Source organism: Apus apus, chromosome 2, assembly GCF_020740795.1.
Source record: "Apus apus isolate bApuApu2 chromosome 2, bApuApu2.pri.cur, whole genome shotgun sequence".
NCBI lineage: Eukaryota > Metazoa > Chordata > Aves > Apodiformes > Apodidae > Apus > Apus apus.
The window spans coordinates 34,290,418-34,362,321 of NC_067283.1; the positions used below are offsets into that span (position 1 = coordinate 34,290,418).

Sequence of the window (71,904 nt, forward strand, 5' to 3'; positions counted from 1 at the left end):
GTACCATTTTGCATATTCAGTGCTCAACAGTCAATTTGCTGCTAGCACTCTAGGTGCCATTTGCACAGTATTATGCACCATCTTTCTGAAAACCTATAATACTTTAGGCATATTTGCCTTCATCTTCATGGACAATTTTGGAGGGCTATAAGATGCCACCAGCCTCACAACTGTGACGTAACATGGACAGTACTGGAGAAGAGGGATGATGAAAGCAGCTGTTTCTGTATGGCCATCTCCTTGTAATGCTCCATTCAGGATGAGATAGTCCCAGGAACTGAGTGGTGAGCAGTGGTCAAAGAATTTCACAGGTGAACAGAGGCTTCCCTGAAATGGTTCCAGGCACTGATGCCTCCTTCAGGAACCTAACTGTGCTCATTGCTTTATAGTGACTACTCACTGCCAGTAGATCAACGTTTGGAGCTGTTCTCATGAAGAATAGTGCCTCCATGAAGAGGATGTTGTGTTCTTTTAAAGGGAAGTAAGTGGGCCTGGGAAATAAAAGTGATGTCAGTGTTCAATACTAACTGCTTAAATATGGTTTGAGGTTTGGATAAAGAGACTTGTTTTTCTTTATACCATTACAGACATGCAAGTTCCATGCTGAAGTTTGCAGATGTATTTTTTAGGATGAACAACACCTAAATTATAAAGTTCAAAAAGCTTAAACTTAAATAGGGCAGATATTTAAGATAACACTAACTAGAATATTAAAATCCCTTACCAAAGATATTGTAAAGGTCTCACTTAATCTGCCAAGAGTTCTGATGGAAAACGGTAGATTCTCAAGCTGATTTTGGGACCTTCCTGCTTGTGATTTCATGGCTGCTAGTCATAGTGGTGGTGGTGTGATATGCTAAAGATCCAACTTACTATTTGCTTCCAAATGGTTTTACTGAACACTCAGACAGGAGGCAGAAGCTGTTTAACTTTACTCAGGACAGCTGTGGAGTAATAGTGGGGAGCAGCTGTGGAAGACCACAGACTGTTACGTAGCAATGCGTGTTTTCTTGCTGCACATATGTGTAAGTGCAACAGAAAAACCACAGCAAATGCTGGCAGACATAGATTTGGGAAACTTTCTCACCAATGGGAAATGTTGCCTCTGCAAAGTGCAGATACTTCAAATTTGTTATGAGATTACACACTGATAAATCACTATCTGTCCAAGAAAGATGTTGCACTAAAACAGCACTTGAAGCAGCACCAACTGAAAGTTTCCTGTTCCTTTTGCGATTACATCAGTAAACACCGAACTAGAGTCACAGAGCTGACCTGCTGATGCAAGGCTGAGGATGCAGCAGAGTGGCTGAAGAAAAACAGTGCAAAGAAATAAGAGCAGTTTACCCAAAAGGACACAATAGTCATAGCTTATACTGGGGGTGTTATGTGGAAAGAACAGACTTGGAGCATTTAGCTTTTCTTTACACAATTGCAAGAAACCTACAACACCAAGACCACCACAAGCTTGATTCCAAGTCCTTCACTCTTTCCCATGATTAATATTAACTGCTCTCAAAATGACAGATGCTGTATGTTGATGAAGAGAGAATTTTATTTGATAAGCAATGCTTTGCAGAAGCAAACCCAAAGCTTAAGACAGTTCTAAAGCTTGAATTTGTGGAGGACAATATACATAAAACGACCAGCACTGGAATAAATTTCAAAGACAAAATTACAAACTTAAAAGATAACTTTCTGTTGGTGGAGACCAGAAGTTCAAACAGTTGAAGGCCTCCTGCTCTTCCTTGTCATCCTCTAGAATTTGCCATCTGAAACTGCTTAATTAGAGCTGCTACAGACTGCTGCCTGCGTCTGTTTTGACTAAGTACAAAAACAGAACCAGCTTCATCTTCTTGTGTCTGACCTACTCATATCTAACTATTAAGATAACTCAGCAGGCTCTCACTCAAAATTTGCATGCCTTTCTGCTTCCTGTTCTTAGTGGAAAATGAATTTTGGGGTTGCTGAGACTGATCTGACTGGAGGTCAATATACAAAGGCCTGGAGTTTTGCAGATAAGTAAGACAACATGCTCTGAAAATGTAGGTGAGCACTACAGGTAGGGCAGAATTGCTTGTATACTCCCTTGAAATCTCAGTTCTAACTGTACCCCAGGTATTACACAACTTATCTGTAATCAGAGTTTAATCAGCATAACTGCACCAGCAAGCCCAACTACCATGCTGTCAACGCAAAGGGGCAAAAAAAAAGCTTTATTTTATATATATATATATATATATACACATTTTAATTTAATACAGAAAACTTTCTGAGAAAATAAATAACTTACTGCAAAAAGTCTTGGTTTCATGCTTGACTGTGCTAATTAAGAGAGGGAGTGCAGCACAGCACAGCATGGAAATACTTATTTGAAATCACAGCAAGCACCCACATCACAAGCTGAGCTAAGACAGGAGGTGTTACAAACCTCCCTTGGAAAATCATTATATCAACAAATCCTGAGGTCAGACCAGTAGGTTTTGTAAGAATTTAACTAGGGAATTCTTACCACTTTTCTCACCACAAAGGTACACTAATATCCAACACTAGTGATTAAAAGGTAATTAAAAAATAACACCAAATGTTTCAGAATTTGGAGTCAGAAAGAGGGAATCAAGCCACAGGTGGAAACTAAAGAGTCACTGAAATGCCTGAAAGCATGTCTAATTAAGTAACACACATTTCAGGTAGTCCTTGGACTTAGCTTTTTTGGCCACCTAATATAATGAATAAACCCCAAATGAAGTCATCAAGGGCAGACAAAGCAAAAAACTACACCATAGGACTTGTCTACGCAGGAAATAGCTCAGAACAGTTACTGCAGAGTATCTGTTCTGCAACTGCTCCTCGAGGGGACACTTTTTTGAAATAAGTATGCATTTGTGTGGTTTCACTTAACATACATGAGAAGTGAACTATGTTTCAAGAAAACTGAGGCATCCATCATGGAAAATAAGAACATCTGCTTGAGTAACTGGTGCAGGATAGCTGCTGGGCTTTGGATTCTTCACTTCAGAAGTGAAGTGCTGTTTGACAGCGACCACCTTATATAGATGATCTTATATAGATCAATCCAAAGTGCACTATATAAGTTGTATTGTAAATGTACAAAATGAAGAAAATGGAACAGCAAGACCACATGGCTTCATGATTAGGTAATAGTTATCTAGAAGCTGCTTGTGGTGCCAAGATATTCCTGCAGCTCCCCAAGCTCAGGCTGCCAACTGCAAAGAAGCAACAATCATCCAGAACCATTCATACCCTGTAACATGTCTTGTAGCCATAAATAGCCTTGCAGATGTTTATGAGACAATCAAAAAACTGTTTCAAATATACTAGTTCATATGATGTCATTTATATTGTAAATTTAAATATGATACGGCATGACTGCTTATTCCATACAAACTTCAGAATGAGTCTGAAAAAAATAGCATGGTTTCTCCACTGTAATACCTTTAAGGCAGTGGATACACTCTTCTAAAAGGGACAGAACACATGGGCAACAGGGAGGGCAAAGACTGTCTGATATAGCCATGCCGGGCATAGGAGGTATCTGATCCACTTGACTTACTACTCAAAGAACTAAACAAGACCATCTAAAATACAGTGTCAGGAGGGGATCCTGAACAAAAGATGGTTTTGCTTGTCCATCTCTGTTTAACAAGCCAGCTGGTTCAGTAGATTTCATCAATGTGAACTTGTAAAATTTATTCATGGCAAAAGTACTGATACAATTAAAAGTGACAGCCATTGACATGTTAAAATTTGTACTAGAGCTTGTCTAGGCATGAGAGTCATACCACTACATGGAAGTAGTACCACGCAGGTGTGTCCAAGTTAATAAAGTGTTGCCAAGATTAATTAAATTTGCCTTAGGAGGGTATATAGATAGGCTTATGCCTGTGCTAAGGAACAGGCTAAGTTACACCAATGTATGATTTCTTTAAATCAGCATAATATATTAGTACTAGGAATTGCACCAGTGTATTTATTCTGGTAAAAGATTACCCCCTCAAATGCCACTTATATCAGCACAAACCCTACAGGGGTACCCTTAGGGAGGTAACAGCAGGAAAATCCCTGCAAGGAAGTAAGTCTAGTTCCTGGCCCTAGTGAGAGCCACCCACAGATACGGTCTCAGAGCACTGGGAGAGAAAGGTCACAGCACTTAACTTGAATCTTTCTTGGTTCCTGCTAAATGAGATTGTATGATACAACCTTTACATGAACCAAGAGCAGGGACAGTGAAACTCAGCTGATGAACAGGAACTTGTTCAGCAGACACATCTTCTGCACCGGCATAAGCCCAGACACTTTGCTGTCAATGGGAAATGTTCATTCAGCATGTAATTGGAACAAGCATACACTCTCCAGCTGTTTGGAAAGGCTTACCTTTCCCAGTAACACCACCACTGCCAGTAATGCCAGACGCGCTAGGTCTTAGTTGTTCCAAACCTGCTTCTCCTAGTTACATCTCTGCTGTTCTTGAACTCCTGACCTCATCAGTAGCCACAGCTTGCTACAGCTTCTCTTAAAATATTCACCACCAACTCAATTCCTCCTATTCATGTTCATCTCAGACAAAAAGTATGAACCCAAATACCTCTGGAAAGGACTAATTCCTCCTGGCCTCTTTATCATCCCCCTTCTGATTCCCCTTGCTGGTGCTCTAACTTCCTTCTACCTGTGGGAAACAAAAAGTTGTCCTAGCAAGTCATTGCACAGACACTGTCTAGAAGTCACCTGCAGAAGTCACCTCAATGGGTCAGACTCACCTGCACTGGGTGTTGTCAGCAGATGAGGCAAGTTCCAGAGGCTTGAGGAGTGTGGTGAGAACTGTGGAGTACTCTGCCAAAGGAAACAGATGCTCATTTGGAAATACACATGTACAATATGCTTACAGCAGGGCTTCCACTATGTAAAGAATGATTAAATTTTTCACTTTTTGTTTTTTTTTTCCCCCCCCCAGATGTGGAATAAGCAGCATAGGAGAATTAAAAACAGAAGACAAATACAGGAAAGGTGCTTATTAATTGAGAAGATGTGGTCTGAGAATACTGCAAGTTGTCTTATTCCACCTCTGTTTGTGACTACATCAGGACAGTGGTGGGGAGCAGACAGCAGCCCACATAGATACTGCCTTTCATAAGACATGCGTGGTTTTGACACTAACCAAATTCTAGCTCATGGCCAAGCCTCTGCAAGCCAAAATAAACAACTACAATTTTATAGCCAGTCTGACCTAGATGCCCCCCACTCAAAGTTTAGAATTCCTCTTGGCTGCATTTTGGGACACTGGAGGCACAGGTGCTTTCAGAGGACAAATGAAATCCTAGGCAATCTGAATTGTCTGGAGGAGATGTTTGTATCTGCTCCGACTACAGAGGGCTGGGGGACAAGTAAGTCCCTGGAGCAGACAGGGAAAACAGGGCAGCCAGACCCTTGGCATTTGTGCCATGCATCCCAGTACAAAAGGCTAGAAGTAAGAGAGGAAACTGGGAGATATGAAATTAAAATACTCAGCTGGAATCCCCTTCAAAAACAATACTGTTTTGGTCTAATATTTTGCAGGAAACCAGGACCTAACCAGTAAGAAACTGAAGATGGGAAAACAGCATCTGAGGCTCTTCCAGTCATCCACTGCTTTACATTGTTATTATTTTTTCTGAAATAGTTATAAATATCAAGCAAAATTTGAAGGCTATATATTTTGTTACTCTAGCATTTGCTCTTGGTGCTGATTTTAATTTAGATCTGTGCAAATAAACATAGTGACTCTAAATTATTTTGTCAAAACTAAACAGAACAAAATTTTCCTAGAAATAAAAAGGAAACAACAAAGACCTTGTAAGAAACAAAGTTAGAGGGGAGAAAGAAAAAAAAGTCTGCATTCCTTTGCTTATATCAAATGTGTAAAGGCAGAGTCCCTTTAAAAATACCATCTTTCTGATGGTTTTCAGTTTTTAATAAGGCATTTGGCTTCTGCTCAAGTTGAAAAGATGACATAGCAATTTCATTAATAGTTCTTTTCTTCTCAATTTATAATTTTCTTCCTCTTCATGCTAGGAACACCAAGGCATTCCATTTTAGCTTGTCTTCAGATCAGACATAAGACAGAAAACTGGAATTACTGATATGGAATAAAGAAAAAAAAATGAAAGAAAATAAACAGTCCTGTTTCATACTACATGCAAATCCAAATAATCCTCTTCCTCCCACAGTCTGACCCAATTTTGCTTGGATAGACTTTGTTTTTCAAGGCCAGTCACCTTTGAGACTGCAGGCTTAGCAGACACTACTGAGTATGAGAGCACAGCACTTGCAAAATCAAGTTTAAAGCTGCTATGTTCATGGCACTAAAATGTCCAGTGTACTGACAACTTGCCTATTGTAGTCAAAACTCCTCCCTTAGCCATGCTCAATAAATGGACAAATCCAAGCCAAGATTTTCATTCCTCCAGCAATTTTAGATTTCAGAATGTCCATCCAAGCTGCTTGAGCTGTCTTAGGCACATATAGGAGTATTTAAATATATTCAACAGCTTATTGTTATACATACCTGGAAAAGGGATACAAATTATTAGCAGGAGACTGGCAAATGTGTTGATTTAATGCTCTATTGCAAGCAAGCTACAGAGAAATCACTACTTGCCAAATGCAATGTGAAAACACAGTTGAGGGGCAATTGTTTTCCATCACAGAATGCAAACCAGTAAGCAGAAATATTTGCAGAGTTCCTTCTTTTCTTCTTCCCACTTTTTCCTTAACCCATGCACTTTCTGCAACAGGAAAGCACTGAGCATTTCTCAGAACTGCAATTAGTGACACCACTCCTCATATATTTTTTGGTGCTTCCTAAGAGTAATGCCTAGGAATCACACTCTAGCCTAATGCTGTATGATTTTCTCCTCTCTTTAGCTATAAAAAAGAAATTATAGGAGAGCTTAAAAAAATACTTATTTTACTGTGTGTCCATAATACACCATGTCCATTCTTTAGTTCTCTAGTTTGAAGAAGCATACCTTGCAAATTTAAGATTCTTCCTTGGTATCTGAAATTTTTTGTGTGATCAAGCAGTCGGGATTCAGGTTGTCCTGCAGCATTTTCTAGAGTCTAATGAAATAGTTGAGGGATTATAAACACACAGTAGCAGAAATAGCATTTTAATCACTCTGCCATTTGCGCTAGTTCTATGTTAGTAGCAGGGGGATGCGACAGGAAAAGCTCTGCAGTGCAAACCAGCTTCTGGGGAGGACCCGACCTTCACACTCTGCAGCCTCTGCGGGTGGTTTGTTCCAGCCTGGTTCGAGTGCAGCTTTTGGTTACATTTCAATTGAAATGTTTCTCTGCGTCTTCTGGGACTGCTTCACAAAAAGAACCAAAGAGCAGGAAGACAGAGCAACCAGAGATTTGCTTCAAAAAATACATACCTCATCTGAAACAAAATGCTAACACAGGTACATGTGCACTTAAAGTTTGACTTAAGTTACTCTGAGTAAACAGACAGGGCTGTAGCTGTGGCTGGTTTAATGTGAAGTAAGTCGAACTCATGCCACGATAGCAGAATAATCATCTATTTTGCTGGAAATTTTAAGAGAGAGCTGCTGTGGAATAAAGCCCCCCTTCTATTTGGCTGAAACATTGAGAAAATGTGGTATTCTTCAGTAGCTCCCTGAAGCGCAGTTGGATGATCAGAGCACGGAGAGCCAAGTTCTCAGGGTAGGGGAGGAAGAACCCTCGGAGCAGTGGGTCAGCCAGGGCCAGCAGTGGGCTCCCACTGTCCACACCAGCACTACAGCTGCACCCCAAGAAAGGCTGACAAAAAACCCTGATGCAAATGTGTTCTTGGGCAGCACGTCAGGACATAATGTTGCTGGCAGGAAAAAAGTGGGACAAAAATAATAATGAGAATTTCACAGAAATGCACAGGAATTTCCTGTATGCAAATTATAAACAGGCAACAGAATCAAATTGGCCAGTTTTACAAAACTCCCCCTTACCTCAGATTTCTATCTCTTTTCTTGCTAAAATAATCCCCTCTTCCAGTCCATTGGTCTTTTTTCCTTTCCTACTTCTCTTCTGCTTCCTCAGTCTTTCCTGCTACTTTCCTAGGATGCTATATTTTGTGGTTTTTTTTTTTGTTTGTTTGTTTGTTTTTTTATTTATTTAGCAGCTGCAATAATCCTGAATTCTGCTGTTCCCTGCAGTAGGTCTGGTGGTAGGTGCTCTGACCATTAACCAATGGGTGAGTGCCTCTGGATCTCTCACCAGTGTTCTGCACGAGGCAAACTGAGAGCCTGTTTTGCTGGCAGAAGGAAGAAGGAAAAAAAGTTGGAGGATACGGCCCCAGTCATCCATAAATAAATGGAGAACAAGACACAAAATAGGAAACATCAATTAGAATGACTGAGATTAGGAAAATTTTGTCTATGCTAGCAAAAAAAATGGGTGCATTGACTAAATAAGACTGTGGATAAAAAACACCAACATTTTGAGGAAATTAATCAAGGAGATTTTGGACAGATTTTCCACTTCAGGACCATGAGATGTGGTGACTGGCATCCAGTCCTTTTGAGGCAAGCTTTCCTATAGAACTTTTCTTCCTATTCATTTAGAAGCATAATTCACCTGTTTATTCTGCTGTTCACCACAGACAGTCATCTTAGTAAGGTCTGATGTCTCCCAGCCTCCATTCTTAACTGGAAAATATCTGCACACCTTATCTTTATGGAAGGACGTAACTCAGTAGGATACTGAAGTGGGACAGAACAAAAAAAAAGGCTGGAAAAGGAATTACAGGTTGAAATCCTATAAACAAGCAGGTTCAAAAACCCAATCAATTAATTGTATTAACCAAGCTTGATTTCTCTTTTAAAATTTCTTTTTCTCCTTAACTAAAAGGCTCCTAAAAAAAAGGTTCAACAGACCTTTTCTGAAAGAAAAAAAAATGCTCCCTGTTATATTTGTTCTTTCATTTTCTGAGAACACTTGCCTTTACAGTCTGTTTTTCTGGCAAAATTGTGTGGCTTAGAGGCAGCATTATTTCACATTTATGCAGAGATAACTGAATTTTATAAATCTTCACGATGTCTATTAGGCTAGATAATTCTTTTTAAAAATCTGATTTCTGAAAGCAGGCTCATGGAGAGCTATTTAGTTGACAATTTAGCAAAATTCTTTCTTTTTCACTCCAGTCTTTTCCTACACTGGCCTTCTTTTACAAATAATTTCTAGGACAGGATGGTGGCCCAAAGCTGCTGCTCAGCACAGGGTCTGATAGTGATAGGAAAAAAGGTGATGTCCAGCCTGGGTGCTTTTGCCATCCTACCACAAAAACGGGCTCTACACAACTTTATGGGACAGGTGTCAGCAGCTGCATGGAGACCTGTCTGCACTCACAGCAGGTCTCAGCGGCCACTGATGCTGAACCACCATTACAAAAATGGCAAATGTTTTGAGGAAAAGGCGGATGTGGACACCTCATGTAGCCCCTCTATAATTCTCTGTACTCTGCTCATATGAATAAATTGTTCCTGTTGATGTCTACGTGTCAGTGTCGTGTTTTCATAGAATCATAGAATGGCTAAGGTTGGAAGGGACCTTAAAGATCACCAGGTTCCAACCTCCCTGCTATGAGCTGGGACATCTCACACTAGACCAGGCTGGTCATCCAACCTGGCCTTGAACACCTCCAGTGAGGGGGCTTCCACAACCTCCCTGGGCAACCTGTTCCAGCACCTTACTACCCTCATAGTGAAGAATTTCTTCTTAATATCTAACTTAAATCTACCCTCTTACAGTTTAAAACCATTACCCCTTTTCACTCTTTTGCTTAAGGAGGCAAAGCAAATTTGCCTCCTTAACCAAAAACTATTTGCTTATAGTTTGCTTTTCCTCATTAGAGGAAAGTTTTGGGGTACTCAAGACAAATTCATAATTTCCTTTTAACAGAATGTTTATCCTAGAACTTGCTTCATATTTTAGTGTCTTATGGGAAATACCAGTCCATAGTCTACATAGAAAGTCTAAGAATAGAAAAGATTCTAGGGTTTTCAGTATTTAGAAATGAAGTAAATATATATATACACATATAAAATAGTAATCAAATGATTTATTCTTTTTAAAATAGAAGTTACTCAGGTTCTTTGGTGATTCTTTAGAAGTACATAGATAGGTAAAGCTCATCCAAGCTCTTCAAAAGCAGTAATCCTTACTTCATCTTCTTGTAGCAGAATATTAACTCTTTCCCTTCCACTTTCATTAGAGGATATTTCCTAAGGTGCTTTTATTTCTTCCTCCTAAAACAATTTCAGCACACTAGAACAGCAGCAAGAAACCATGCTCACAGATAAATGATTTCTCCAAGCTTGCCAAGCTCCTTTCCAGAAGCCAGATTCCAATATCCAGGAATCCAAGGTTCCAGAGGTGTGGAATGAAGCTGCCATACTATTTCCAAGACGATCTCCAAGCGCTGGCACACTGTATTAATAATGTATTTCAAACCTCTCTTGCAACTTTAACATCTAGTAGTCAAAAAATGTGGTTTAGGTAAAATAATTTAAAAAAAAAAAAAAAAGGAAACAAAATTACCAGCATTTTGATTTGATGAGAAATCAAGTAAAGCTGAAAACAAGCCTTCAGGAGAGATTCATTTGCCCTTTTCAAAGAAAAAACAACAACAAAACAAACAATCAATTCACTGTATTAACCGAGCTTAATTTATTTATTTTTAAATTTATTTTTCTCCTTAACTAAAAGGCTCCTAAAAAAAAAAAAAAAGTCCGTCTTTTTGAGGAAAGCCATTTTTTCCCCTTGGAATGCAGAGGTGCTCTCCCCATTCCCGCCCCTTCCCGCCCACCCCCGGCTCCTTATCGCCCACCCCCTCCTTAACCCCCCCCACCTTAACCCACCCCCCCCCCCAGCGCCGCCTCCCTCTGCCGCGCCCAGGGACGGCGGTGGGCGGGGCCTGCACAAGCCCCGCCCACTGTCGGTGACGCACCGCCCCCTCCCGGCCTATGGGCAGCGGCGGGGGCCGCGCGGGGCTGTGCGTGCTGGCGGCGGCGGGCGGTGAGTGCGGCGGTGGGCTCGGCTCGGCTCGGCTGGGCTCGGCTCGGCTCGGCTCGGCTCGGCCCCGGTGCGGCGGCAGAGCCCGCCGGGGTTGCCGGGGCTGTGCGGGTTGTGCCCGCTGCTGCAAGCGGCGGGGTGGGTGTGGAGCCTGTCCCCTCCGGGGGTCGGCGAGGCGCTGCCCGCGCTCCTGAAGGTCGCCCGGGGTTTGGGCGGCGGCTGGGAGGGCGCGGGGTGCGCGGGGAGCCCTGTTGCGGGAGTGCCGGTTGTAACGGGGATGGTGGGTTCCCCGCTGTCCCGTGAAGGCTGTTTATTCCCCTGGTCTTTGCTGTCGGGCTGCGCCTTGATTTACAGCCCTGTAAGTGACGGCTCTAAGTAATGATTAACACCCGGCAGCGAGAAACTCGGGTTTAAATAATGATTAAGCTTCTTTTGAATCACGGCTTTTTGTTGTGCTGAAGCGAGTCCATCACCTCTGGCAACTGTGATACTTGTCTGGGTGTGAAAAACGTCTGGGTGTACGTACATTATATGGTTGTTTATATACACCGTATGATAATGCATGTTGTTGTGGGTAACAATAGATAATGTATTTTGTATAATTGTTGCAGAGAGGAGTAGAACGTCTGTAGGTTTCTTAAAAGAATCACTGACGGATATTAGGAAAAAGATTATTTTTATATAAATGGATAAAAGCACGACTTAACAGTTGGATGGCAATGTTCGCTCAGTACTTACGGTGTGGAAGGGATATGCAGGGGTTGGAATAGGGTGGGAGTGAGAGGTGGGTCTGCACCGCCACACGTGTGTGAAGGCATCGCTTTATTTACAGCACTTTTCGTTAGCTAGGGGACAGCCTTATTACTGTTTTAAAATTCTGCGTGCTGTTTAAATTAAGCAGTCTGAACACCATTGAGTACATATGAAGGAAGCCTCTGAGAAGACGGTGTGCAACAGAAAGGGGCTGAGGTAGGAGCCCGAGGAGGTCCCGCTGGCTGAGGCGCTGGGTTGGCCCTGGACGCCGTGCTGGCGTCGGGCACCTGGGCTGCTGCCCCTGCTCGTCCTCCGAAGGCTCCTGTGTGCTTGCTGCCCTGCGCCCACCAGCTGGGCTGGGTGTTCTTCCAGGATGTGGCCGTTTTTAGGTGAATATTGCCCAGTTCTGCTAGCAGGAGCGAGGAGGTGAAGGGAGACGGAGGTGTGTAGAGCCAGGCCGCTGAGGGGCAGGGTCTGGCCTGCTTGGGTGTGAGTGGAGCTCCCACCTGGCACCAGCCCTCACCACCCATTTCCCATGGGAAACCACAGCATGAGTTTTCGTTTCCCTGCTTTGCCCGTTGTCAGGAAATAGCCGAAGCGAAGTGGACAGTCTTCCTGTTTGTGCTAGGGAAAACTGAAACTGAAAGTGCAAGGCAGAGCTTTCCTGAGTGGCATAAACTGGACTTCCTGTAGAAGAGTGGGAATACCGGTGTTTTCTGTGTGTAGAAGATGAAAACAGTATTTATGCCTCCTTCAGCCTAGGGTATTATGCTGTGTTTGTAATGCTTGACTTGAAATCCAGAAGTCTTTTGTTTATCCTGTATATTTTTTATTGAATCTAGGAAGTGTTTGCCTTTTAATTAATTTAAATGTCAAGAACTTGAATTGGTGCCCCATCATGTACTTTTAAGGGCTTATAATGTATGTGAGCTTTATTATGGAATATTAAGATTTTAACTTTTATTTGAAAAATAGTTATAGTGTTGTTTTTTTTTTTAATGAAAACATTCTGAACATATTGCCAAAATGGTACCAACAACATAACCTCTTCCAATGCTGTAGTGTAGTCAGAGGGCAGTAGCACCTAGTCACCTCGTCCAGTTATTTGTGCCTCGTGGCAGGACCTGTGCAAATACAGACATAAAGACTTACAAAATAAAAAACAAGGCACTGTTTGCTAACACAGGCAGAAACAGTTGTTTAATCAAGTACCTCCAAATGCTCATACAAGTGGCAAATGCAATGTAAATTATATTGGTATCTCAGTTCTTCTTTCCTTTGTGTCTCTAATTTAACTGCAGTTAACTGTTATCAGCTGAACTAATGGAATTAAGAGAATTGCCTAGATCCAGTCTCAACAGTCTTCCAGTTTTCTGTTCTTTCCCTTGTTCCCTGTCTTGCAGGCAGAGCTGGGTAAACAATTGCTTGTACTCTTCAAGGCCTCTCCCTTTGATCTTTTAATACACTTAGAAGTTGTTTCCAGCTATGCTTTTCTGCGTCAGCTCCTGAAGAGTGGCTCTTCTGAAGGCAGCACATTTCACCCGCCCTGGTGGACCTGTTTAAACTACCTCTGGGCTTGCTGCATGCCCGGAGTGCTGTGACGCTCCTGGTGGAGACACGGCGCGTGGGCTGGACCTGAGGGGTGCTGTGCTGCAGGCTCCCAGTGTCCTGGCTTTTCCCTTCCTAAGCACAGCACCATGCTGAGCAGAAACCACTGGGGATTTGGGTCAAGCTGAGTAATTCTTGGGCATAAGAGGAGGTGGAAAATTAAATCAAGCCAACAGTGTGAAAACACATTGTGATCTGACTTCTTTTGCCTTTTGTCTTCTGTCACCATCTAGCCAGGACTGGTGATTGATTTAAGGTAGTAGCAATGAGTGGATGTGGACTAGAGCATACGAAGGGTGGAGGCTGCATTCCCAGATTTTTTTTTTATAGAGCTCTTGTTGCTGCACATTAATCTCTTGCAGAATAGCTGTTTTCACCCAGGGGAGGTGGTGGCAGTAATAATTTTGAAGCTTTCTGCATTCTGTTCCTGGTCTAGCAACTCTACGGTGTTTCCCTGATGCTTCCTTCCTTCTCCTGGCTGCTTACTGCCCCTGCCACAGAGCAACCTTGCATCTGGCCTGAGGGGCTGCACCTGCAGGTACTAAATGCGTTTGTTTTGGCGTGGTGTTTCCTTCTGCTGGTCCTCTGACCTGCTGAAGTGAAAGATGCTGTCAAGGATATCCATGCAGAAGTTGAGCCCTTCTGAGCGTAAAAGGCTTAATCAGTCTTGCAGCCCTATTTTAGTCAATTACCTCAGTGCTTTTCTGAATCACCATAGTTTCAGATGACTGCAACCTTCCCTGTCTTTGCCGTGCAGTTTTGTAATTTCTCCTTATGAAAGAAGGAAGCGCTTCTCTGGCAGACTGATTTTAAAAATAATCATCATATAAACCCCAAAGCAAAAAGATTGTGAGTGTTTGCTAAGCAGCATGAACTGCTGCAAGTGTTCTTGTACTTCCTGGGAGTAGGTAGGTGGAACAGGACAGATGACAAATTCAGTGTATCATATCTCTGCAATGTATCACATGATCTTATTTCCGTGCATGTGGTATGTACTATGCATAACCTTTTTGGCTTTTGTAAGCAGAGTAATGTAAGAAGCCAGGTTAATTTAGGATATTGTTGTTGGTTGGTTTGTTTGTTTTCTTGTTGAACACTTTATTATCTCAAAAAACAAACATAGAAACAAACCCCCCGCAAAAAACCCACCTCAGCAACTTTTTTGTTCTAGTACTAAAAATACTCAGAGGAAAGCACAGCTATGGGTCCTACGGGAATTTCCTGACTTCTTGGCAGAGTAACTTCTGGGATAGAGAAGCAAATCGTGCTATACTTGCTTGTTGACTACAGGGATCTGCATGCAGAAGTCTGGTGCATAGTATTTTTGGCTCTGGATATGTTTAATTGTAGCATTCCTTGCTAAATCTCTGCACAGTAAACCTTAGGCGTGGGTTGGTTGCCTGGATGTTGGTGACAGATGCCTTTCAAGGAGGCTGTTCAAGAGGGCTGTCCAAGGGCATCCAGGACATCTGTATGAGGCTGGCATGATGACACATGGTCTACAGTTGATCCACCTTCTCCTTGGGCAGCAGCTGAAGACTAAGTAGGACACCTTGTGAGCCTCCACAAATGTTTGTTTAGCTATTTGAATCCTACTTATCCAAATTTCTGCAGGACAGGGGCAACTCCTCAACAGGAGGTTTAAAGAAACCTAATCAATCCAATGATGTAATAGCAGATAATCATGCATTTCCCACAGTGTTCCTCCAGTGATCCTCTTTTGACTTGGAAAACTTTAAAAATTTATTTCTCTTCTTGAGGTCTAATTAATGATATGTCTTCACAGAATCCTTAAATGCCCTTGGGTCTTCTGGTCTCAGAAACCAGTTCCCTTTTGGACTTTGTTGGGCATGTTATATACATACTGTCTCTCAGTACCACAGAGGAATTTGTCAACAGACATGAAGCCTGCAAAAACCTTTTATAACTCAACATCAACCTGTGGGCCTGGTCCAAAAAGGAGGGACTTGATTAGTTTGAAAGGAGTTCCCTTTTACTCCAGCATCTTCATGTGACTGATTTTACTGATTGACACAGAGTCATTTAGCAGGATGCATACCATTGAGTTTCATTTGTTTAAGAAAAGTAATCTTATGATGATTTTGTTACAGATCTTCAGTAACTCTCCTGCATAAAAAGAAAATGTAATTTGTTTTCTGCGCCTGCTTTTTGTGGTATAAGGTGTTTCTTGGTATTTAACAGATTTGTGGCTTAAGAAAATTTGTGGCTTAAGAAAATTGCTTCTTCCTTTTCTTCTCAACTCTACCAGAGTTGTGTAGAAGGCTAAACTCAACTTAGAGCTATCCTAATGCCTCAAAGCAAAACGGATGTTTTGCTCAGGCAACAAAGCATCTGTTTTGCTATGGAGTTGACAGTGAGTAATGTGCCCTGACCTCTGCAAGTGTGTGTGTGTGCGCTGCCAATACATCCTTCAAATTTAGGTTCCTGCCCCTCCTTTCCCTCAGGGAAGCCCTAACTGCTTACCTACCTTGTTCCATGTGTACAACAGTCAGCAGGTTATAACTTTGTGCTTCTAATAGTCTCATTGTTTTAATTGTGTAATGGTGATGTGTGGTTTTAAATTAGTCTTAACTTTGGTATCCATTTTAATGAGATCTTCAGCTGTCTTGCCAGAGGGGAAGGCTTTGTCTTCCCAATAGTGGTGTGCCTCTTCCCAGAAGAAATGAATTTGTACTAATGAGGCATGAAAAGGTAAGGTGGTAATGGGAGCACTGGGGAGTGTTTACAGGGAGAAGGGAAATAGCTGTGAGTCTTGGGTGCTGGAGAGTTGTGATAATGCCAGAGACATTGATGTGCTGGGCATTCACATGTGTAAATAGTCACATTGGTGCATACTGTCATTGCAATCGTGCTTACATTGGGAACAGCTAAATGTAGTAGCCTTGTGTCTCCTGGCATGGAGGAGCACAGCCCAGTTGTATGATTATCTGGAGTTGAATCAACAGGGTTGTTGGGGAGACAGGAAGGCAAGTCAGTCAATCCAGGTGAGATAAACCTCCTTGTCTCCCTCTCTCTGGGCAGGTGAAGGTGGAGCTTGCTGTGAAAGTGGTGGGAAAGGCAGCCAGGTGGCTGGCTTAGACAGTCTCTCCACCTCTCAGACCACAAGATGGTTTGGCAAGTAAGATCCAAGAGTTGGAGAGAGTTTATAGCCAAAATATCCCTTTTGGGGGATTTTCTGGAGAACTCTGTTGCACATAAGAACTTGTGCAGAAATGAAGCCTTCCTAATCTGCTCATCCCCAGGAAGCTTTCTGACTTCTATTTCACTCATCATCACAGCTAGTTTGGAAGGAATATCCGTTTGACCTGCTGGTCAGGAACAGGTTGCCTACACCAGGGGTGTAGTCCCAGGCTAAATCTTACAGTAGGGATGCATGATTCTCTCCCAGTTGAGTTTTTATCAGTGAGCTTTGCACAGTTGAAATGCAAACCCTGGTGATTGGGTCTTAATTATTCAGGTGAGTTGGCAAAGAAAGCATCTAACTTTCTCAGGAAAGCTTCAGTACATGCACCAAACCTTGTAACTAAAGCAAGGTAACTGTAAAGAGTACTTGGAGTGCTGTGGACTATCACCGAGAAAACAAAGGCAGACTTCAGGTGTCATATTTTGCCCTCCTTTTTGCCATTACATATTTTAATTTAAATACAAGATTTGAAAAATAATAATATACCATACTATAGCAGATAGGTATAAGCAGTGATTTTCTTTCAAAAATTATTGTTCCATATTATCCAGGCTCTGCAGAGCCATGGGAAAAATAAGGCATTGGGATGTACAGCCACTGAAACTGAGAAACTGAGAAGAGCCACTGAAGAGGGTTTGCAAACCTTAGAACTTTTTTTTTCTTTCAAATATACTTCTGACCTCTCCTAAAAGGCACCATCTGTTTGCAGCACTGTGCCCTTAGGCCATGAAAGCAACAACTTGCATGTTTCTGAACACCGCAAAATTACTTTGTTCACCTGAGGATCACCAGAGCTTCCATCGTTCTGACCTTGGGTGTTAATTGATTTGTCCTAGACATCTGAATATATATGTCTGTTGGCAGTGTGGAAAATGATAATTGGGTTCATTTTATATCATTACCCATTCACTGGATTTCTAGCAAACTGCGATTCTAATGAGCACTGTCTTTCCCCCATAAGCTCAGCTAAACTAGGTAGCTTTCAAACATCAGTCAGCCTTATTCTCTCTTTAATGCAGATGAAATTCTGATTTTCAGCAGCCATTTAATAGCTAGCTCTTACAGTTACTAAAATTGTGTTGGTTTTTGGTTAGATGACACCCATTCTCCTTCCTGTTCTTCTGCTTGATCAATAAAACAGACCTTGTCAAAGACAGCATTATCCTTATAGAGAACTTTCCAAGCATGTGAAGAATTTGCCTGGGTGTAATGCCCTACAGAATTCAAAACTTGCCTATAAAGCTGAACATGTCATCAATCATAGTTATGTTCATCTCCAGTGGCCATAGTGAGCCAATTGCATCAGTTCTGCAGAAAGGTTACAGGCAGTGACTGAATAGACTGGATACTTATGGCAAGGCTTTCCTCTGTGGGCTTCCAGCCACTGAGGATGTGCAGTATGTGATACCTTCTCCTCCCACCTCACCTTGGCCATTTGTTTTGTGCTGAGTTGCCTTGGTTGGGATTTTGTTCCTTGGGCTGAAAAGCTGTTGTTCCTGCAGCATCATTGTGTTTCTGCAGAATGGTAGAGCTGTAGAGGACAACCTGATGGTTGTCAGGTCCCAGCAGCTGTGTGATAGACATTTATTATGGATTTGTCTGAGAGACCACAAAGTAGGATTTCAAGTATGTCTATACATAATGTGTAGGTTTCAACTGGTTTAGCTAAAGGTGTGGTTATTATATGAATTGACACTTGCTCTATTTTAAGACTGGGTTGTGCTTTTTTTTTGGCCTGAAGTAAATATATTTAAGTGTACCTGGAATAAGCCCTACCTAAACAACACAAATTTAAACCAGTTTATCTCAGTCCATTGTTTTCCCTTGTAATACAGTCTGAACTGACCAGGTTTAAAATGAATGTAAATCTGCGTTCTCTTCATTTAAGCAACGCCTGTTCCGTGTCTGGGAAGTCTTTCTCCTGCTAAAGGCCGAAAAAGCCCTTCAGGTTACTTAGTGGTCTATTTGAATTCATTGTTGGAAAAATATTATGTGGGTTTGGGCATCATGAAAGCAAGCTATGGGATGTATTTTCCCTGCAGGCATGAAATTTTCTAAGTTCACTCATATTGCTGCTTGACCTTGAGCCAGTGTTTGTTCCAGTCTGGCTGGCGACTCCTTTGACTTGGCTATGATGGCAGAGTAGTCAAACTCAAGTGCTGCTTTTCTTCTCTTCCTCCCATTTTTGTGTGTTTGTCACTCCTCCTGCTGTTCTCTCACAACTTCTTTCACAAGTTTTCCGTACTGGAAATCTGCTTCTTGTGCTGAGAGTTGGCCAAGGACTGATGACAGTCTTCTGAAGTTATAGTGTATCTGTGAAGTCCATAAATGGGGAGTAAGTAACCTGAATTGCATCTTAACAATTAGCATACTGAAAATAAAAGCAGAAAATTGGAGGATGTGGATAAACCACTGATTTTTCAGCCTGATTTTCTTATCGGTTAATCTCATGAGAAGTTCCTCTTGCCAAATGCTGTTTGTGACTCAGAATTGTCAGCTTTGGTAATGAGTGACACTATTTAGAAGCTATATACTTCCAAAATACTATTTTTATGCCACTGGAAGAGGCCAGCTCAGAAAGAGAATGAAGCCTATTGAACAAATAAGTTGTTCAGTGTAAAGTACTGTTCATACTTTCTGAAGTGGTTAATGTAACTGTTGATAGACCCAGCTCATAAGCTAATGCAATATATAGACGCATCTACACAGATGCAACACCAGTAAGGTTTTGCAGTAGTGGTGGGCCATCTGATGCATTCCTCAGGGGAACAGAGCCTGATAAGTGAATTGCTGTTGTGTAAGAGAGTGGATGGCTGATCTAGCTGGACCGTTGCAATCGTCTCTCATGGGCTTGGTCAACTTAAAAACAGAAACTAAGAAACACGGCAGTTTGACTGGAGTTGATTAAAATGTCTGGTGAGCATTTACTGTATTACTGACTGCAGTCTTTCTGTCATCCCCATTGTTTTGAGCTACAATTATAGAGAATGCTTAGGACAGATCTGTCTCAAGATGTTATTACTTAACAATTAATTTAATTTATGACTGTATCTGTGCTTGGTTTTTCCCAGCCATCTCCCCAGATGCACATCATGAGACTGGGACTTTTAATTCTGCGGTTATGGTGAAGACTGTTGCTTTTGCTTTACTTTCTTTGGTAGGTAACAAGACCGAGCACTGTAACTTCCTAGATGGGGCCAGGTGATGCGACACAAAAATAGTTGTTTAGGTAGAATAAGGAAATCTGCAGCAGGAAGAAAGCCAAGCTAAATCATGTAGTACTGAGTAACAGCAACTCAAGCAGCAGAGAAAAATCATATCATAAATTGAAAGTGTTTGAAATGAGCAAAAAAATGCGAATTTTCTGGCACATGAGTTTCAAAATGATCCAAGGGGTGAATCAGAAAGGAAGGGGTCAGGTGATGTCAGCGTTTGCATTTCAGAGACTGAAAAAGAAATGTTGCAATAAGCCTGCATGGGATTCGCTGTTTTTTGCTCTGCTTACTCAGCAGGAAAGATACAGCTGCCATCAGCCTTTCTTTTCCCATAATTAGTAAAAATCAGTTATTTTCTTCCCTGAGATATCTCTCTGAAGTATTTTTAGGGCATCTTAATTTGATTTAATGCAATGAAATATTTAGTTCCTGTAAGAAACATGTTTCTGATGAAAGAAAAATACGCATTCTCTGAAAATAAACCCTCCTTCAGAAGGAGCATTTAAGGTTTTTCTTAGGATTTTAATAGGTGTTCTGAAATGCTGATACTTCAGTGTCTAATTACAAATTCCCTTTTTGAAATCTAGCTTGTAGCACATTAGACAGCTGCTACTTTTCTTTGGAGCTGACATAATACAAAAATATCTACGGGTAGCGTATCTGTCCATGATTTGATGTTGCTGGTTCTCCTTGGTGTATCTAACAAGATGTGCTGTGCTCACACAAACCACATGCATGTGCATCTTCACTCATCGCTTTTGTAACTAAGCAGAACTTTGGCTTGGAAAATACTTGGGTACTACGTCAGCAAGCAGTTTTACCCTGGAAATTACTGGCTTCGTTCCCTTTGATTTCACAGGTGGTTTTACTGCCAGTGGAAAGTCCTCTTTGTGTAGGTATCTTTAAGAAGTCAAGTGCTTATCCAGTATTTTCCACATTGAGAATACCTGTAGTTGAAAGCTGGTTGACTTGCCAGATTGACAGTGTTGCTGCTGCTTCTGAAATATGTTTCTCCTCGCTCAAGGAATCTCAAAACTTCACTGGAGCAAGAACACTTGGTGAGACTTTACCTTGGAGGTCATCAATGCTTCCCCGCAAAGACTGCCTCATCTCTTTGTTGGCCTTCTGAAAATGCCCTAGCAACAAAACCTGCAATTATTTATGCTACAAAATAATTTTCTGTAGTTTGAGCTACCTATTATACACCATGATGTTTGGAAAGAGTAGCAAAGACAGGCTCATGTTGCCAGCTAGCTTGACAGGCTGCCTGGGGAACACAGAAGCCAGAGCCGTAGGAGAGTTTTGAATGGTCCCCACATTTTCTGCAGAAACTGGCAAGCATCAGCCCTGAGTAATAACTAATTACCATGACGAAGACTGGCATGTACTGTTCTTTCAGTATCCTGACCCACAATTACTATTCTCTTGCCATTGCTTGAGAGCACAATCTGTCAGTGCTAGCCTTCCTGGTATTGTCTGATGGGAGAAAAAGAAAGTAATAGTTGCTCTGGGTTCATCAACCCACTGACACTGCAGAATAGTTGTGAATTCCTTTGCTTGAGCATATGTCTGCAATTTGAGACGGGGCCAGGGGGGAGAAAGTGAAGAAACACCCAATGCTCTCTCCTACTGTCAACAGATTTCTTAGTGCATTTCTTAGTGCTTCCTTGTTTATCTTTAGGCTTTCAGAGGTGGGTCTGTGAGTCATGCTGCTGTCCAGCAATATGGTATTGATGCAATTCAAAGCTTGCTTAACACTGCTGTAATTGGAAATCTGTGACCCACACCTGACACTGCAATCCATGTCTTGTAGGTATATTGGAGGGGAGGGGGAAATTCATAGGTTCAATTCACTCTTTGATTCTCATGTTCCTGTGAAATTAATGAAAATTTATGTTAATGATTTTTTTTTTAATGGACTGAATTAACTGTCTTCATAAAGCAGGTTTCAATAGCTATGAAGATTGCAGAACAAGGGAATGGCTAAAAAGGGAATGCTGTGCAGAATTTAGATGGAAGTGCTTATGTATTTCATATTTTTCTCACTTCTGATGAGCTGATCCTTACAGTGATTTGCAGAGGGAAAGTAAAGTATGTAGCCAGCAGGGCTGATGAAAGAAGGAGGGGTGGTCTGTGACCTGCACAGTTTCATTTCAGTCCTCACCATCCTATTAATGGATCATGAGGGACAGAAAGGAGCTCATGAGCACAGTCAAGTTGACCCCAGCTAATTAACCAGACCAAGGGAAGTAGAAGGCATCTGCTAATGCTGAGGCTGAATCACTCTGGATTGAGCAGAAGTTCCTGCTTGGGGAACAGCATTTGAATAAGACTTTTCCTAATAACAAGAGCAGTTGATCTGTGATGGCCATGTGCCCAATTCCTGTAAATGCCAGGCTACATTGTGATGTGGTCAGTTTGGCATCACAGAACGGTACATTATATATATATATAAAGTGTGTGTGTGGGTATGTATGCTGTCTACATACAGTTTTCATGCTATTTTCTCCAGAACTGGAGAATAAGCTCTCAAAATTGTGCCTGTTTCTTATATTGTAAATGTTCCAGTACGGGTCACCATCTAAGTCGCTGCTGGACGAGATGGACCTTTCCACTGAGATGTTACAGTATGGCTGGTCATATGATTTGAGGGAGTTTTATTCTATAAACAAGTTGACATTGCTTTTTGCAACTGGTATCCTTTAATTTGAAACCTATATTAATATTTCATCCATGCCTTCTGACTAGCTGTGAGCTAGTACTTAGTGGGGAAATAGCTCTTCCATTTCCCACTCCTTTGCAACAGCAGTGGCACAGGCATTTCTCAGGTCCTCTGCTCCCTGAAGGAGTTGCTCTTTCCCCAGCAGTGGTGCTCCCTGTCAGTGACAGACCTTTCAGGCCCTGTTCCTCAGGGCTCAGTGTTGGGACCGTTTCTGTTTAACATCTTTGTTGATGATCTTGATAAGGACAAGAGTGTATTATCAGTGAGTTTGCAGATGACACCAAGTTAGGTGGGAGTGTTGATCTGCACGAGGATAGGGAGGCTCTACAGAGAGACTTGGATAGATTAGATTCTTGGGCTAATGTTAATGGTCTGGGCTTCAGCAAGGCCAAGTGCTGGGTCCTGATCTTGGGCCACAACAACCCCAGGCAACACTACAGACTGGGAAAGTGTGGCTGGAAAGTGTCTGGCAGAAAAGGACCTGGGGGTTCTAATTGACAGGAGGCTGAATATGAGCCAGCAGTGTGCCCAGATGGCCAAGAAAGCCAATGGCATCCTGGCTTGTATTAGAAATAGAGTGACCAGCAGAAGTAGAGAGGTGATTGTCCCCATGTCCTCAGCACTGGTGAGACCACACCTGGAGTATTGTGTCCAGTTTTGGGCACCTGAATTCAAGAGAGATATCGAGGTGCTGGAGCGAGTACAGAGGAGGGCAACGAAGCTGGTGGAGGGCCTAGAGAATAAATCTTAGGAAGAATGCATGAAGGAGCTGGGAATCTTTAGTTTGAGAAAGAGGAGGCTGAGGGGAGACCTCATCAGTCTCTACAAGTACCTGAAAGGTCATTGTAGAGAGGTTGGTGCTAGTCTCTTTTCACAGGTAGTGAGTGACAGAACAAGAGGGAATGGCTTCAAGCTGCAACACGGTAGGTTTAGACTGGACATTAGGGAAAAAAAATCACAAAAAGAGTGGTTAGACACTGGAATAGGCTGCCCAGGGAGGTGGTTGAATCACCATCCCTGGATGTATTTAAGGGTCATTTGGATGTGGTGTTGGTGGATTTGGTTTAGGGGACAACTTTGTAGAGTAAGGATGATGGTTGGACTCGGTGATCCTAAGGGTCTTTTCCAACCTGAATAGTTCCATGAGTTCTATGATTCTATAATTAGTCTAGAATCTGAGGCTTCTGCAAATATAATCAGTGCTCCCAAAAATAAATTTGCATTGTCTTATCCTGAATCTAAGTTTTACTTAAGTTTTAGCATGGGATTAATTTGTTTATGGTAACCTTTTTTGAACGCTCCAGAGTTTAGCATCTTCTTTTATTACAGTTCTGTTCTTCATATCTTCCCACTATCAGCCCCTGGATGTGTATTTTCCTTACAAATCCATTTGGATGACTTGCCTTTCAGGAACATAATGCCATTGGGCATGTACAGGCATGTTCTGTGACAGTGAACTCCATGCACAGATGCAGCTGAACTTTCTACAAGCTGTACATTAAAATTCTAATGGTGTTTTGAATTAGTGTTAAGAAAAACAGAAAATGCAGGAAAAATCTCTTAAGTATGTAGAGATCTAATTGTGATCTCTCTTGGTCACACTGAAGCCTTTAACAAAAGTTTTGTTTGAATACTGATGATGGGAACAACCTTGAAAACACAGTTGAGGATTTTGCTTGTGATTGAACAGGACTTTCAAGCATCACCAAGGTCTAAAAATAAATCGCTCTTCCACTTTTAAAATTAAAGGTGGTCATTTAGTTGTATTTTCAGAAATAACCAAAAGTGGGTGGATGGACAATTCTTGTGCTGAAGATCAACATTTATTGCTTCAGGGGAAACACTGGCAACATGGAGTCTGTGAGTGCTCCCAGAGCAGACAAGAACATTGCATAGGCCATGGCCCAACAAGGAATGAGGTAGCTGGGAGGGCTCACATTTGTTTGTGCTGTTCTTATAGTAAGCTGTCAGGGTTTTTGTCTGTGGTACTGCTAGAGTTTTCATTTTTCAGTTTGTGAATGTAATGGAGAAGTTACTTCCTCCTTTAAGAGCAGTCTGTTTACATAATAAAAGGATATTCCCAAGTAATATTAAATAATTTGGTTTAATTTAGTTTTTAAAATATACAATTAGCTCTAAAATACAAAATAAAATGTAATACTTAATAGTGTTTATCTGCTGTCCCTAAGAAGAGCACTGCAGTTCATTTGTTATCCCTAAGAAAAATGCTGCAGTACTTGTTGGGTTTTCCCCCTGATTTTTTTTTTCTTTTAGTCTACAGGAAGTATGGCAAGTCATCCTATGTAATCTTTTTGCTCTTGATTGTTTTTATGGGCAGTTCCCTGGGAGTTTCATCAGTTATGCAATTAAGAACTGTCAAAAATATGTACTATCAGGAGCAGGTGTTATATTAAGTACATGAAACTAAGGAATAATAATAAAAAGTCTTCTGTATTGTAAGAGATCAGAAACAGAATGAAAAGTTACTCAAAGCAATGGGGTTTTTTCCCAGTCACAGCAGAAAGCCTTCTATCAAAACTACAGATCTGATGCCTTCTTTGATTTCCTTTTCCCAGCAATGGTTCATTTCTGTCAGTGGAAAATTTGTGTGAGTAAAAAGACCAACAACCTTTAGTTCATCTTATGAGGGCTGCTCCTCTCTGTCACTGGTATTTTGGGTAGGGTTTTTCTAAACATAAAAAGGCATTTTCTTAAGCAGACAGTTGAACTGTTCTGCTTCAGTGCTACATGTGTTAAAGAAGTCTTAAAATATGCGTGTTGCTGCTGGAGAGAATACTGCATTGAGTTTGTTTGCAAGTGACTGCAGCAGGACTGGGGAGATCTTGCTGAAATGCTTGTGAAATGGGTAGCTTTGGTGGGTTTAAATTTCCATTTTTCTTAAAATTACTTGCTGAAAAAATGATGTGTTTTAACTATTTTAGGAAGGGGGTTTTTTGTGTTGAAATAGTCATTATATATTTAAAATTGCAATGCATGTTCAGAGTTTAAACTGTTCTTTCTAACCTGCACCAGCACATAGATTCAGTCATTAGAAAGCAGAAGACAAAATGAAATGTTTTATCTCAGCCTTGTCATTCAGTGTCAGGAATGAGCTTGCATAATTTCTTACTTCAAGCAATTAAAAAGATGGGAGAAAGAGGCTGCAGCAGATTAAAGATATCTAACTGAAAAAAAAATATTGAATTTTCATTAAAAAAATCCCACATTCAATCAGAGCAGAAAGGGGAAAAAAAAGCCCCAGAACTATAAAGGTTTACAGCTGTATCCAATGAGGAGAGGTAGCAGGCAGAAGCAGCCCATCCTCTTCAAAAAGCCAGAGCCCTGCACAGTATTTTCTATGTTGTGGGCTTGTACTTGCCTGAGAGGTAAAAGCCATTTATCTCCACCAGAAGGAAAGCTCCAGACATACTTCCGTACTAGCAGCAGTTACAACTGAGCCAAAATCTTGCCCCTCCTTGCTGAGCTGCTTGATGCTGCTGAGCCCACGTTGTAGGAAGTGCTGGAGTGCTCTTCTGTGCCTTCAGCCTGGAGCATATATGCCAGTTAAACATAAATACATTGAGCAAAACCCCCAAAATTTATTGTGAACGCATTTTCAAAAATCCCCTGTGCATTTTCTTGTGCACAATTATAGCTACGGAAGTGAAATGGTAGCCTTTTCTTTATGGAGGTGGGAACTGTACCAGTGGTACCATTTAGGATGCCTGACGTTCTGTGCATGGACATCTCTTACCTGGAGACAAGAGTATCCCATATTGATAGGACTGATCCTATAGAAATTTTACAAATATGTGTTTGTTCCAAAATAATTTCCTGGTCAAAGAAAGATGTGTGCTTATCTTTCTGCTGTTTTATTACAATAGGTGGAGTTGCATTTTGAAAGCAAGGCATGTTTGTCAGAGGCACTGGGCAGGGCAGGGTGTCCAGGAGTTCTTTGCTGGGCTTGAGCTAGATACAGAGTTTTATAATGAGCAGTTCCAAGCTCTGTCTCACTAGAGCTTAGCAAACCACCTCCAAAAACATAGCCATGTGTCTTCTGTAGGCACATGTAAACATTTTGCAACTGGCTGGCAACAGCTACCAAGGATTGCCTTAGAAAAAGCTGCAAATCCGCCTTTTCCAAGGCAAGGTGCCCGCCCAGAGAGATGCGTGGGAGGATCTTGCTCAGCTCCTCGTGCTTGAGTGGCATCCATCCTGACCCTGGGGCCAGTGTAGGGAGTCCTACTCCTCAGGTGAAGGAGGGATCCTGCTTGGGTCATCTTGGTTTGGGAAGAGGAGGCGGGCTTTCAACAGCTGAGGAGGCAATAAAATGTTTTTGTAGCTGGAGGTCAATGCAGGTGTTAGTTGGCAGTGTCTGAATGGCATGTGGGAGAGGTAAAGGAAAAAGGCAAATTGCAAATCCTTTTTCTCGTGACTGTTGGTTTTGGGCAGGCAGTGCGTATGCAAGCCAGCAACTGAATAAAGTCACCCCACCCTTTCCATGTGGGTACCTGAACTGAGTAAACTGGCCAGTTTACAGGATTGCAGAGGTAGTTAAAAATTAGTTGGGATTTCCAGGGAAAAAGCAGGTTAATGATGGGATTTTTTTTAATTTGGTCTAATTATACACTTTCCTACATAGAGCTTTTAAAACCATGGGCATCTTAAAACCATGGACACAATGAAATTTAGCTGGTTTTTTTCCTACCCTGCAGGATCTTTATCTCTGTTTCAGAGAAGCGGTTGAGAGGGGCTTTTGATTCTGCTGATTTGGATGTTTTAGCATCTCCTGGATCTCAGCTATAGTCACACAGACCTGTGCTTGGGTGCCAGGGAACAAGGCAGAGGCAGCACTCCCTGGACTGTGTGTGTGCTGGGGAAGCTAGCTCACTGAGGATGCTGGCTGTGTCCTGGGAGAGCCCCAGGACACCTCTTGGACCAATGGCACTGATTTCCAGAGGTGGACTGGCATCACCACTGGGCTGTCATGTACAACAAATGTTGCCAGAAGGGGACTAACCCAGTGCTTCAAAAATGGGATTTTTAAAAATTGATGAATTCTTCGATATAGTTAAGGCAAATGTGTTTTCTGGGATACATGACACTTGAGCCTGGCTCTCTCCACTGTCTACTGATGTCTAGCAAAAGTGATAAAGACCTTCAAATAACTACTAAATGTCACTCTGATGTCTGTTCTTTATTTTATTTTTTATTTCAGGTTGACTTTTATTTTAATACAAACCAGTGAAGATGACACCAAAACATGAAAAACAAGTAAGTCACATCCAAGCTTTAATGAAAAAGGATTCTAGTTGGGTGGTTATGTAATGAATTTTATTAAGATTCATGTGGACCGGGACAGATTACTTGTATTCTTCATGCTTTTAATTACCAGGCTACAGAATATTCTGGAGTGATGCAGTGCCAGTTCCTCCTGTTAAAGTTTGAAACAGTTGAATAATCATTGGGTCAGAGAAGGAGAGTAAGTGACTCTGTGCATAAGCGGCTCAGATATTGAGTCAGGAGAGAAGGACTTGGATTTCAGTCCTTCAGTCCTCTGTCAGTCTTCAGGTATCTTGTAGGAATAATGGTTGGAGCTGGGTCTCAATTCTGATTACCAGATTTAAGGACCACAAGAGTGGCACAAGTTCTCTTCCACTCAGTCCCAATTAACATTAAAAGTTTCAACAAATTGTTTTGTATCAGCTGTTAGTCTCTTATCAGCCTTACTACTCAGCATGTGTGGAGTGAAGATGCCAACATTCCCAGCATGAAAAGCCCTGTGTCCTTTGTGGTTGATCCTATTACTAATAGGCAACCTGATGGGAAGCTCAATTTTTCTCAGAAGCTTTGTGGAAAATGACTCTTTGGGGGTTATTGACTAATCAGATGTGTAACAGTGGCACCATGGAGCATGAGGTTATCACCTGATACAGTTCTGAGCACAGAGATTTGAATTAAAATGCAGCTGAAATGGTTAATGCAAATAATCATCCAATGCAAGATTATTTTTATACCTCCTCTTTGTGGTAGATTTTTTTCCCCCATATTAAAAATAGATGGTTCCATGTCAGATTTCCTGTTTTCCTGATCTTAAAAAGAGACTTCTCAGAGACAGTTTTTGTGATCAGATTCTGTGTAATAGAGCTTCTGGTTTATCTCTGTCTCTGAGAAATCCATTGCATTGTACAGAATATTTCCGAGAGAAGAAAGGAGAGGAGAAAGAGGAAAAAAACACAAGAGACTTGTGTTTGCTTCACAAAAAAAAAAAAAGAGAAATAAGAAAAGAAAGGAAAGTATATGTCATGTGGCATAATAGCTAGATCTGCAATTCTGGGAAAACCAACCAGAACTGGGTGGGGAAAGAAAGCTTGGGAAGGAATGCAGCTGATGAAAGTAAAGTCCCTGAAAGCTGGGCTGTCTTTGGGCTCGGCTTCCTGGGTTGCATGGCTGGGCTGCTGTGCAGTCTTGAGACAAAAGATGAAGTTAGTCTTCATGAGGGCGGTGGGAGGAAGAGGTCAGCCTTGCCTCTGTGGGGTGAACAAGTGCATTGCTTGAAGGTAGACATGCCTACAGAGAGTATCCTAATTTTTGTTGCATGATGGGGGAGGGGAAAGATTATATACAGGGGAGAAAAGCAATTATTAGCCAAAGCTGCTGTAATCTGGTGACTGTGACCAGTGAATGCAGGATGGACTGAGCATACAACAGCAATCTCCCAGAGAAATATTCCTGCCACTTAACTTTGTTTAGATCCTAATGTAGCCTATATGTGAATACTGGCCTTTACAAGCCTACTTCTGTAAGGACTGGGAAGAATAAGCACCTTTTCTAGCAGCGTATCTGCGTCTATTAGGACTGCTTTCATGGCATCAATGTTTTTGTCTCGGTGGGGTCTTGTATCCTAGAGAGACTCAAAGGTCAAAAGAGAAGGAAGGGATAGTCTCTACAATGCCACTGTTTCAGAGCAGCAGAAACTGTAATGGGAATTGCAGTTAATGCTTCCTGGATTCAAGATGTTTCTAGGGGAAGTAACCATGGATCTTGAGAAAGGCTGTACATTTTTGGTTTTGTTTTATAATTGCTTAATGTTTCTCTTGCTTAATTTTGAAGTCAGCCTGGTAAATAGAGGGGGGAAAAAACCCAAAAATACCAGTCATACCAATTGGAGCTGACACTGACTCCGTGAGGGCTGCAGTTTGCTGAGGTGCTCTGCTGTGCCACAGATAATTTTCACTCCTGTGAAATGTACTGCCCAGACACTTGCCTGCCTCAAGTGTACAGCAGGTCTCCTTTCTTCTATAGGCAGAGTCTGAAGGGTGCTTCACTTTCTCGTTATTGAAACTCTGTGACTGTTTAACTGGAAATTAAAAGCCTGTTTGGTTTTGGGTTTTTTTGTGTAAATCATGTGATCTAGAATGATTTGCAAGGTGACCCATAGGTAATGCAGCTTTTAATCATAATGCTGTGGTCTAATAGAGGTTGAAAGAAGCATTTTACTTTGAAGATTATTTTGATTCTGTACATAGGAGAGGGTTGTAGGAGGTTATGTGGAGATGAAGTAATTTGGGGAAGGTGGACAAAAGAAAGGACAATGAGAAATCAATATGGTGGTGGATGAGAGGAGGGGGACCAAGGTTAGGTGATGAGCAAGTGACCTGCAACTGTGCCTACTGACCTGCTGCAGTAGAAGGGGAGAGCAGTGTTCCATTTGAAGCTTCCTGATGTAAATCCTCTTTTTCCACTTGCAGGACTGACGCATTTGGTGCGCAGGAAAAAAAAAAGTATGTTTAGGGGAAGTGGTTGCAGCTCTGGAGAAGAGTGGGACACAGGGAAATAAGGAGGCTAGGGAAAACCAAAAACTTGGAAGAATGCAATATGTGGATATGAGATGATGTTACAGTGGGTCCAAAAGTATTCTGTGTCTGTATGTGTATGTTAAATGATAGTGAGGCAGGCAGGGAAAAATAATAATAATAAAAAAAATTGTTTCCTCTGTTTTGTTCTGCACATTGCTCAGGGTCTGCTCAGGACAGGGAATAACTTACTCATGTCTCCCAGTAGTGTTTTTGTAGAAGACATGACCTTCAGCTGGTAGAAGTGATTACAGCTCTGTTCATTTCTTCCATGTGTGACATTGATGTGGGCTTAGAAAGATGCAGAGGACAATCGGGCCTGCAGTGCTCTTCCATGAGGAAAGAAGCAGCAGAGGTAGTGCATCTTTCTTTGGCAGAGGTGCTCATGATGCTCACCAAAAGGGTATCCAGAAATAATGCAGAAAACACCCCTGTGACTAGGAGCAGGGCTAAGTGAGATAAAACCATGGGCTGTATCCAGCCATCAGGCTACAGGCTCCCCATCCCTGAAGCAGTACTGCCTGGAAATCAGTGTGGTAAACTATTTATTCCAGACAATGAACAACTCCCTGCCATGGACAGAGTGCAGTGGGTATTAAGGAAAAACAATCTTTTCCATCCAAGGTTGCTGCTGTTCTCCTGTCACACTGTTGAAGGTTGCTGCTGGTGGCATGCTGAAGGGTATGTGGTGGGGGGAGAAGACCTGGCAGAAGAGTAAAGATTTCTTTTCTGATTTGTGGTTTGGGCATAGAGATGTTTTTGAGAGCTTTCTAGTCCAAGATTTCTCAATGTGCTTCTTTTATGCAAAGTCACACTAGAAAAGCATGTTATTTATCAGGCACTGTCATTCCTCCCACAGTTGATTCCTGTACCTAGAGATCTTGTGCAGTACCTTCCTCTCAGGGGGAATATATCTACAGCTTAAAATGATACAGCGTTCTGTAACTGAGTCATTGCGTGAGTGGTTGGCTTAGCTTTTTGGTGAATAGCTGATTTAAGCAACTGATGTAGGGCAGCCTATTTGTTTGCTTGGGAAAAAGCAGGTAGTTACACACATTTTCAACCTTTGGATTTAAAGAAACCTTTTCCATCCCAGTATGAACATGCAGATTTACAAGGTGTGTGTGGTTTTTTGTTTGTTTGTTTTGGTGTGTGTTTGTTGTGTTTTTTTTTAAACATAAAACAGGTTTTCACGTGGTCGTTAGCTAAGGATACTTGGAGTCATGTAATTCTTCAGCCTTTTCCAATTCCTATTAGTGATGCCCTGTTATGTGACAGTAATGCCCATAGGCCTCTCACACTCCTTCAAGAGCCATCTAAATAATTATATAAATGTGGGAACTAAAAGGAAATAGACTATATTTGACAACTCCTAGGACAAATACTCTCTCACTGTTGCCCCACATGGGGAATTACGCTCTGCAGTGTGGCAGTGTTGCTTCCTTGGACAGATTGATGGCCAGGTCCTGCATCCTTGGCTGGACTCTGCTGCTTAAGTTCCTGGGGTATTGGAAAGCATGTGTGGCAGAGGAGGATTTGTCTTCTTCCACATGACATCCAGGATGCTAGGCTTCAGACCTCGAATGCCCTGTGTTGAATCTGTGTCCAGGACAATTGGTAATGGTACATCCTTTTCCACTGGGCTGGAAGGAGTCATTTGGGGCATAGAAAAAAGGCAGTTCTTTGCCTCCCTGCTGAAGTACCCAGCAATTACCTCAGATCCCTGAAATCAATGGGTATAAATATTTTATTAAAAAAATACAGATACAATGACAAAATGAATTTAGGAGCAAATAAAATTCTGTATGTATGCGTTGGGTACATGGAGCAGGTTTGTAACATGTTATTTCTGAATGTTGACTAGAAGGATGGGAAAAGCCTAAAATACCTGCCTAGTTCTCTCTTGCATGTGTGACTTTGAATATTAGGTTTTCGGTTTGTAGGTACTGAAATCACCAACTCTCTCATACATGAAACATGTATGACTTTTCACAGTATTACTTATTCTGAAACGTTAGCTAGCAGTTTCACAAGGAATTTCCCAGACATGTGGTGTAGCTCAGATGATTCATTGCTTTTTTGGTTCTCTTTTTATAGGGTTGCAAAATTCAATAAAACAGCAGTTCAGCTTTTAATCTGGGCACAATAGTTTGTGGAACAGCAGAGCAATCAAGTGGGTCTTTCAGGCTCCCTTTGTCGTCTTAAATTAATTGCTTGATTTTTATTATGCGCTTGCAGGAATTTGTAACTGTCTTGGTGCGAGACCCCAGGACACAAAAAGAAGACTCATGGCATTCTTACATAGACTATGAGATATTTATTCACGTAAGTATAAAAAATACTAGCGCAGATTCTTTGGGCTTTTATTGCTGGTTCTGTCCAAAATGACTGAAATGCAGTGGAACAGCTAAGGTGGCTTATCCAAAGGCTGTACAGAAAGCCTGTGGCAGAACGTCGTGTTGTGTTCACAAGTGCACTCCACAGTGTCTTGCAACAGAGGTGATTCTTAGCTTTTCTTATCAGCTAGAAGGTGGTCATAGTCAGTGATGTCTTACCATTATAGAAGTTTTGTGTTGAGGTATTCATGGGAAATCAACTTTATTTTCAGGTAATTCTATGGCTATTTGTACTTTAAATTTTCCTAAGTTCTTATTTTGGCCAGTTTATTTGGTTGCTGCAGTGTTGTTGTTTTCAATGTACCCTGACATTCATATTATGCTAGTTTAGTGGTGCTTGGATGTGTCAAGTAACTACATTTGGGTTTATGATTGTAATCTACCATATGTTAATGGGAGTGCACTTAGAATTATGGTTCTCTTGTGTCTTAAATCTGTCCTATATATAATTTGGTTTTGTTGATTATTGCTCTTTGGTGGATGACATATGGAGGGAGTTATCCTAATTTCTATAGTCTAGATCCAGGGGTTTTAATTACAATGTAAATAAATAATTGTGTAGTGTATGAAGTGAAACATTTGAGAGCCACCAAGTTATGTGGTGGATGCTTGGCACAAGACTGAAAGCATTTCCTTCCTGTGTGGAAGAGTTAAGCATTCAGCGTAATGAGAGCAAGCAGTCAAATGGTGGCTTATTAAAAGTCCATTTTGAGAAGTACTTCTCCTGTGGGGCAATCAGAGCTGTGAAACACTTTCATTTTACAATGTGGTTTAAGTACTGCTTCCAAAGCAATTATATTACTGACTTCTGGTAAATAGCAATTCTTTAGATCCATCATCATTGTCATTGAATGGTTTCGGTTGGAAAGGACCTTAAAGATCATCTAGTTCTAGGCCCTCTGCCATGGGCAGGGGTTTGGTGAGGCTGGTGCTGTGTCACTTTCACAGGCATTGCTGCTTCTGAATAGAAACGTGTCACTGGTTTTCTCAGTGACTGCTAAGTTGGGGTTATGTCATCTTGACCCAGTGTTCTCTGGTTCAGCACTGGGCATCTCTGAAGCTAATTAGCAGCTCAGCTTCCTACCAGCATAAAGCAAGTCCCTAGATCAGTCCTACCATCAAGGCTTCTTAATGGATTCAAAATCTTGAGTCTGTTAGGCTCTTAGATCAGCAGGATTCCTTTTCTGCCCAATAACTAGAGCATTGGCTTCTTAAACTGTGAGGTATCGCAGATATTCAGCTATTCCAGAAAGCTGGCATTTTTGGGCCCTCTTCAGTCTGCATCATGTGGCTGTCTGGAACTGTGAGTGTTGGCAGGTTATCAGTGATAGATTAGTCTTCAGGCAGGTTTACAACAGAGTCCTCTCTGGTAGGTGGAGTTTCATCTAATCGTATATTCCACGGGAAAATTTGGCAAAGGCAATTGATTTCCATAGATAGCTTCTCTTTTGATGAATTGGCATTTTCTCATGGTGGCATTCTGTGGGAAAATTTCCAAATGCTGCTTGCAGGGAGCTGTCACGTTTGTTTCTCTGATTTGATTTAAGTAGAATTGGACCCTGGCAGAACTCTGTAGTTAACTGTTTGCAGGATTCTAATTAGAATAGCTGATTTTTTTTTTTTCCCCTGCAAAGATTTTTCTGACATCTTTTTCCTTGTTATGGCTAGTTGTACTGTAATCTGGATCTCTTGCTTTTGAAAATAATTTAAAAAAAAGATTAAAAACATTTCCCTGAGAAGCAGAATAAATTGTCACTAGTCCTGTCTGAGATAAAGCACAGTCCTTAACCTAAACTCAATTAATGTCAAGCTTTTTGTTGGTGTGTCAGGGATTAGCATATCAGATGTGTTTTTAATACCACTTTAGCTTAAGCTGGTTTACAAAGTAAGATGTTCTTTATTCCCCAACAGACAAACAGTATGTGCTTTACAAGGAAAACATCCTGTGTTAGACGACGCTTCAGAGAATTTGTTTGGCTTCGGCAGAGGCTTCAGAGCAATGCAGCACTTATGTGAGCAGCTTTTACATATAACTATTTATTAATCTGTCACTTATGGAAGGTGGGGGTTGGTTCATTTTAATGCTGAGAATTACAGAAATCAGAGCTGGAAAGTGTCCTGTGTTTCTTACTAGCACAAGCTTATTCTGTAGAAGACATTTTCTCTGCTTTAAACCCAGAACAATGCAGCTTGTGCTGATAGCCTTTGGTGACAAACATCTCCAACCCCCCCACCTCCCAATTTGTAGTGTATTTGATCTGTTTCCTTTTGCTATGCACAGATAACAGAAATAGCAGCTCATCGTAGGTCTAAGTACCTCCTCTGTGTGCCTCTAGGGCAAAATAAGACACCCAGCCAAATATGCATGCGGGCATACCAATTGGACCAGAAAAATCTGGTCTATTTTTCCCTTTGAGGTGTGTGGGAAGCCCTCCGGTTTCTCATCCTTGTGTTCCCAAACTCCATTTCATGAGCTTCTGGAACATACGCTGTGAATTTCACGTGCTCAGGGTTGGCATTTGCTAGTTGCATTATCTGTCCACTGTTTCAGATTTGGTCTTTACTGTGTATTTGCTTCTGGTTTATACAGACAGTTACCTGAACTGCCATCTAAAACTCCCTTTTTCAACATGAACAATCCTCATCATGTGAACCATCGCCGGCAGGGTCTGCAAGAGTTCCTGGAAAAGTAAGTACTGCCTATTCTGGGGATGTTGGCATTTTTTTTGACGTCATCAATTTTCAGGTCTAAAATAGCAAATCTCTGGTACTTGAGAGCCACCCTGTGGTCATTTGTACATGGTACACGTTTGGTTTTGTTTTATTCGCCAAGTCATATTTCATACATGTGACTTCAGCTCTATTGGTTGTAAGGAAACGTCAGCAGGGGCTTTTCCATTGTGCTGCATCAGTTATAAATAATAGTTTTGGATTTATGTTGCTTTGTAATTCCCAACTAAAGCTGGGAAATCTTTCACCAGGATGTCTGTTTCTAGCTTGCAATAATAAGCTAGATATTCTCATACAAAGAAACGGCTTTCTCTCCCTCTTTATGTTCATGGAAAATCAGTGTCTTTGTGGGCTAAACCCCCATGAGCCTTGGAAAATTTTGTAGTGAGATCTCCTAACAGAGATATTTCCTATAGCGCTAGTTACTTTGTTTACTAGTTCCACTGACATAAACAAGCTCTAGCAGCTGTGACCATTTGCAGGACAGCCACAGTCAGTATAAAATCTTTCATCTGCGGGGCTGTGTAGAGGGTTAGCGTGAAGGAAAGGTGTAGCCTCTGACCTGTGTTGCAAGGCAGTCCTGTGTGAGTTTCAGTACAGCATCCCTCAGTCCTGCTGCTGTAACCACATTACCTTCTGCAGTAGCAGAGACTCTCTTGGTGTCATTTTCTGCTTCCTTTGCCATTCTGGTAGCACCCTGGCATGGCTGGTGGAAGAGCAGGCTGCTCACAGCTGCTGGCGCAGGAGCTGTGTGCCCATCAGCTGCCTCTCTCTGGCCACTGCTTGGGTTAAGGGCATGGTGAGGCACTGCCAGGAGAGGCTATTTGTCTTCTTTCAGTATTGATGTTCCTATGAATCAGAGCTGCATAAGCAAAGAAAAAAAGTAAGTAATTTAAGTAGGCTTTAATCTTCGTGATTGCTGGATAGAGGAATATCGGATCCTTTATTTTTCTGGTCAGTATAAGCCTCCCTAACAGACAAGAAATCATTGGTTCTGAGATATATTTGCTGAGATATATTTCTGAGATATATTTGTTTAACGGCTGAAGGCAGGGAGGGCTAGCTGCTGCAGGGGTAGTATTTTATATGCAGTTATATAGGATCTGTGGCCAAAAGGATAGACAATAAATAATAGTTGAAAGCATGTGAGACGGGAAGGGGAAAGCAGAAAAGTGTCAGAGGCACTTTTCTGCACCTCAGGAAAGGAAGATGGTGAAAAACAGTGACTGTGCTTCTAGAGATTATAATATTAATGGTCAACCAAAGGGTATGGTAGTGCCAAGTGCCTGAGTCTGAGCAGTTCTAGCTTAGCTGTGCTGCACTGTGTTTCCAAAATGTCTCTCATTTTAAAATGGCAAAGAAACCAACCTGGTAGCAAGGTAAAGTATTTCAACATCAAAAATATTTACCCTCTGTGCTTCAAAAGGTGAAATGTAAAGGTAGTTTCTCTTAAAACACATCCTTACTCTTCAATTTTGTGGATATCTGTAGCTTAAACGGGTACTGACAGCAGAAAATGACAGCATGTGGAGTGTTTTACCTTGCTGCTGTTAGTCCAGGAAGCATCTCCGTTGTAAGGTAATGATTTAAATGTGTGAACTTGGATGCTGTTTAGAAAGGTGTCAGCTTTTGCTCAGCCCTGGGGAGTACTTGGAAGGAATTTTCAGAGATAGAGTTATGTTGTGACAAATTGGCTTGGGACCTTATGTGCTGTACCATTGCCCTCTGCTGGCTGGCACCTCTGTGCTACTGCTTACAGGAGAGGTATTTTTCCTGTCTCAGCTAGGCTGATAGGCTGCTTTTTTTTTTTCTCTCCCACTTTTTATGAGTCTGAACCGAAGGTTTATGATTTCTTTCTCTGAATTTGTGGGAGTCACTGACAAGTACATGTGTGTGTATACGCATCTGGGTCTGGATACTGCATGTTCTGTAGTGTGGCAATGCCAGGGGAAGCAAGACCTCTCTTGTATATTAGGAAAGGGGTAAGAAAGGAGCCAGAAGGTAGTTGTATGGGATGGTGTAACCCAGAACTGCAAAGCAAAGTGCTTTGTTTGCCCCAGCAGTAACAGGAGTCACCTTACACAAGCTCACAAACAACCCTGCTGGTGTTTCTTTGTGACAGTGAGAAGAAATGGGATTCAAGCCTAGGGACCTGTTGTTCTGGTTTGGTTTGGTGTGTTTTTTTTGGTAGCAGGGGAAGGGCCACAGGAGTGACTCTGGTAGGAAGCTGAGAAGCTCCCCCTGCTTCCAAGAATGGTGGAGAAGAATGGTGCTTGAGAGGAGAGCAGTGCTGGAGAAGGAGAGCAGTGCTGGTGGTTGGTGAGGAAGAAGGGGAAGAAGGTGCCCAAGCAGAAGTTTCCCTGCAACCCATGGTGAGATGGCAGCTGTCCCCCTGCACTCATGGAGGAACGTGGTGGAACGTTCCCTGAAGGCGCCAGGAGGGGTGAACTTGGCCACTGGACTTGGATGTTGTGGCCAGAGGATTTGCTGCCAGTGGACTCTGATTACGCAGCTTTGGAAGACCCCGGCACCAGGGGAGTTTGTTCCCAAAGGAGCCCGTGACTCTGTGGGAAGCCCAGGCTGGAGCAGCTCCGGACCTCGTGGGAAAGACTTACGAAGGAGAGGTTCGTGGAGGACTTGCTCCGATGGGAGGGGCCTCATGGGGAAGCAGGGAAGGACTGTAGGAATCCTTCTTCTTGGGGAGGAAGGAGCAGCAGGAACCACCAGCCTGTGAACTGACTCTAAACCCCATCCCCTGTCCCCCTGTGCCGCTGGGGGGAAGGAGGGAGAGAAACCAGGAACAAAGTGATTTGGGCCCAGGAAGAGGGGAGGGGTGGGGTAACATATGCAAGCCCTGCTCTGTGTGTTGTCTGTGTCCTATGTGTGTGTGATTAGTGTGAAATTTATTACTTTTTCCCCAAGTTGAGTCTGTTTTGCCTGGGACCTTAATTGGTGAAGAACCCTCCTTGTCCTTTGTCTCGACCCAGGAGCTTTGTCCTCGTTCCAGAGTGTGTGCGTGGGGGGAGTTGAGTGAGCAGCCATGGGGCTGCTCCTTTTGTTGTCGTGTTGGGCCCAAACCACACCACCCGTCAAGGGAGAAGTTTGCAGACAACATTTTTCGAATGTCAGCAAGTGACCCAAGCTCCTCTCTGTGCACAGTGCTATGTGGGTTTATCAGGATCCATGCCATCTCTGAAATAAGAGTGTAGATTTTTCAGAGTCTTCAGTTTATGCTCTGTGCCTCTCGCTGTGCGTGAGCAGGTTGCTGTAGTGTCTGCCCAGGCAGGAGTCAAATGCTTGAGGAGTAAGGTTGTAGTGCTGGAAGCTCTCTGGTATTCAGCTTCTGGCCCTGGGAGCTCCCCCATATTGCCTATACGTGGACAGTTGTGGAGGCATCTTGTCCTCCTTCACCTATCACTGCAGAACGAGTTGGTGTGGGGCAAGGTGTGTACTTGGAGCCTTTGTGAAGCCTCTCCATGCTGAGCAAAGCAGGATGAGAATCAGGCCAACAGCTGGACACTAAAGCAAAGCACTAGAGTTTGGTGAAATCTAGAAATGGGCATTTTGATTTGACTTCACTGTGCAAATACAGGGTAAGACCTGCTTGTCTTTATAGGTTATTATCTCTGAGCGATGAAGAGCTGTAAAGCTCACTTCTTGTCTGGGCATAATTTAATATTTCAAGAGGTCATTTGCATTAACGGAAGTCAGCTAGCCCTTTTTCAATTATTAATTACCTTGTAAGAGTAAGGAAAATTACGTGTTTTTCCTGGTGAGTATTCTCATACCTTTGAGGATGTTTGTAAATTCAAAGGAAAAGTTTATTCTTAAATCAGAGGTCAAAATTAAAACACTGTCTTACACTACTAGGTTCTGTGAGATACTCTTTGCTTTCATTCCTTTTTAGCTGCACAAGTTTAATTTTGGGATTTAGATGACCTTCATAGAAGATAATGTGTGCTCTGTGTATTACAAAACTAATTAACAAAACTGTTTCAAATTAAGTCCCTCAGTGGCTGAAGTGTCAGTTCCTGACTCTCTTTTATTGAATACAGTTGGATCCCAAAAAGTTGTGGTTTGGTAAAAGGATTACTCTTCAATTACTTATCAAATGTGCGGTTTGTGATAGGGTGGAAGGCATACTAGGAGTTTTGAGAAACGCAGGGCTGGGATTCACAGGAGATGAAGAGCTCCATCCACAGTTGCTGTTCTGTATGGCTGTGGGTTGGGCTCATTTGGTGCCAAACAAGCCAACCAGAACTTGGCTATCCAAGGCAGAGCTGTTCTCTGGAGCTGGCTCGGGTTTTACCCTCCTCATAACCCGCAGTCCCACAAAAGCAGGAGCTCATGCAGGGTCAAAGGACTTTCTTCTGGAGGTGTCTCCACTGGGTGCTCTCTCAGGAATGCCAAGAATGGGAGTCTGGCTCCAAGGGGGACAGATGCCACTTTGCTGTGGCTCAGGCAGGACCTGGGTGGCCTGTGTGGGTGGTGGGATCTCCTCGGGTGAGCAGTGGCTGCCTTTTCTTGATGAAACAGTAGTATTTCCTATCTGGTGAGTGAATAATGCCTAGCAGGCACATGTTGCTTAATCCTGTCTTAAACATATGTGTTATCAGATGCCCAGCAAGTTGCTTTGCAGTTGCTTGCTCTCGGTAACATTTCCTGCTTCATGAAAAAATGAAGGACAGAAGGCAGTTGGCTTTTTTTAAAGTGGAAACTGGGGCTTTTTTTGCTGTGGGCTAGGGCTGAGGCAATGCTCAATAGAGGGCACCACAGCACAGGCTGTCATCCCCTGCCTCCCAACTCTTGCTTTTTCTTCCCCTTACTCTTATGATATGATGTAAATGGGCAGAGTAAATTTGTCGAAGACAAAATCAGAGTGTTAACCTTCCACACACATGCAAGTGTGCATCTGTCATTGTATTAGGTTACAGTAGATACAGGAAATCTTTAGTTAGGATTAAGTTGTACTGTTCAGCCATATGTTGTTCTCCTCCAGCAGAACAGTGTATAATATACCTAATAAAATCATGTTGAAGAAAACCAGATTTTGGACCTTGTCCAAATAAGACAAAACACATGTTTTGTCTCTTGTAAATGTTCTTGCTGTAACACGGAGAAGGAGAAATACTCCTGGTACAATATTCAGCATTTCCTCAAAACTGACATTATTTCTTTTGGTTGCAAAGTGCAGTTTTTTAGCCCTGCTTCCTTAAAGGTCCAGAGATCACATGCATTTACTGAAAGCTTACAAACAAAGACTCACATGGCCAAGAAAACCAAAATATATTATTATATCTAATTCAAATGTAGAGTCTTATCCTGCAGCCCCCTTAATCACATAAGCAGTCATTATGCATGTGAGCAATCTGGCCAAGACGAGTGAGATCTCTCACAACTAATGACTACTGATGGGATCAAGACTTGCAGGGTTTAGCCTTTCCTTCTTATTCCAGGCGTGCATAGAAAGTCTGTTGTTCTCTTCATCGTGCTGGGTCAGTTTATGGGAGTTATCACCGTGAGCCATGACTCTTCCATTAGCACAACAGCAGCAAGAGCTAATTTACATGGCTGTAACTGCAGCTTTGCACTGGCTGTCATAAAACTGTTGGAGAAGCACTGGGAATGCTACTGCCCGTGCTCAAACTGCGCAGGCGTTCAGCCTCTGCTAAGACATCAGAGTATTAATATTCTGACACTCCGCCTTTCCTCTTGCCTTTTAAATTTGTCAGCTGGTGTTTCATAATTTTGATTTTTAAGGTCCTTGGAGCCAAATCTATTTTTCAGATGTACAACCCTGCACACAGTGAGTCCCCAGGTCAGCAAAAGCCCCAGAGAGCAACTGCTATACCAGTAATATCTGGTGACAAATGTGCGGTTATTTCCTCAAAGGATAAGTATTTTGAACAGGAAAACATAATGCTTATGGATAGCACAGAATTTATTTTTCATTTTGGTTGCTTGAAGGATGCAATTAAAAAGCAATCTAACCTGTTGGTTCAGAGGGGATGGGTAGGAAAAACAAAAGTTATTGTTTAATCAAAGAAAGGAAAAAAAAAAAATCTTCAAGGGGATGACTGGGTGAGAGGTGTTAATATATTTACTTTCAGTATGGTCTTAATTGGTTTGCAAAATGCATTGAATGTTTTATCCCTTTACCCCTTATGAACGTATATATATTCACATGTGATTAGCTTTATGAACATCTTTCCGTTTCTTTGCCCGAGTTTCCCTTTATTCCTTTCACCTCCAGATGGCACTCTGAAGCAGAAAAGAAAATTACTGTGAAATAATGAGTCCAATGTAAAGTAAAATTGGAAATTGAATTATAGCTGCAGAAAAAGGACAGTAGCCTTGAGGTCCTGATCAGTCTGTACTCTTATCACTTTTGTTTGCTGTTCCATGTGTTAGGTTACTGCTGAGTTAATAATAGTGCTTTAGCAGTTCAAGGCTTAGCAGAATTGTACTGGACATGAAATAAAGCTAAAATGAATTTGTGTCCAATATCATTGACATTAGTGCTCATTACTTTTCTGGTGTAATGCCTCAAACCATCTAGAATCAATTTCAAAGATTACCCATTATTTTATAAAGAAAATAAAATACGTTTCAAACGGCAACAGAGCTGTAAGTGTAGTGTAATCTCATGAACAGTTAGTTACTTGTGTTTCCGCTGGTCAGAAGGAAACTTTTGAAGGTACAGCAAGAGGAAAATCTGTGAAACTAAATGCCATCCACAGAATTTAATGTCTTGGCCTTTTGCTGGGTTACTTGATATTAGACACGCAAATGCTAGAATTGCAGAAACGTACATCCCCTCATTGTGCTGGTAACCCTGGGAAAAACTCTAGTTAACTCTACAATAAACTCCAGCATGCTATTTTTCTTTTTCTTTTCTTTTTTATTAAGTGGAAGAAAAGAGGAAGGAGAATATTTACTCCCTCAAGTGCATAAATTATAAATGCGGATTTATCGCATGTAATTTTTCTTTGACTTTTTTTTTAATGTTTGTCTTTGGAATGTATGTTTATCAAGAGTCAGGGCTGAAATCCTCTTTCAGTGGCCGCTGAATGATGGCTTTTCAAACTGTTCATGAAACTGTGGCTGTCAAGGTGTGTAGACCCGTAAATTTTGTGTTTTGAGTAATTTTTACGCAGAATTTGCTGGCTTCTTTTAGACTATGAAGAAGTTTTTCTGTATGTTAATACACTGCATGCATTGATTTTGCAGATGCCTGTTTGCTGTGTTGACTTTTAAGTAAAATTGTGAGAATTCAGATTGGAATTAAAAAAGGCTTTCTCGAGTATGAAAGTGAGCTTATTTTGAACTTCAGTAAAATCTTGTCCCTTTGAGACTGAAATTCAAATGTACCAGGTAGATCATTAGGGTCATTGCAGATAATTCCTCCTTGGAAAGTGCCGAAGTTTGAGTTATTTGGTTGAGGCTGTGTGTGTTTACCTAGGCAAATGAAATGTGCATGTACACAAATATCCTGCATTTTCAGTTAGTTACCTCCTATTACTTATTTTGATTTGACAGATTGTTATAGGCTTAGATTAAGCTAGAAATCCTTTAGTTTATTTATTAAACATTATTGTAATGTTGGCCACTTTAGAGAACAGTTTTCAAAATGCATTTGTGTTTTGAAACATTACAGCCCAAACACACCATTAATCTTACTTGAGAGAAGGAACTAATCGGTTATACTTTTCATTTTAGTCAGAGTACCTATAGAATGCAATATTTCTGCTCATACTAGTTCTTACATTAATGTCATGTCTTGTTTCCTATTGCAAAGCAATGACTTTTTTTTTGATAATGACTGTAACCTAAATGGGTCGAAATAGGTCAATACTGAAGCTTACTAGTTTTGATTTGTTTAAAGGTATTTTAATAATTTTATGTGGAGCGATGTTTGGCTTGGTCATAGGCTCTGGTGACTTTATTACATGAGTGAAATTGTAAGTACATATAAACAAAAGAGTCTTTTGTTAATCATTCCAGGATTTGTGTATTAAAAAATCCCTTCTTTAGGGAAATGTTGCAGCAAAGTTGCTTTTTTTTTTTCCTCTTTTTTTTTTTCCCCACCCAAAAGTAGTGATGATCCTCAATTACTAGTCCTTGTAAAAGTATTTCTACAACTTTCTATGTTACTGGAATGTATTGAATTTTGTTTAATCTCACTTGATTTAAGTAGGTAGTCTGTGCTAAATTTATTTGAAAGCTTAATTGAAAATACATATAAACCCAAGATGAAAATTGACTTTGAAAAGAATAGCTGGAAGGAAACAGTATTTAAGATTCCCTGAAAACTATTTGCAAGTAAATATTAATTTGTGTTCAGTATTAGCATTTTCATTCTAGCTTAAATATATACATATTTCTCAAAGTGTTTATGGTTTCAGCTAGTGTTGGCTCCATTGTTTATGGGTATTCTGAAGTCCTGACACCACGTGTGTTTGAAGTCCTCCATGCACACTTCTTTCCCCCACGAAAGAAATTGGTGACTTGTAATTTTTGGAAAAGCTTAGCTATTTAAAAAAATTAAAATAAGAGCATTCTCAAATGGAGACCAAATTTTTGTAAGAGTATATGCCTCAAACGGCCTAAAAATCATTAATTGATCCATGTGGTAATAACAGATGGTTAAATGGAAGAAATGTCCTTGAAGTTATTCTAATAGCAGATGTGCCTAACTATTAGCTTTGTGTTTTTACTCACCTAAAATTCCAAATAATGCACTAAGAAAGTAACACGCACCTAATCACTTTAATATGTTCATTACCTTCTGCTACTGATTTAGGATTCATCTGAAAACTTAAAAGCAGGACTTCACTTAGAATTTGTTCTGGTAAAACACTTGTATTCTAAGGTGTGTATGTGCATCTATAGAAAAACATTTGACTTTTTTTTTTCTTTTTCCAGGATCCTACAAGATGCCTTATTGCTTTCAGACAGTAGGCTTCACCTCTTCTTACAGACTCAGCTGAGCCCAGAAGATATGGAGGCTTGTGTATCTGGACAGACCAAATACTCTGTTGCTGATGCGATTCATAAGTTTGCTTCTTTGAACAGACGATTTCCTGTAGAAGATGAAGAAAGGAAGAAGGAAACAAACGATGCAGACTCTGACTCTGTGAGGTGATTTCTGTATTTCCTTACTTTCTGAGATTATATATACATACGTACACATGCGCATGCTTCGCTTTTTTTTGTTGATGTAATACTAAGATAATGAAAAAATTAATTGACTGAGATTTTATTGAGCTGTGACAGCTCATCATAGAAGTCTTCACACACACCTCCACACTGAATTAATGAATGCAGTAGAAATTCAATTATCTGCATTCTGATTATGTGAATTTCATTTAGTCAGACTTGAATTATTCGCGTTTAAATTATCTTGCTAAAAAAATATCCAACTGCACTCCAAATGGCTAATTAAAAGTCCAAATTTCCTGTCTCTTTTTGTGACTGGAGATAATTAAAGTTCTCCTCTGTTACTCAGGCTTTGAGTGTGTTGTGAAAACCAATTTCCTCTTTTTTTTTTTTTTTTTTTCTTCCCCTCTCCCCTTTTCTGCAGTTCATCCTCTGGGCTCAGACCTAGTGATGACAGCATTTCATGTGGATGTAAAGCAAGCCCAGCTTCTGAAGAATCATGAAAAAAAATCATTCCTGTGTTGCTATCTTATGGACAGTACAAAGTGGTTTCTCATCTGTTTACTGGTTACATGTTCCCCGTAAACACGCCCAGCTGGTAACACGTACCTGAAAGACACGTCCTCAGTACAACCATATGTCCTTACAACATTTTCAGAACAGACCTTGATACCATTTCTTTTTTGATTCATTATGTACGTTGTTTCAGGTCTACACACTATCTATTGCATTTAGGTTTTTGTGGCTATTGGAATCTCAGTGTTGGGTAAGTCATGCTCTACTGACAGACATGGCAGTTAAAATTTTTCCCTTAGTGAGTGCATGTCTCGGATCTGAAAAATAAAGATAACTTAATTCCTCAGCTTAAAAGTTGGCATACCATATCGGATACATTCAAAGCATCTTTTTGTGATTTGCATCAGAGAAGTTTCATCTTCAGAAGTCATTTGACATTGGTGATGAAATTACATACCCCACAAGGTATTAACTTTTAAAAGTAGCTCAGCAACATCAGCAAAACAACATTTGTATGAACTATATGCTGCTGACAATTTGAGATATAAATATATCTTCCTCAGGTCTTTCTGTAATGTTTATGGAAGGCTTGGTTTTATCATGCACAAGAGCTGAAGGCCAAAATTGTTGAGCATGGTTGCTTGGAAGTTAGAAATATTAATAAAAATGACATCATTTCTAGGCTTGCAGGAGATTCTCAGTTCCCAGGGAATTATGGATACTCATTCCCAGTCAAAATCCTAGATGAGGTCCATTGAAACCAGTGGCTGAATTTTGCATCAACCTCGCAGGGGCCAGGATTTTATTTTCAGTGTGTTTAACTTTAGGCACCTATATTTGAAGATGCTAGGAGAGGTGTATTAGTTTAGCAGCTTGAAACAGTATCTCCTTCTGGAGATGATGATAATCACCTCACTTAACACGCTGTATGGATGTGGACCTTTCCACTCTTTGGGAATAACAGGAGCTGCTGATTCCATTGAGGCTGTAGTTAACACATTGGAATATTGACTTTTTCACAAACAAAAGGCAGGCTTGAGCACAACTTTGTAACCACCAACACTGATTTTGATTAAATGCCAGTTTTGTTCATTATTATTAACAGCAGCTGCATAGTGTCTTGTCCCAGATTCTGTCAAAGGAATATGTTTCACTGCAGTGTTGTATTTATATTTGACATTTAACTGCTATTAAAAAGAGCTTGGGGGTCTGATCACCCTAGCAAAGCTCCCATTAACTTCAGTGCTGTAGTTACCAACCTAGAAATGGAGATAGATATCTATTTTTTTTCTTTAAGAATTCTGTGGATACTTTCAAGGAAAGAGCGTTTTAAACCTGGGAATTACAGAAACAATAGATAATTAAATGGCCAACTAGTAAAGGTTAGCATAGGTGTGTGTGGGCATGCTTTTTTAAAGCATCCAGCTGGGAATCTGTGTAATTTTAGAAACATGTTTTAGTAGCCCGAGGATAGCATCTCTTTGGTAACTGCTTTAAGCCACTGTTTTTTGTTGATGGTAGCACTTTCATAAGATAAATGTCTGTGTTTCTTTCTGCTTGGTCTTATTGAATTGCACAAACATATCTATTCACCTTCTCAGCTTGTGTGTGTTAGCAGCAAAGTTATTTTAATGTAAAAGTGGTAACATTTAATTAAAGCAACAAGTTATCACTAACAGTAGCTTTAAAAATAGCTGTTATGGCCAGGCAGCAATGTATGGTTACTTGATTTTTTTTTTTTAAGATGGCACATTACAGGAAAAATTATTTAGCACATTTATTTAAAATAGGCGTAAAATATAAAAAGAAACTGGAATAATGTCTGAAAAAAGTGTGTGGTTTTTTTTTTCACTTAATGTTAGGGTAGTTTGTTTTTTTAAAAAATTATGTTTTAAAAGATTGAGCTGAACTGTTAAAGCACTTTACAATTCTGGTCTGCGACTCTGTCCTCAGTATCAGAGGAAAGATACAGAAAGGCAAGGTTTGAAGAACCTTTGTGGCCATTCATTATTTTTTAATGCTAGAACCTTATCTGTATGCTAGTGAGCGTTTTCCAAGTGAAGATGTTTTTGAAATAAATACTTGTTTTCTAATAGTTCTATTGGTGTTCCATTATTTTTTTGGCACCTCGTTCAAAAATTCTAAGACCACTCTACTATAATGGAACTTTTTTTCCCAGATTTGATAGAAATTTGTTTAAATATTTATCTTTTGAAGATCGTGTAACTACTAGTACTGGAGTTACTGAAGGAGAAAGAAAAAGTATTCCATGCTCTAATATTTCTTCTTTTTGGATCAGCTGTATGTAACTGCATAGAAAGGTTTTAAGACATTTTGTTTAATTTGGAACATTTAAATGTAACTTACAAATTTTTACATTTAAATTTGTATTTTTAATGTATTTTGTGACTTCAATAATTTCGTGATATTTTTCAATACTATGTCATATAATTTTGATTCTGTTTATCACTGTTGCTTTGATTCTATTTTTTATTTTTGAATAATGCTGATATTTCCTGCTAGTTTTTTAAACAGGCTGATACCTAGTTTATAACACAATGAAATTGCTGTTGTTAATTTATATTAATTGCAATAATTCTGCACTCTAAAATTTTGCTTTATCTTTTGTTTAGAATTTTATATTCTCATTTTTATGATGATTTATTAAAAGCTTTTAAGTAATTAAATGAAACAAATTACCACTTTCTACTTCATGCTTAAATGTGCCAGTAAGGTTTCCTTTATTTTAATATCAATATTCTAATCACTTTATGACTTGCCAAGTGTAGTTACTCTTCAGCTGTTTTTGTGTTTGGGCTTGTTGTTACTGGTTTTGTAGAAAATGTAAAGAAATCAAAATAACTCCAGTCATATGTGCTGTCAATGTGTAACATAAGAATGTTGTAAACTAGTATTAAGCAACCTGTTACTCACAGGCTCATTTGAAATATACTTTCAAGAAAGATGAGACAAATTGTCTGTTGGAATTAAAATTTTAATTTAAATAGCAATGTAGTTTTCTAAGCAAGAGAATTTTTTTACCCTGCTGTGCCCCACCCTCTAACCCCCCAACACTGCATCCACGTCTTTTTTTGACATCTGATATATTGAAGGCACAAACTCTGCAATCCTATATAATTTAAACACTGCTCTGGAAAAAAATCCAGTATATCAGATCACATCAGTGTAGCGTTTTCAGCGGTGAGCAGGAACCAAAGTGTGTGGTTGGTTCTGTGTTGCCCTTGTACTTCTAGGGAAGCGGGGAGAATTTAAGGCGGGGGGGATTTTTCCCCGGAAGCTTTTACATTGTTGCAAGACTGTAGGTACTTTTTTCTAGTATCGCGCTGGTTCTTTTCAGGAAAGGCCTTAAAAGCTTGAGAAAAGACCTGCCTGTTCTCTGAGGTTAAAAAGAGACAGCCCCGTGTTAAGTCGCGTCTTTGCCTTCTCGAACAAAACCGCCTTGGACATGAACTCAAATTACCTTTTCAAATTGCCCCCACCTTTCTCCTTAGGGCTTAAACCCTGGCTTTATTTATTCTTATTTTTTATTTAAGGCGAGAGCCCGCGGCCGCACAGGCCGGGGGGGCAAGGGACGGGCGCTGTCACTCGGCGCGGGTGCGCGGCCGCGCAGCTCCCGCGGGGCACCGCGCATCGCCGCGCCTGGAAGCTTAAAAAAGGGGGAGTTAACAAAAAAAAAAAAAAGGCGGGGGGGAGGCGAAAAAATGAAAACTAAAGCAGGACAGGGGGGCAGGCAGCATCCCCGGCCGCGCTGGGGCCGCGGAGCGGGGCGAGCTCCTTCCCGGGGCCCGCCGTCCCCCCGCCCCGCCCGGCCCCGCGCCCCCCGCCTCGCCCCGCGCCGCTGCGCGTCCCCGCGCTGCCGGGGCGGGGGTGTGCGGGGGGGGAGGGGTCGCGGCTGCCGGGGCGCGTTGTTCCCGGCCCGGCTCCGGTAACTCGGGGCAACCGCAGCTCCCGGCATCGACGCGGGAGGCGACCCCGGGGCGGGGTGGGGGGGGGTGGCCTGGCCGCCCGCGCTCCCGCCGCGCATCCTCCCCGTCCCGCGGAAGGTGCCGGCCTGAGTCTCCCGGCGGGGCGGGAACCGGCTCCGCTGCCCCCGTTGTTGCTTCCCCCCCCCCCCCCTCCCCGCGACCGCCGCCGGCCCCGGGGTCCCGCTGCCCCCTCGTCCCGCGCCTCCGCCCCGCGCCGCCAGGGGGCGCTGCGAGGCAGGGAGAGGCGCGCGGGGCGGGGCGGGGCGCGGGGCGCCCGCGGCTTCTAGTGCGGGGCCGCGCAGGGAGGGTGGGGCTTGTAAAACACGTTTCGTTTGTCCCTGGGTGTTCCCGCTCCCCGCTCCCTCACCACCCTCCCCCATCCCCCATCCCGCAGCCCCTCCTGCAGCCGCGCAGCTCCGCAAGCGGGGAAAACAGGGAGGGGCTCCCCGCGCTGGGCTCGGGGCTCCGCGGGGACCGGGGCGGGGGGGGGGGGATGCACCTGCCTCCCCACGGGAGAACCCCTGCCGCACCCCGCACCCCACGGCAGGGCCGGGCTCCGCAATGCGTGTGTCATGTAACTGTAGTGTTTATCACGATAATTTGGTGTACAGCAGCAACGGGGGGCCCGCGCAGAAGCCGGGGCGTGGCGTGGGGCGGGCCCCGTGGGGCGGGCTCCGTGGGGCGGGCAGGGGCACCGGCGTGGAGGCCGTTCTGCCGAACAGCAAGAGGCGAAAGGGCTCGTGTCACCCGGTTATGTAAGACACAATCTCGCCTGAAAGTGCACAATGAATCGGGAAGGATTTATGTAATTAATTGACCAGTCTTAACCTGTTATCGTGATGTAAGGAATTTGGAACTCATTAATTTGGGCCCTGACAGATTTCATATTAGAGCTGGCAAATATGGATTGAGCCTCTTATTCTTGTAGCAGCTGGAATTTCCATGACAGTGAGGATTAGTGAAGAAGACCTATTGCTCGAGTCAAACTGCCTCTTTTGTAATCAGCAGCCCTGCTCTGCATTAGAGGGGTAATGGGAAAGAGAAAAAAAAGTAAATACCAAAAGGAAAAAGAAAAAAAAAAAAAGAAGTAAATGTATTCATGTATGGAGCAGAGCAGGGGGAGGGAGAGGAGGAACATCTCCTGGAGAGCAGAGGCACTAGAGGGAGGCTTCCTGGCCCCGTGGCAATGAAGGCACCGGGAAGGCAGCCCTGGCATGGTAGGAAGTGCCCGAAGGACAGGTCCGAGACGTCAGCACAGGGCCTGCTCCCTCTTGGCCAGATGTTGAGATGGAGCCTCCTGGGATACACCGAGCACTTGGGGCTGCACCATCAGAGGATCTGGGAGCAGGCTCTGGGTTGGAGGAATTTAGGGAGAGAGGAGTTTGGGTCGTGATCCTGGGGAAGTGGGGACTGGGAGGTAGCTGTCTTCCAGCCTGGACCTGAAAGTGACACCCTCCCTGGCAGGGAAGGGGATGCTCAGGGCAGGTAAGGATCATGTCCAAAGGGAGAAGACAGGCTTCCATGCTGCCACAGCAAGGGTGATTCCCACACATGACATCCCTCAAGTGCCTGCGTACAAGGACAAGAGTAAGGAAACTCCCTTTGTCTGCTGGTTCACCACAACCTCTCAGGATGGTTTTCCATGATGCCTGGCTAGGGAGGGCCCTCATCCCATTATCATTTCTAGGCATTGATGTAATGGTAATAACATTGAGTGTAGACTGTATGGAAACAGTCTAGAAGCTTTTATTTTTTCTCCTGGCAACCTGTTAATGACTGTGCTGGTAGTGACTACAGTTGTTAGAAATTACTTCAACAGGTTTCCATGAGACATCATCATATTTCTCCCTGCAAAGTATTTATCTACACTTGTGACAAATGCTGTGTGAAGATGGAAGGGTGTTTTTCCTTTTTTCTTTGTTTCTTTGCTTTATGCTTTTTGGTAGTTGAACATTTCCCCTCCACAATCAATTAGATCCACTGTTTGCTCCTGTGGGTCGTTTCCACATAATAACCAGGAGAAGGGAAAAAAGGTAAAATGGGGGACTGACAGCAAAACCACAATTGTTTGCAAAGACTCTAATGGCAAATGCGTATTAAAAAGAAAATGCAGGAAATAAAGACTATGTGGCTCGAATCCACTGGTCAGCCTTGTCTGTATATCCCATCACTGTGCCAGGACGCTTATATGAATCTTGGCACCAAAACTCTTTCATTTAGGCCTAAGTTTGCAAATCTCTGTGGGATTAAGCACGTGGTGCTGGAGACCTGCCCTTACCGAACTGCAGACTCCCTGGAGGAGGGCTACTGTGCCTTCCTTGGGGGGCTAGATCAAGCCTTTATGTTGGTCTCATAGTTGTCAGCTAATCAGTTGGATCGTAGGTTTAAACTCCTTGATTTAAAGCAAACAAAAAAAACAAACCCAGACCAATAGATTACAAATTGAGTGCAGTCCTTCAAATAATGTATTTTGTCTCACTGTCTCCTGATAAATTAAAAAATCTTCACTCCCATCAACTAGCTCAGATTTCCCCCAAAAGTAGGTTATATTTTATCTTTTATGGTGGTACACAGAATTGACTCAACCATTGTCACTCCAAGTCCATCTTTGATTTTTTTTAATTATCAGGAGTGCCAAACTGGTCAGATATTACTGCAGGTGTAGGCAACCTTTAGCTATAGGTTTTTGCTTGTAAATGAGAAAACAGTTGTCAGCTGAGGTGGGCATTTGTCAGATATTTTGTAACTTACACCAATACAGAAGGCCGGTTTTAATTTATGTGCAAATACTAAATGCAAATTTCAGAGTAGAAATGGTTAAGAAATATCAAGCACTGATTCAATTGAGGTTGATGGAAAACAAAACAACTTCATGCTGCTTGCACCAAAGGTGAAAAATTCTGTCCTCTGAGTGGCACTGAGATTAAAAATGACATTCTTCTTTGAGCCAATAGGTGGCCTTTTTGAATGTGCTATAGTTATTTTTTTTTTTGCTGAAAACAGAAAAATGTCTGCCTTGAAGTAGAGAATATTTTCAAACAGTAGTTTTCAAACACAGTGAAAATATGTTTTTGTTTCTGAAGGACAAATGGTAGTAGGTGAAGATTTGGATTTATTTCCTAGTATTCTAGAAATTTTCAGTGTAGTTATGCTTACATTAAGTCCTCAGTCTGCAATGCATGATAATGATCAAAAACAGTGACGACAAAGTGGACTATGGAGTCAATCCTTTCTTTTTCACGTTTTTGCTCTCAGAACGCCATATATATCCAACTTCTAAGACCCCTTGTAGAGTCTCATTTCATATTATTTACACAGGTATTTAAAACAGTTTTGAAAGAGCAGTATCTCCTTGTGCTTCAGAAAAGGAGCATTTGTGATTTTTCAGAAGTCACACCTCTGAGCCGAGCATCAGGAATTTTGATTCTATTTTATTTCCTGTATAAGCAATACGTTCTTAAGGAAAAGGCAGCCTGCAGCCATAGGTGGCCAAGCTCTCTTAAAAGCCTAGGTCAGGTGGGGGTAGTAAACACTTGAAAACAGACCCTTGAGTTCTCCAGAGTATCCCTCACTTGGGTTTGGACCTCCTGAAGTGTTTTAGCAGCTCGCTCCCTGAGTCGTGTTTTTCTGGGTATAGGAGTATTTCTTGATTTTTCTGCCAAATTTTGGGCTTGCAATTTTGTCCCTGTGAAGCCAGTGTGAGGCTGAGAGCTGGGCAGGTATCCCAGGAGGGAGGCATCACCCTGTATCTCTCTTGCCCCTGTGGTCTTCTCTCGCTGTTTGCTGGTGACCTCTGTCTGAAAGCAGATTCAGAGTCACAAGGACTGCTGGACTTACCCAGTTCTTAAGTTCCCTGAAGGCAATGGCTGTCATGTAACATACAGCTTGTTCTGCACACAGCACTCTTACCATGAAACTGGGCCTTTAATTAGAGGCCTCGGTGTGGGACAGGAATTCACCCATGAAGTCCAGTGTACCTGCATTCTCTTTTACTTCTGATGTTTATTTCAAAGCTCTGTGTGTTGAATTATAAGAATGAGGCACCTAAATTGAGGGGAGAAATTTTCTCAAAAGCTAGTGTTAGCCGAGGGAGGCTGGTTCCTAAACAAATTCAGTTGTTCTGACTCAGACCCTGAAAGAGCCCATTACACCCCTGACAGCTGAGACCCTTAGGAGACTTGGTCCTATGGCAGAACAGTAACTCTGTGAATGTCCACCTTGGGACAGTAGCAGTCCCAAGAAATATCTTTGTTGGAAGAGTAACCTGTGTATGGCAATAGGATGACTTCTTTTTACATGGTAAGAAATGCCTTGTAAGTGCTGTTTACATGAATCTTCGCTTTTATTACTATTTTTTGGTCTATGAAAGACCCACAACTTTGCTTCTAATGATCTAGGCACTGGGAGAGGAGGTGCAATATGCCTTTATCTTCCACCAAAATGTTGCAAATTTGGTCACACAAAAAAGGAAGTCCTAAAGCAACCTTGGTTCCTGGACAGCTTGTTTTTGGGAAGTTAAAGCAGTGCCTTGGCACCAGATTCAGTGTATCACTGGCTGGATATAGGAAGTTAATAATTCTTCTGTGTTTATGATAAAGCTTTCCTGTCCGGAGTCTCAAAACCTTTTGTGATGAGGGACTAATTCAGCCTTACAATAAACAGGATCTACTATTTTACAGCTGGGGAAACTGAGGAACAGTGAGGCAATGCACAGGGATGTACAGGGCATCTGCTGCAGATGAGGCAGAAACAAGGATCCTCCTGGTGCTGGGCTCCACTGCTTTACCTGTTGGGAGGGACTCATGAAAGTCTCTTTCTGAAAATGTCACCCCAGCTATCAGCACAAAGTGTTCCTAAGAGGTAGCAGAAAGTGCTGTGCACTCTGGCCTTTGGAAACAAAGCTCCCTCTGGCATCTGTTGCATCTGAAAATTTTGGGCTAATTATCCTTAAGGTTGCAGCATTCAGAGCAGAAGTTTATTAAAAATGGAGTTACTGACTCCTCTCACTAATTAAAAAACAGGAGGTGAGAAGAGAGAGGCAATTAGGGTACTTTCTTTAGATTGGGTAAATAAGCAGCACTGACAGGATTTTCTCTGAGGGACACTTGCAGAAGTGCTGCGGTCTTGTTGATATCAGATGGTGTTATCATTGGAACTGGACTGAAGGAAGCAGGGCTGATGTTGACTAAAAACTGTAGGAAAGATTGATTTTGGCCAATCTTTACTCATCCATCCATGGCAGCGCTTACTAAAATAATTTGGGACTGCTAGCATGAGCAAAGACCATTTGTGTGAATAAGCACTGCAAAGCTGGGCTTTAAGCTGCATGTACCCAAGTTGTGTTGCCTGTTCAGCTGATTCCAGCAGACCTCCTCACACTACGCAAATGTATTTTGATGATGGGATGTGTGACCTGGCCTTCCATACTGCTGTAAAAAACAAGTCTCAAAAATTGACTACAAGACTTATAGGTAAATAGATTTTCCTAGATTGAAACAATACATTTAATTGGACTCAAGCAGGATCTTTTAAGGTTCAGATTTTTCCCTCTGACCAGGTCTTTTTTTCGGGGTGGTGACTGAGACACTTCACCAGAAGGGTCTGTGAGCTTATCCTTGATTCTGCATTGTTTGTACAAAGTGACAAGGACTTCTGAGCAGGAGATGAAGCCAGTGCCAAGGACAGAGCATTGTGCTGTGCCTGGAACTTCACTGTCTCTTCCCTCCCACCCTGTTTCACAATGGCTTCCTACAATGCATTTATCAACACATGCCACTGCCTGTAAATAAGAGAGTTCTTGTCCTTTCCAAAAGTCAGAAGTACAATGTTATCTTTCCTTTTTCCCACAGAAGAGACCCATTAGGAAATTCCTTGCTTTAATTTGTCCCTGCTTGTTCCGGGATGATGTTGGAGCCATTGTAAAAATATGAGGCTTATGTTTCCTTTGGAAGATGGCAAACTCATTGATGCATTGGATTGGTGAGCTGGATGTGCACTGATGTGTTGCATCCTGTCAGGACTAGAGCGTGCTGGGCTGCTTCAGGGTTTGGGAGTCCACAAAGTATTTTTTGCTGGTCTGAGAATGGAGCACTTGGGATTTTCCTGGGTGAAACACAAGGAAATATAGACCTGAATGTTAAATTTAGTGAAAAATTATTTGGGGAGCCAGCTCATAGCAGCTGTGGTGATGTGCCTGCATTCATTCATGACCATCACCCTCAGTCCCCCCTAAAATTTCTTTGTAGGCAGTGTCCTGATTCCCATGTGGGAATAACTCGGGAAGGAGACCTCAAAGATCTGGCTTTATAAAATGAAATGTATCTCCTAGAGAAGGATCATCTGTCAGTTCTCCATTTCTGTGTCTGCCATAGCAGGGAGGACAAGGAGAGGCCCCTTGCTCAAGCTGTCCTACCACAACCGAAGGGGACTGCTTTGGCTGTGGGTGCTGTCATGGATGTCACCAGCAGAAGGGTCACCTGCTCCTGCTCATCCCCTCTTTGCACCACTTTGATGTGGTTTTTCCCTACTCAGCTTTTCCTTCAGGGAACAGTGCTTTGGGGTTTGCTGAGAGATGCCTGTCAAATTCTGCCACTCGAATGCATGATGCTTTACAGCTTCACTGATAGATCATAGGATCATCAAGGCTGGAAAAGATCTTCAAGATCAAGTCCAACCATCTGCCCTGCAATCCCTGACCACTAAACCATCTCCTGAATCTGAGGATATGAGGAGTTCAAGCTGCCCCCTTGGTTAGGGAGGTATTAATGCTGTGCCCATACAAAAACTCTATGGGCAGTTACAGGATTTTACTTTTTCCAGTCACAGATTAACAACCTAACCGTCTTCACTTACAGAAGTCATCCCCCAGGGTCAGAAGAACCATTTGTGTTAGCTAGAGAGGCGAGACCTCCCGAGATGTGCCAAAATGATCCTGAGATGAAATTTCTCCGCTCTCCCCGGAAAGGCCTGCAGCTTCTTACAGGGTCGGCTGCATAAATTGTATGTTCTTCAGGGCACAGACCTTGCCCTCTGATTTGTCTGGGAAGCAGGCCTTCGGTGCTCCATACCACAAATAATAAATAACCACTTGGGCTGCTGGATGGGCTTGGGATTACAGGTCGATTCTCCCTCCTGATTCATTTCTTGTTCCGAGATGCCAACGATGCAGTTTCACCAGGGTATGTCAGTCACTGGTGTTAGCCTCCTGCTCTTCCCTTGCTCACTTGCTTGGAACTGTCATCTGCTGTCTACTTTACAGCACCAAGGAAGAATATTAATAAGACTTCCAAAGGGCTTGCTGCCACTTTTGGTGGAGAGGTTTCCTACAAAGGATGCACGGCAAAACTCCCAGGAGACAGAAGGAGAAAACCCTCCCAACAAGAAGAGCTGGTGTCATCTTGTTTCATTGTCTCTGTGTCACCATAGCACCCCCGTGACTCTGACACACTGTTCTGTGCTGCTCTGGCTTGTGCTGCTCAATGTAATTTCCTTGATTGAACATCTTTATTTCAGATTTGTAACGAGGTATTAACTAGTTTCTGTGTGCCTAACTGTTAGGTGTCTGCAGTTTAAGGAACAGTTTCCTTCCTAGTAAGGTCAGCTAGATTTTTACATTTGGTTTTGTATTACATGACAATTAAAAAAAAACTTCCAATGTGCCATATTTCCACCCAGGTTAAGGGCTAAGGGTCACAGCAGTGCATCCAAGAAGGAAACCAGAAATGCACCTTGTCATTGAGCAACAAACACATTTAGCCCAGCAGCGAAGAAATGAAGAAGGTGGGCACAGAGAATCCCAGTGCTAGGCGATGAGGCCTGCAGTTTACAAGGTGTGTTTCTCCTGGGGTGAGCTGGCAGAGAGTTGGTGTTACTAAGGAAGTACTAGGAGTGCCCTTTGAAAGCAGTGGGCAACCCTGTCATGTTCCCTTAGTTATGTCTCACTTGCTGCTATTGCACCTAAGACTGTGCTGAGTGGTCCTGGAGGGTGGGCACCAGTGCTCTGGTGGGGCACTCTGTCTTGCCAGGGGGAACTCTTCCTCTCCACAGGTGGCTCCAACAGAGTGCAGATCTGCTGGAGGCACCTTGTCAGGGCATGCCTGGTGTCAGCAATCAGGAGACAGGCTGCCTTTTCCAGGTCTGCTTCTAAGGACGCCTTTAAGTGTGCCCTGTTACAGAGGGCATCCTCTGTAAGTCTGTGGGCATGAGCAGGGCTGCTTCCTAAATTAAGAGGTAAAATGTAAAGGCAGAAGGCCTTTAAAATAAAAAAAACCCTAAAGCTAATCATCAAGGAGCTCCTGTTAGATGTTAGGCCGATCCAGCAGTTTCTTTTGCAGATCTTGGCCTTTGTTATTTTTATCTTCTTTGGGTTCAGGAACACAACTCTTAGACGGAATTAGGAGTCTGTGAGCTGGCTCTGTATTTGCAAGCAGATGCTCCTCAGGCAACAACTGCAGGGTTGGCCAACAGATTGCCATACGTTTTATAGCTCATTCATGCAACATATATGTATATATAGTTGAATAAGCATAATACTTCAGAAAGTTTGACTAATATATCAACTGCATCACCTAGACATAACTTTTCATGTGGAACAGTGAGTTGGCTTGACGTATTCAAATAATAAATCCCTAACAACCTCGTCAGGCATACTGAGTCTTTGTTTCATTTTGTTTTCAGATTGAAACTGGGAAGCTGATGTACATGAGTTGCCCTGTTCTGAATCTTTGTCATCTTAGACAGCCGTGCTTATTGCCAGTTCATTTCTCAGAGATCTATTTCAAATCAACTCATAAATTATTAATAGTACATGTGTAGGTCAGAGAGACACTAACCCTGACAATCACACCCTAATATTCTCTCTTTAGCATCAGAAATAAGAAAGGAGATGTGAATAATCAATATTCAACAACCAAGGTACATCTCATACAGATATGGTGTATGCACTTAGAAAAAAAATCCAGATCTTTGCAAAACCTGTCAGGCTGGCATTAATCTTGCATGATGAATAATGTGGCAATCTATGAATTTTTAACACCTTTAAAATGATAAAATTGTGGGATGTGATATCCAAAAGTAAATTTGTTCAAATTGGAGAATATTTTTGATCAAATGGAGATATTGAATAATGTGTATAAAAATATTTAAACATCAATTTAAATTGCACAGCAGGCAAGACAGTTCATCTGGTTTTGTGACTGGGAGCAGCTTTCCATCACAAATAATTCACTTGAAGATTTAATTATAACTCAAAGCTTAAGCAGTTGCTCTTCTGAGAAGTGACCTGACTCTGGAGGGCCTTGAGTGACTCCCAGGACTGATGGGCAGCTCTCACCCCCCAGCCACTGCCTGGGCTGGAGGGGCCACAGGGACCTGGCAGGCTCCTGGGTCAGAGAGTGTTGCCTAGCCTGGTTCCTGCTGTGCAACACCTTGTGCAGAAAACCCCACCAAAACCAAACCGGGAGGCCTGCAGAGAGGATGTAATGCAGGGGCAGAAAGGGGCAGGAGAGGAATTTCACCTTTTATTCACAGCAGGGCTGGACCCTGGAGGTCCTGCCTGTGCAGGGCTCTTGGCCGCCCCTGGGCACTGCCAGCGCTCAGCGGTGAGCAGGATCAGGCCCTTGCTCAGCTGACAGTGCTCGGTGGAAGGGAGCGAGTTTGGGTTTCTAGGTTGGGAAAAAATGAGCTGCTGATGTATAGGAAATAACAGGTTGGATGCTGTTCTACCTGAAGTCAATAAGAATTTGTGGTTGACATTAATGGCGACAGGATCAGACTTTGCATTTGAGGTCACCTCCCTCTGAGATTGCCTGGCAAACACTAAACCAAAATGTTTCATTTAGAAACTGTCAAAAAGGAATTACTAACCTTTTATACTTACAAAAAATGTTATATGCATTCCTGTAAAGGGACTAGAGAACAGCTGGGCATTTTAGTTTTTGCTATATGCAAAACAAAAATGACACTCAAGAACTTCACCTATTTTTTATATTCTTCTAATGAAAGCATTTTATTCTGTTTTTATTGAACAGAAAACAAAATGTGTTTGTTTCCCCAGATTTGAGGAGAATTAACATGTATCTGATTCTTAATATTTGATCCTTCTTTAATTATTTATGGTATCAAGGAATGAATCTGTCAAGTAAATAATGAAATGCGTACATGCAGCATATGTAATTAGGTTAGGTGCATAAATCCAAAGGTTTCACTTTATAGTTGTCAGTGCAAAATTTATTAATAATGAGAAATGCTAAGTGAAGAAAATCCCTAACAGTCTACTCATTAGTGTAGATTAGAGCAGTTGCTGTAAAGGAAGGTTATAATTCCTCTCTCACTGTATTTCATCATTTAAGAATGTTAGTAAATTGCTATACATTTTCCTCATCTCTGCTTTAAATCTGTAATCAGAGCAGTCTTTAAGTTGTGCTGGGAAGGTGCACTTCATCATCATGCTGCAAACAGACAGCCATCAAAGCAGAGGTTTTCTGCAGCTTTATGTTGTTTAAAAACCAGTGCAATACCCCGTCTCCTGCTTTCCCTAGGACACAGGAGTTCCTGTAGATTTAAAAGGGAAGAACTGCACCATGTTTATCTGCTGGTGTTTTAGGACTGAAGGTGATGAATGAATGCTTATATACATGAGCAAATGTGACTGTACGTTTGTTGGGGGGGCAGGACACAGACAGTATAAAATGGGGGCAGGACACAGACAGTGTAAAATGCAACACTGTGCAGTTGCTTGTGTTGTGTGCCATTTCCTGCTATAGTGTAGGACACATAGCTGCAGTCTTCACACAATGTGTGTCCTCCTGCAACATATAAGCAGCAGAAAACCTCATCACTTAGAGGCCCACGTTTGTAGCCAGATGCCACAATCCTTGTACTATCCATTTTCAGTGGAGATGTGCATCTCAGTGCTTCTTGGCTGGTGGGTGATTCGATTCACGCAATCACAAACCTTAATGTATTGCCAAGGGTGGGTGACCTAGGCAAGGAACTGTGTGGCCATGCCTGGACACAGGGTTATTAAGAGCCAAACTAATTGGCTTTAACAGCAGGGCTATGGCTCACGTTTCTCTCCCCACCCCTTTGTCTGAGCTTGCTATCAAGTTGTTCTGCGCTTTTTGCAGATTAAGGAAAAAAATTGTTCTAGTTAATAAAAAAACAAAACAAAATTAATCTGTGAGTTTGTGCCTCTTGGGGTCTGAAAAAAAATGTGTGAGAGAGATGAAACACCTGTTTGAGACAGAGAACTGTCATTGTGGGACCACAAAGAACATTTCTCAATCCCAAAAGGTATTTTTCAGAGCTCCCTCTCCAAAAGAAGATTTGATTGCTAAATGTATATTTAAAACAATATTTCAATATCGTTTTGAAGCTTATCATGAGCACAAGTACTTCATGGGCTAATTCTCTCTATCCAAGGAAAGGCATTCACCCCAACTCACTTTTGCTGTCGAAAATTAGATATCTAGTCTGAATTAGTCATCTGAGCTCCCTCCACAGTCATTGAGATTCATCCCAGCCTGAAACTAGTGCTTGAGGCTAAGCCTAGGATACAGGAGGTGAATCACTCTCTGGAGACACCTGCTCTCTTCCTGGGCTGCAGAAAACTCAGGCTGGAAGCATAACTTTTGGACTGGTAAATGAGATGAGCTGAATCCCATGCTATGTATCTGTGCTGGATCTAACTTCCACTGGGGAGGTTAGAGGGAGGTCATCACACAATGACCCTGGGGCATCTTAAGCTCTTCAAGACTGACCACGTGACCACAGCGAAGTGTTTATGCTGGCTGTGTCTTATTTTTTTCAAAGCATTAAAATAAGAAGGACTGGAATTGCTGATCAGCAGAAGCTGACCTAAGTCTGGGCTGTCACTGAAAGCCCACAACCTGAAGTTGTGTATCTGTATCCCTCGCTTCTGCTGGCCTCAGCATCCATGCAGCTCAGCGGGCAGCTGCTTTGAGAGCTGATTTGGCTGAGCACAAGTCTTTGAGGGTGTCTCAGGGTAACTTTTCATTTTTAGAGATCCAGCTGACCATGCAGCCCCGCAGTTGCTAGTGCTGGCACAAGGGAGACGATGGGAAGGCAGAGGTTGTCAGCATTGTGGGGTGGGAGGCTTGCTGCTGTGGGTAGTGATGCAAAATTAAATGGATTGTGAAATCAAACACTGAGCAAAAGGATACTGACAGAAATTCATTAAATTTTGCATCACACTGTTAGATTTTAATCACAACGTTTTGGATCAGAATCACGAATCCTCTTATCTGCCGTAAGAGCTTCTCTCAAGCTTAACATTGTTATGCCCCATATAGGATGCAACAATATTCATCTCTGCTAGTCAAGCTTAGAAATGCATTAAACTGCCCAACCAGAAAATCGGGAACAGGCATTTAGTGATGCAAAATGGTCACTCTGCAACCTAATGCCTAAGGGACAGATCAGTCATCACAGACTCCCACTTCTCCCTGAAAAGACCAATTAGGTGACTGCCTATTCAACTATCAATACAGGATTGCTCCCAACAGGATATTCCCCTGTGCTTTATCCACTCTAATTTTAAATTACTCAAGTGCCAAGACTTCTATGACTTCCCTGGGGTGACCATTACACAACTGAAGGCCTCACTGTGAGGAAATGTTTCCTGATATTCTGTCACAATTTTCTTATCCTTAGACTCATCCCATTTTACCTAGCTACACATTCCTGAACATATCTTCTTTCACAGCTACATTGTCACAAAACATAATGACAGATAGCACTACCCCTGCCCCCCCTACTCCTCCCCCTTTGTTTTTTTCCCCACAATCATTCCTGCTAGGCATTAAACGCATAAAGGATAAGTCAGTTATTTCTGGTCTCATTATTGGTGTTTTTCTGGTGCTGAGGTGCCCTGATCATTGAGCACAGAACAAAGCTTCTCCGAGAGGAACTGTTTTCTGCTCACAACCTTCTGAGGAAGTATGATAAAGGCTGAACAAAAGGAAGTCTAGGAAAAAAACAACCAACTTCAGGTGTTGCATACCACTGCTGAAAGAGGAATTCACTACTCACACACAAGAGTTCCCCAATAATTAATAATTAGAATGAAATTCCTCAGAGTTCTAAGGCTTACCCTGTAATTCCAGGGCTTGTTAGATAAATTCCAGCGTGTGGTGGATTATGGCTGGTTTGGGCAAGAGGCAGCAAACCCGTGCCACAGCCCAGTGCCCTTAGGCAGTCTTCAGTGTCCTTGCTCAAGGGAATAAGGCTTGGGTATATCTTGTATAGCAGGAAGAGATTTGTCTCCGAGCATCTGGGGAAAACAAATGGCAGGCCTCCTCCTCACCAGTCTTTTAATGCTCAGTAAAGGGGAAATCGTATTATGTTGCTGCTTCTTTCATTTCAATTGCCACCCTGAATTTTGGGTCAAGTGCGTTCCCAATGAGCTTTCTCAAGGTCATTGCAGGACCTTTCAGCCTGCTTTAGGTAAGATTTCTTTTTGAATTTTTCCCCCACACAGTGAGTGTCGTATAGTCAAATCCTTCATCTGTTTTATCAGACAAGCAGAACTGGGAGTCTGATACCTTTTAAAAAAGATACAGTTCTCTGATTAACTGAAGAGTAATAGCATGAAATTCTAGTCTCCAATAAGTAACATATTGATGCTTATGTCTAATTTAATCAGCATCAGGGGGGACGGGGGTGCCCATTCCTTCACCATCAGTTATGCAGCAGTTCAAGGTGATAAATCCTATCTGCAGAATGATATTCTGTCGACATTTCTATAATATTAATTAGATCACCGTGTCAGGCTGTAGGAAATTTGCTTAACATTCATTAGAAATTTCTTACAGATAGATAGACATCCCTCCCTCCTTCTTCCCCCCCACACTTTCTTTCTCCTGTGATTGACAGATGAGGTCAAGCCAGAGACAGCCCCCCCTCCCTCCCCGTGCTTGAAGAGCCAGGCCACCGGACTCCATAATGCATGGGGAGTCAGAGGGGAGGATTATGCCTTGAAGAGATATCCTATTAAATTGGACAAAAGCTCATCTGCCTCCGGGCTCCATCGCCAGGTCTCCTTGGCCCGCAGCCGGCACGCAGAACGCAGGCGAGTGTACGACGCAAAAGCCATTTGCATTACCCTGCAGTCATTTTTATATGTGGAGGTAATGAAGTTGTCAGCGGAGCCCTGAGTGTGGCAGAGCCTGATATTCAAATAGACCTGCCAGCTCTCCCCCCTCCTCCCCACCGCCCTCCGCCCCCTGTTCTCCCCCCATCCCCACAGCTGATCTACTGACTCCCTGGATTACTGCTTCGCTGGCTCCCCGGCTCCGGCTGTGCTTGCACTCCTGCCCCTGTCAAGTGCTTTTGTTTCCAAGCCAGGGAACAGGCAGCTGCAGCTGCTTGAACGCCACTGCCCGTGCTCCAGGGCTGGCCCACACGTGCCCACCCTGCCTGCACCCACCGGGTGTCGTGGGCCAACTGCAAAGGAGTGGCAAGTTCCCTGGATGGTCATGCCACAGCCCTGCCCGCAGCAGCGGTCCTGCCACATCTGCAGGGCGAGCTCCCTGAGGCACCACATTAATCCCAGGTGGAACGTCTTGGACATTTTGTTGTGGTCAAACAGGAGAGAAAGGCTTCGAGGGGTAGAACAAGAGGAAATGGCCTCAAGTTGTGCCAGGGCAGGTTGAGATTGGAGGTTTCTTCACTTGAAGGGGTTTTCAGAACCTGGAGCAGGCGGCCCAGGGAAGTGGTGGAGTCACCATCCCTGGAGGTGTTTAAAAGACGTGTAGATGTGATGCTCAGGGACATGTTTTAGTGTTTAGTGGTGGACCTGGCAGAGCTGGGTTAACAGTTAGACTTGACGATATTAAAGATCTTTTCCAACCAAAGTATTCTATGATTCTGTGAAACTGAAGTATATTTTCTAAGCAAGGTGGAAATGCAGACTGAACATTCATGTTTTGCAGGCCTGCTGTGCCGTTTTGCTGAGGAGCATGGAGTGACCTGTGTGTGCAGCTGGGGGGGAGGCAGTGGCCAAGTGGTCCTCAGACCAGTGTTGAGGGGGTGTTGGCAAAAGGTATCGCAGACATACCTTGTCCTCATAAAAGAAAACACAGGATAGTAAATAACAAAGTAGTCAGAATGGGCCTTTGGTAATTTTTAAGTCCAATTTTTTGGGTAAACAAAAATGAATTCCCTGTGGCAAAGCTGCCTGGTAAGCACTAGGTCTGAATCAACCCCATTAGCCTTGGAAACTAGTTTTTACTAAATATGGGGCTAGGCTGTCAGCTGGTGTTAATTGGCAGAAACCCACTGAAGTCAATGGAATGACAGTGATTTATACCGGGATCAAGACTTGGGGGATGGATACTTAAAAGGAGGGCTGTCTTTTCTCTGCTATCCATAACTGGACACACTTGTGGTTACAACCCTGCAGGAGCAAATGATAGCTTTTAGACTTGATGGGCAGATGTCACGAGGTAGCTAGGCATCTGCAGGTTGTCATATGTGCATTATGAGACTGAAGGTGACTTGAAAAAATTCATCACCCTGGTAAATATTTAGCTGCCTCAATAGTCTCATTTTTGGATTAGCAACTCATTCATTATTTGCAGAAAAGAATATTTTCTGTGCTTTTATGAAAATGATCAATGATCCTTTAAAACAGAAGGCCTGTGGGATTAATTTATTTTGTAAGCAGCATGTATAAAAGACTGGTTCAAGCATTTTTTAAAAACTTACAGGAGGGTCGAAACTACACAGGTTTCAGCAGCAGCTTTTTTTTACCTTTGTTCTTACAATGGGATTTTGAAAGATTCCCTAGAACCTCAGAAAGCTACGAATTTTCATGGCATGATACATCATTTGCCCACTGGAATTCCTATGCCACCAGGAGCTCCTTTTTGAGCAAAAGGTAGTTTATTTAAGAAAGTGAACTTTTGTTTACACCACAACAGTTAGTCTACAAGTATTTCCAGTATACAAGGCTACTGTAAATGTACCAACCTGCAGATTAAAAGCTCCCTTAGTATAAATTGGCACGATGCACTGTAAATGATTCACAAATGGAGGAGTCCCTAAGTGTGCATCGACTCGCTACGCCATAACATCTCCTACAGAGATTTTACAGCAAAGTATGCCAATGATCCATGGATTAAGGACTCCCTAAGTGCACATTGACACGATAGACTGGAGCTGTTTTGGTCTATCGTGTCAATGATCCGGGGATAATGACAGTGTCTTGTGTAGATCCACTGAGACCAGAGCTGTTGTGGTTCCTGATGGAAGAGCCAAAATTGTCCCACTTAAGTCACATTGGGTCCATTTTTAGGTACTACAGGAACTAAGACAAGGTTCTCATCCTTCATACCAGCTGAGGAATGTCCCCAGCCACCCCAGTCTGTAGTCTGGGTGGCTTCTGTTTGTGTATGTATATGCATATACAGGTTCTTGTAAAAAACTGTGGATTAGTGCACTTTTATACATTTTATATGCATATATCTTTCTTTGTACAGAACAGGACACTCACAATAAAGTTTTGTCACTGTCCTTGAGAGTACCAAGGCTCAAACTGAGGAAAAGTCATTCTAGATATAGATCAATTTCCTCTGCAAAAGAGCAAAGCTCTCCTAGTACAGAGCAGGATGGTAAGGGGAAATGAAGACACAAACCATAATAATGTTTGTTTATTCTGTGACTTGCATCTCAAAATACACCTCTCCAATAGTTGTAAAACTCTTCTTGGTCAGATGGGGAAGCTGGGATGCAATGAGTTTATCTGTTAAACCTGTGACCACAGTGCAGCTGGGACCAAAACACAGTCTTTTCTAATGTGTCTCAACCCCAACAACAATGGTTTATCAGGTTGAAGATAAGACTGTGTAGTCCTTGTGCAGTATGAGTGAAGACTATGCAAGAGAAGAAGACCACAATGTCTGAGAGTGTTTCTCTTCCAGAAAATGTCTGCTGTTTACAGCATCCTGAGTCACCACTCCCTACTCAAGATTTAGAATTGCTGGAGCAGAGGAAAAGTTAAGGTGACAAAAAATCAGGCTGCAAATGCAACTCTAGGAGAGGCGGAGTCAAAGAAAAAATGCAATAGACTGAAAGTAGAAATAGGTTGTCTCAGGGTCCTGATTATCTTACCTACTCCATGTGACTTGTTCTACCTGATCCCATCCAAACAGCAAAACCCCTGGCCATGCAGGTGAAATGGGTCTGATGCCTAAGCCACACTGTGTTAGGAATTTCCCTTCTGAACCTGCAGATATTTCAAAGGACATTTCTGATTTGGCTTTGTGTTTTAAATCTTGGAGTTGTTTCCTCTGAGGAAGAAGAAATGACGTGGCTGACTAATAAAAAAGGGCCAGGACAAACACTATGCATGTGATGGGATCATGAGGAGAAAACAGAAAAGGAACAAGTCTGGAAAAGGGCAGCTGCCACAGACAGAGTGTGTTTCTGTAGAAAGAAGCATCAGCACAAATTCAGTGTACAGGAGGAGTAGCTTTAGCAAATTGTAAGAAAGACACTTTTTATGTTCCTGTGGAACATTATCTCTGGTTTATATAATCTCTCTGCATTTTCCTATGAGTTTGGTAAAAGTTAAACTGATTTCTATAACAGGATGAAATTGAAGGGGACTGTACAAAATTAAATGGGATTAAGTTGACACAGGACAGGATTATAAACATAAACAAATGGACCTAGGATTAGGGTGACCAGTTGATGTGCCTGTTTGACAGAATGTTGTGTGGATGTTCTATGAAGAAGGAGAACTTAGCACAACTGATGTTTGTCCTGAGTAATGTGACTTGAAGGATCTTCAAACTAACATTCACTAGATATAAATCCATCTAAAGCCACAGCTTTTGGTTTAAGCCATTTGCATTTCAGTGTGCCTGGACACAGATCCATCTAAAGTCATGAGAAGATGCTCTAGGCTTGACAGTAAATTTCTAAAATTGAGCCTAAGACAACTACAGCCAAAGGAAATTAGCCATTGTTTTTTTTTTAAACTGTAGTTATTCCCACTTCTTTCCCTGCATTTCTTGTAAGAGGAGCACTTATGGAAAGTTTCACTGGAACAGCAATTGCTAAGTGCAGAGTACTTGTACCTGTTAATGCACGTAGAGTGGTCCAGGTATTCTTTATCATTTGTAGGTAGATTTGTCTTTAGAATTGGAAAGTATGTTGGAGAGCTTGATTTTTTTAAAAAAAACCGATGATATTGAAGGTTCTAGGAGATGATTGAAGAAGAAAATGTAAAATTTTAAATATACAATTAAATTGTCCCATCAACCTCCACAGAACTCAATCAGAAGAAACTGATAATACTCTGAATACATTCAAGTGAAAAAAGAAGAAAGTCTTTGACTGTGATTACAATTTAAACGAATGCATTATACATTGACAACTGAACTCTGTGGTGAAAGGCTGCTTGAAGTTGCAATATATTGGCTTCCTAGGTCCACTGATGTTCATTATAGAAATTTCCATTATAATATATTATTTTCTGAAATGTTTCAATTCCTTGACCACTGACAGTCAAGAGAAAATGTGCATATTAGGAATATTAAGAGTATTTCAATCTTCTGCTTAATCTTACCTTCACAGAAAGTGAAGACTGACCTAATTTTATCTTCAGAGGTAAAACACATGCTACTGAGACTCAAAGAAAACTGAGAAAGGTCCAGGGATCATCAGTGGTGTTTGAGAACTTAAATCCAAAATAGCTTTTTATGTTTATATTCCTGGAATGACAAAATTGATGATGTTTGCCATTTCATTGAAGATATCACCTTATTTATAGCACACATACCACTACTTTAATCATTCTCAAAGGGATCAGGAATGTCTGATCAATTACTGTATTTCTTAATGCATAACGTAAGAGTTTCCCCTTCCCAGTATTTTACTATCTGATTTTCAAGACCAAGCTAGTCCAGTCTCCCCATTCCTAGAGGCTTACTCTCCATTATTAGCCAGTCTCCCTCTTCACTCCTTCCCTCATAAAGATGTGAATCATGAAACTGAAATACCAAAAAAAACCCCAAACACTGATAAAAGGAAGGGAAATATCCTAAAGTGTAAGTTGTAGTTGGTTAGAACACGTTGGAAAGTCATCTAGCCTTGTTTCAAAGACATAAAGAGATTCTTACACGGCCCACAGCATTTACTTCTTTAAAAGTAATTGTATAATTGTTTTAATAAGATTACCAGATTGAGCCTCCTGCATATCTTGCTCTGAGGCATTTTTGCCAGTCCTTAGTATTTATGGAAATGTACTAAAAACTCATTCAAGCTGACTGAAATCCAAGGAAGCACTACTGTTACATTCAATGAGGCTGGAGTAAAACACAATAAATGGTATCTGTTTCTGTTAAGAAAGATGAAGAGTGTGGGTAGCAGGAAGACACAGCTCTAAATTTCTGTTTTCTCCCCTTGTGTCTGAATTTTTTTTAGATTTTTTTTTAGGTATGGGTAGTTATCCATGCTTTTGTTTACCTGAGCAAGTAGTGCTGCCCAATAGGGGCAGGATGTGCAGGGTGAAACAGTCTGTGCTGAGGACCTGATCTGCAACCCTCTTTGGGGTTTTATTTAATATGAACTCTAGCCTGACCCGCAGGGCTGAACACCTATTAGCACCTGAAGTATATCAGGTGCATGCACTCCTGGAGCTTATCTTCTGGTTTATTTTCCTCCAAAATAAATTCCATGCTTCAAGACTGTTCTGTAGCATGGACCAATATGAAGTAAATGGGGACCTTTAAGATATATTTACTTCTGCACTGATCCATAAATGCACCCCTGCTACAACCTGAAATGCTGCCATAGATGAGGCCTGTAAATGTCATGCAGCCCTGTTCCAGCTGAATCTCAGCAAAAGCTCCATGTTTTTATCTTGGGATAGTGCATAGTTTGCTTGCTTAGTGCTACTCACAGCTATGACTGCTCACAGAAAACAAGCACCCGCAAACCGCCAGGTCTGCACAGCTGGGTTCATGATACACTAGGAAACCCCTTTGGATTATGACATCTACTTGCTCTCTGCATGAATCTGCTGTGGCTTTATCCTTCTGCTGTGATCCAGAGAGTTTATTGTCAGTAAGGTGTCTATAAATACACTCACACACATAATTTTGCCGCAAATTCCTGCCTTTCTGAAATAAGTCCATGCAGAGATACCGGAATGCTTTCAGTAGTGCCACTTCATGTCTGAACAGGGCTGAATCTGTCCTCATCAGTAGCTGTGGGATACGCCAGGGACAGCCACTGTCTGTTTCCTGCTCAGGATGCTCCTAGCTATACTCCACACTTCAGTCATTTTGGGGAGAATACTGCTCTTTTTGGCAATATGAATGAGAAATTATGTATTAGTGTGAAATTAACATGGATCTGATGAAGCATATGGAGGAGTTGAAAGGCAGAAAGAGGAAGAATTCTATAATCTCCCCTTCCTGAGAAACCTAGCCAATGCCAGTTATTACTTGTTCAAAATCATGCTGCAGAATTAGAGCCCTGGCTCAGAAATGTTAAAGAATATGGTCATGGTCCTGAGGAATGGGAAGATTGAGAAATTAAGGGAAAAGGGAAAGGAAAATTTCTTTCTTGATCTCAGTTTGGCAGTCATGAACTGTCAGGAATGAAACAGATCCAAAAGGGCCAGGTCAGGGAGGAATCTGAGGCTCATTTTTCCTCAGTAGTGAGGAAGGAGAAAGCAACAGAGTTGGGGACTGAGGAAAGACTGCAGGAAATCCAGCTGTACCTCAGAAGCATTTTTTTCTTGGATGGTGAGACCCACTTTTCAGTGAATGTCTGGAGAGTAATGCTTTTCAGAGATTGAGGTACATGATACTGTCTGGGATAGAGCTTCGTGAGATGCATATGAAGATGGGAGAGGTTAACTTAGTTATCCACACATGATTGTCTCATTCCATTGGACATGTCCTTGGCCACTGGAGGGGTCTGTTCAGGCTGGCTGGGGTGACACAGGACCTGTGGGACATCTTTGCCCTTCTGGAGTGGCAGCTGAAGGCTATTAAAACTGCCCAACGGCAGCTCAGGTGGCATCAGCTGCTTTGTCTAAGTAACAGAATCAATCCCATAAAAACTGCATGTATTGTTACAAAACCACTGCTTTGCTTTTGCAATTTATAGCTGCTCTAAAAACCTTTGATTCCTGTGCACATGCCTGAGATAAATATACCCTGAAAAAGTCCTTTTCTTTTCTTTTCTAAACTTACAGATTTTGACATTTGTACCCCTAGCATTTAATTTTGAGATGAAGGGAACTTGGCTTCTTTGTATAGATGAGAAGTACACTAAAATTCTCCCTTATGAAAGATCTTTCAAACATTAGCGGAATAAATTTTGTCCATTTGACCATCTGAGTAATTACTTTAGAATGTCCTCTCCTGCATTTCTTTGCTAGTAGTCCGACCCCTGTAATAAAATATTATGTTCAAAATATATTTTAGAAGAAAGGCATATAATCCTATTAATGGATTTCTTTAAATTCTCTATATGAGTTTTGCAATGAAACAAGCATATCCATAGCAATTTTTAAAGTTCTGTTTCAGGATTTATGCACTCTTAATGGATGGAGATAATTTCTTTGGATAATATAAATATCCTAAAGATTTAATGAAGCCATAAAGATATTCATTAGACTTCTGTAATTAGAATTATAGTTACAAAAGCTTCAGAGTGCTAAATATACCTGCAATATTTCATTTTTTCAAGTTTTCAGTAAACAGCTTTCGTCCAAGGGAAGAACTCAGAGCTGCAGGGGAGAAATTCACCTCCAGCGCAGCAAGAGGGCCCTGCATGTCTCCACTCCTCAAACTGGGCATTTCTCAGTCTGATGTTTCCTTGGTGTCAGATAAAGACCACAGATATGTTTTCAAAATCACTCGGAGGCATTGCACAAACACGTATGTAAATGTTGGGCCTGAATCTGGCCCTAACATCTCACTTGAGGTAAGAAAAGGTAATACTTTTTTATTGAATGCTGCAAGTCAAGCCATTTCTCCACTTCTGGGTTGTTCAGGCCACTTCGCTCTCATGTCTTCTATGCCAAGAACAGCAATGACACAGAGACCCAGTGATGACGTCTTGGAATCCAATCAGAAAACCTGCATAAAGATGAAAGGTCTTACCAACGAGAAGTGAGCTTGCTAAACTACACCTTTCAATGAATTCGGACAAAACTGAAAAATGTTGTTGATATCAGATCCTTAGGCTGATTACTGAAGCGTTCGATTTTTCAGCATGTCAATTCATCACTGTCTACCTGGTTATATTTAACACTTTCTCCTGTTTCCATCCTGTCTGCTGAGATAGGCAATCTCTGTCACATGGTATCTGCTTCACCAGAAGGTCAATAGACCATTGTTGAGGCCCATGAGTCCTGTTCCCAAGTCGCCTTGATTCTTTCCATGATATTGCTGACGGCAGATGGAGCTTCCACATCTTGTGGCATCTATATTAATGAGGTTAGAGCTTCCATCCTTCAAACAGCTCACTGCTTCATTTTTGGTGCTTTGCAATTATGCAGCCAGTCAGGGAAACACAAAGCCTCTGTAGCATTGGTTGTTACCCTGTGCTGGTACTACCAAAATGTTGCATTAGTTACACTGGTGTTCATTTTCTTTGAGTGAGTGCTGCTTTGCACTTCAAGCCAGCACAGGTTCAAAATTTTTCTG

At 42.0% G+C, this 71,904-nt stretch overlaps 1 protein-coding gene across 6 annotated transcripts; it reads left to right on the top strand.

The window, feature by feature from the left end:
* Positions 1-11,012: 11,012 nt before the first annotated feature.
* SNX10 (sorting nexin 10) lies at positions 11,013-48,238 on the top strand. 6 transcript variants are annotated; one of them, XM_051611968.1, is made up of 7 exons: positions 11,013-11,070; positions 27,789-27,844; positions 32,665-32,751; positions 34,734-34,834; positions 35,413-35,511; positions 44,478-44,693; positions 45,136-48,238. In XM_051611968.1, exons 2-7 carry the CDS (start codon positions 27,821-27,823, stop codon positions 45,212-45,214), a joined length of 606 nt encoding a protein of 201 aa, XP_051467928.1. In that variant the 5' UTR covers positions 11,013-11,070; positions 27,789-27,820; the 3' UTR covers positions 45,215-48,238. The 6 variants fall into 6 exon arrangements, with proteins under 6 accessions (XP_051467928.1, XP_051467933.1, XP_051467929.1 ...); XM_051611973.1 differs by having other exon boundaries at positions 44,478-44,688; XM_051611969.1 differs by lacking the exon at positions 11,013-11,070 and adding an exon at positions 11,095-11,205.
* Positions 48,239-71,904: the final 23,666 nt, after the last annotated feature.

What these genes read in the sequence shown, in the direction of transcription:
- SNX10 (XM_051611968.1), top strand. Translation starts at nt 27,821, where the DNA reads ATGACACCAAAACATGAAAAACAA. An exon ending in ACTATGAGATATTTATTCAC is followed by an intron (nt 32,752 to 34,733) that starts GTAAGTATAAAA and finishes ATTCCCCAACAG; the next exon opens with ACAAACAGTATGTGCTTTAC. An exon ending in CAGAGCAATGCAGCACTTAT is followed by an intron (nt 34,835 to 35,412) that starts GTGAGCAGCTTT and finishes TGGTTTATACAG; the next exon opens with ACAGTTACCTGAACTGCCAT.